We start from the raw sequence: 72,089 nt of genomic DNA on the forward strand, positions 1-72,089 counted from the left end.
GAGGGAATATTTAGAGATTAAAATGTCCTACTATGAATTCTGCAAAAGACGTCCTTTTTGGGTTGTCAAGCCAACAGTCCAGGATARGGACACATGTCTCTGCAAAACCCACGCCAACCTCCAGTCCATGGCCGACAAACTACAGTATCACAAAGTGATCACCTGCAGCAACAATGAAGAAAGAGTGCATGCACAAAGAGTGCTCCCTTTCCCAAGCAAAAGAGCTTAAAACATCTGACTTTGATGCTGGTGAGCAGATATGGTGGTTTGAGTGGAAAAAMAAAGCTGAAGAGAGAGAGAAAGAAAAACAAAGAAGGAAACATGGAGAAGTTCACAGTACATTTGACAGTAAAAGAAAAGGTGTCTTATCCAAAGGATTGAAAGATAAGTTGTGGAAACACATGTACAACATTCAACACCAATACTCCAAACTGAGAGAATTAGAAGGGAATCTGTTGAAAGAGGAGATCATTGTGCGGCAGGCTGGTCTAGTGGTGTGGCAGGCTGGCCTAGTGGTTAGAGTGTTGGACTAGTAACCAAAAGGTTGCAAGATCAAATCTCTGAGCTGACAATGTAAAACTCTCTTGTTCTGCTCCTGAACAAGGCACTGTTCCTAGGCCATCATTGAAAATAAGAATTTGTTAATTCTTAACTGACTTGCCTGGTTCAATAAAAARTATTGAGTTTGCAGAGAATTCAGGGGTGCTGTCCTGCCCAGTTTTATCATTGGAATGTGATACAAAATGAGGCATCGGTGTGCTTTAGGACCATGCAGATGCCTCCGAGCGGTTGGGTAGGCTGTTTGGAGTGTTTATCTGACTGGATAAAACAAATTTGAATACTAATATATAATAATATATAATAATTATAATAAATGCTTCAACCCACCTAGTAAAGCGGTCAATTATTACCAGGCAGTATCTCTTTCTTTCCTTTTGTTCAGCCATGTCTATGAAATCCATAGCTAACTGGGTGAACGGGCCGGCCTGCGCTGGAAGTTTCCCTGGTTTCAGGGGAGTACCCTTACCAATGTTGTATTGCATGCATGTAGTACATTTMTACATGTGTGTTTTGCAAATTTCAAATMAGATTTGGGCATAACCAGGTGTCAGATATTAGTCCGTGGGCCAGGCGACACACAGAGGAGACAAGAGGCAGAGGCAGAACTGGTTTGCCAGAGAGTGATGGGCTCCACAGGCCATCAGGGCCTCTGGAGCAGCCTCTAGATTCCCATAAGGGGTGATTAAGGGCATCCGCAACCTGGTGTTGGTCCAGATCAGTGATTTCAGGCGTATACGGGGAGGAAAGCATAACAGCATGAGTATGGCAGCGAGAAGCAGCATTCTTAGCAGCAGCATCAGCAGCTGCATTACCTAAACTAACGCTGTCAGTGTTGCCTGTGTGGGCACGGACATTAAGAATAGCCAACTTGGCAGGAAGCAACATAGCTTYAAGCAGGGCTTCTATCTGTAAACAGTGTTTAATACGGGTACCAGATGCGTTAACAAAGTTCCTACCTTTCCAAACCCCTATCCAAGACRGGTAAACGCCAATGCATATGCAGAATCAGAATAAATGTTAACCTTCAAACCACTACCTAATTTACATGCTTCAGTAAGTGCTAGAAGCTCAGTTTGTTGTGCTGAGCAATGTTCAGGCAAGGGCTGTTCAATCAACAATGACCTATGCAGTGAGACTATACCAAACCCTGCATGTTTCCTACCAGTCTCCCTATCAATAAAGGCAGAGCCGTCAACAAAGAGAGTAACATCAGRGAGCTCAAGAGGTTCATCATAAAGGTCAGGTCGGGCCTTTGAATCGCGTTGTACTTGGTCAGGAAAATGTCTCTACCCAGTAGGCTAACAGGAGTGGCTGGAGAGTTCAGAAAGGGAACCTTAATAGTATTACCTTATTAGTATTACCCCCAGGTCAATTGTTGTATCTTCAGTCCAGTACAGCTTTTGAGGTATCCCAGCGACTCCCATCATCCTCACTGACTTAGATATGAGTCCCAGACCGAGGTGTTGGCCTGTGGAACCAATGCAGGAGGTGTGGCTCCAGTGTATATTAAAAATAGTACCTCTTGATCGTTGACCTTCAAAGTAATGATTGGTTCTTTGGTACCATCCGGAAATATGTACTGGTGACACTGGAGAAGGGGGTCAGGGCATCCCTATTGTTGATAATTCTGCGGTKGGAACCACGCCTGGTTTGTCGCAGGAGGTTGTTGAGGCCATCCATATTGTCGACCATTCATTGGTTGAGTCTGGGCAAAAAAACAGGTTGAGGCTGTCCTGTAAAGGCCGATCTCCCGCCTCGTCCACCTTGGAAGTTCCCTCTGCCAGCATTCCCTCTCCATTGACCTCTCCCTCTCTGCTGCCAGGGTTACTGCTGCTGCTGTGGTTGGTGAGGTCACATGTTTCTCATATTTCCTGCCACACCGCAGTACCAGCACACCAGCGGTTGTCTCAGTGTTGGTAGGTATGGTTGTGGGTTCCCATATGGTTGAGGAGGGAACTGAGTAGCAGGTGTTTGGGTAAACTGTGGAGAAGGTGGTGGAGGAGGYTGCTGCTGTATAGCAGCTGGGGTTACAGCCACCATTAGATTGTTGGTTTTCCCTTTGTCCAGCTGGGCCAGCTGGGCCTTCTTGAGCTGTGTGTCAAGTCCAGTCTTCCTCTCTTTTTCTTCAGTCTTCATATTTTTCTAGGCTCTGCAGTGGTGTCTAATGTGGYCCTCCTTATTAGGGCCTTCAAACCTGTCCCATTCCACAACATTCATCAGTTTATCTCTGACCCACTTGGGCAGATTTCTGCAGTCTATCATAAAAGAGGTGGTGAAAGTGAAAGTGGAATCAAACCTCTCATTGGTTTCTCCTTGCCATTCYGTCTTCATCTTATCCATCCAGTCGAGGATATCATCATCTCCAGYGAAGAGCAGTTCACCCAGTCTTGCAACATCTCTGGTGGTGGGAAACATTTCCCTCAACTGTCGGTAGAGTGCTTGTCTGAAATGGGTGAAGKGCAGTTCCACTCTTGTGTTCAGTGAATTATTCACGTTCTCTCTCCTCTCTCTTCTTCTCCTCCCACTGTCTCCTGTGTTGTTCAGTTTTCATTCGTATTTATTTTTCCTCTCTTCTGTTCTCTTCATTCACTGCGTGAYTACCACTTAGACTTTGCTCTTTATCTTCATTATTACGACCTCGTCTAATAACCTCAACAGCATTATCCATTTCTCTGTGCACCTTCATTTCTTGAGCTGCCATGAGGTCCTTTGCCGTGGTAACGCTAGGATAGAGAGGTGTTGATTGTGTGTTGGCATCATTCCATATTTCYCCAAGTTCTTGATACATTCTACCCGGTGCCAGAGGTGGAGAAGAATTATCGCCTGGAGCTACTAGTTCGTTTGGGAGTAGTGGATCAATAATTTAAACCTATCTCAGCAGTAGGGAGGGGGCGGTGGAGCATATGGTGGGGCGCTACACTCCAGATGAAGCTTCTCTTTCTTAAGAGAGACAGGGTCTTTAGTCATTGATAATTCTTTATTCAAACAGGTGGCTTTCTGTTTGGACCAGAATAGATCACCCTCAGTTTTTAGAATTGCCAAAGCAGTGACAGAGAACAGAGTGGATTTCTTCTTTCCCTTTGTCTTATCTTCATGTCTTCTTTTCACAATGTCCTGCATATGTTGATACTTGGTTTTATTAAATGACCCGTCCGTAGGCCATCTATATTCAGTGGCTTCCTTTGTCCAATCATGCCATTTCTTGAAAACCCAAGTTAAGTCCTTTTCCATAGTGTGGTATTTCCCAATTAAAAACTGTAGAGGAGTGGCGGGTTTCATTGGAACCGGCCCCTCTGAAACCCGCCATATCTGCCAGATCTTAAAAATGTTTTAGTTTTTTTCATATATTTTTTCATTTAGGCTCTACGTGTAATGTGAATACAGATAAATGAATGCAAAATAACCCTATATGTGTATAGTCTATCCCTTAACTCACATACGTTTATTTAAAGCAGGGTGATAAGTAAATGATAACAGAATACCATGTAATGTATGGGTGGTGTAAAATAATCTTCCTCTATGGAGCAACCACGAAATAGTAAAGGGTTCAAGATGATTTATAGCTGGTATAAATGTTGGTGTAACCTCCACAACAATCCTGGTATCTCTGTGATAATCTTCTCCTTCCAAGGGAGAAACTTTTACTTCAAACCTATTTCTTTTTAAAATAACATGGGTCAGTAACACACGGGTAGGTCTATTTCTTAATACAGCAATGGTGTATGCTTTAAGGTTTATACCCCTACAGGAAACTCTGAGATTTGGATCCGAATGTCCACACAGTAAATTCAAATACACGGGCATTATAATGTTTATAACTAACTCCTGATTTAATGTCCTGCCATCCAGTCATACCACACAGAAGACATGATACATAGAACAGTGACAAAATATATAGAACAATTACAGAATACCTTATCACAATATTAACAATCAGCGTTTATACTTGGAATTTTGCCCTAAGTCCTATCACCAAGTCACACAATAATCATTACAATCGGCGTTTATACATGGAATTTTGCCCTAAACCTATCACCAAGTCTCACAATAATAAACATTTAACCCAGGAATGTATAACCTATTTCCACCTAGGTGGTCTGTGCTTCCTTCCACGGGTTGTGTAACAATAATTTCACACTTTCAATTATTCCACTATTACAAAGAAATGTAGGTTCATATAAATTTAACAGCGAGGCGCCACTTACTTGCCAGAATGACTCATTAACCACAGCATGCTATACAAATTACAGACTTTAGATATAACAGGCGTCTGCTTACCCTGTAATTTTGTCTCGCTTGCACGTGGATCAATGGTCAGTCCAGCGAAGTGGTCACTCGCTCCTGGCAAGCTCTCCAAAATGTTGGTCAATTTCTTCAACAAATGATCATGTCTATATAATTATCAAACATACATTAGTCATGACAAGGTGAACGAGTGTAAGCATCTTTTGACAGGGGGCTGGTTTCACCAGGTCTGTGGCAGCTTTGTGTTCTCAGAAAACCAGATAACCACAGTGGGATCCAGACAGGAGGAGTCTGAATGTAGTTGCTTCTGATAGTGTCTGAAGGTCACAACACTCAACACAGGTCTTAACACACACACAGAGGTCTCCTGAAGAGGAGACCTTACAGTTTATCATAACATAATTTATTAACCCTTTAAAAGTATAAGGCCTTGGTTTAACCTTCTTTATAACAAACAATTACATGACTTACAGCATGGTCAAGCAAATTTACTAAACTACTGATTTAGAAGCACGGAGTTACTGTGAGTCAGCACAAAGACAACAGGAGAACTGCTATTACAGCACAGTTTCAATTTAAACATCATCAAATCAACTAGACTGTATATGTTTACGCAGGTCTGCATACCCACATCCATGCCCACACATGCAGTCAAAATTCTAATTTTTAGAGTTCATTTTCTGCAAATCTACACATTTTGCCATAGGGTGGAAAGTAATGTTTGCAGTTTTTAATATGGTATCTGACTCCGAGTGACTAACAAAATTAATGGGGGCCTCTATCTAGTTTAGATAGCTGGCATCAAGACTAACTTACAATCTAAAACATGTTAGCTGACATGGGCCAATTGAGTGACTGTCAGTGACTGACATAACATGAGAAAAACTGCGGCTGCACATCCAAATTTCGAAATTGCACACTGTGTAAATTTTTGTAGACCTACCACTCCTTTTTGGGGTCACGGATCAAAATGTTTGAAAACCACTGGGATACATGATAGTGGCAACAAATGGAGTTGGGTTGGATATAGTAGGCCTAATCGTAGGCTACAGTATTTATTACAATCTTCTATTTTGACTGGAATTGTGTTGGCCATTGTTAATAAGTGTAGCATTTATTCCGGTTCAAAATATATTTTTTAGGATCCCTGATTTTCCAGATAACTGATATTTAAATAATATTTTACTTGAAAATGATTGTGATCAGTGGTTATTTGTGGCTGGATATAGGTTATATGTGTTAATGTTCATCTCTCTCTCTCTCTCAAATTTTCAAATTTTTCAAATTCAAGCTGCTTTATTGGCATGAAAAACATTGTGTCAATATTGCCAAAGCAACAATGTATACAATATACATTGTAATAAAATTATAAACAATGACAAATAATATTATAGAATGGCAGTAAATAATAATACAAAATTAAATATAAAAATAGTAACAATAAAATGGTAACAGTCAATAATCGAATGTAATGTAATAAAAAAATGAAACTATAACTAACTTATAACTAAATAACGGTCATCTTCACCATTACATCGGTACTACAACTACTATCATCATTACCACTACTACCCCCACCACCATCATTAAACTGCTATCATTACCATTACCACCCATACCATTACTACTTGGAATGATAAACAACAATAATAATAGTAATAACAATAACAGTAATAACAATAATAGTAATAATAAGTAAGTTACTGATTACTATGCAGATGTTATTATTCAGTGTCTCTCAGGCTATGGCAGGCAAATACATATTTGGCTGCAAGAGGAGCCATTGCTCCTTCGCCCATGAGTATTTTTAGTTTTTCCTCTGGGTTTAATAAGTAAAAATTTGGAATAAATGTAGTCATTTCTGTGAATAATGAATCTCTTGGTGAGGAATATTTATCACAGTAAAGGAGAAAGTGCATCTCTGTTTCTACCTCCCCTGTCGTGCAGTGAACACATACACGCTCCTCTTTGGGTAGCCATGTCTTTTTATGTCTGCCGGTTTCTATTGCCAATCGGTGGTCACTCAGCCTGTACTTGGTAAGGATCTGTCTCTGCTTCGTATCTCTGACAGAGTAGAGATATTCAGCCAATTCATATTCTCTTCTCTCTCCCTCCCCCTCTCCCTCTCCCTCTCCCCTCCCCTCCCCTCTCCCTCTCCCCTCTCCCTCTCCCTCTCCTCTCCCTCTCCCTCTCTCTTCTCTCTCTCCTCTCTCTCTCTCCTCTCTCTCTCTCTCCTCTCTCTCTCTCTCTCTCTCTCTCTCTCTCTCTCTCTCTCTCTCTCAGCCTGCTCTATGAGCATGGTGTTGGGCCACTGCAGTCCTCCTCTAGGCCAGGAGTTGGCGCTGATGGCTGGCTAGCTGAAGAGACAGAGGAGCATCATGAGGAACTGGCAGCTACGGTGGTTCGTTCTAAGGACTGAAGCACTGTACTTCTATAAGGACCAGGATGAGACTTAACCTCAGGTATAATACATTAGTTTAATGCACATTTTCAGGTCATTCTACATATATTAGGACTGTATCCTACTCTCTAAAAGAGTTAATAATATGTTCTCTAATATCAGAAACAGGACACTGACTCTGTTGTATCTCCATGGAAGTGTCTCCTCGGGCCAGTCGACCTGTTGTCCCTCTCTGTATCTCTGGCTCCTCCAGTCTGGATTCTGTGTGCCTAGTTACCCGGCCACACTGGTTAGTTATGTAGGCTAACTTTTAATGTGGTAACTGGCTCCTCCATTCCAGCTCTGCAGGCTGTATAGTTGCTGGCTGTTTGACTGCTAATGTGGTAACTGGTTGGCCTCTGGCTAGGTTGGGTTATAAGTCAAAGACTTTAGTATCTGACCCCAGACCTGCCTATACTGGAGGGCATGGTAATGCAGAAGAGATGGAAGGGATAAATGGACGTAGAGATGTTTTCCTGAGTCATCCATCTCTCTGCCTTCAATACTCCTTCAGTTGGACACCTGCCAAGGCTTAAGCAGATAATGGAGTCTGTCATGTTTGGGAAAGTTTCTGTAATGTTTGTCATGCACAACACGTCTCCCTCTGTGCTTTAAACTATTTCAATTTCAAACAGTTTCTATTTTGTTTTACCAAACCACACAATGCTCCACCATTAATATTTTGTTCTCTCCTTCCTGTCCTCTGTCTCTGTCTCTGCCTATTCTCTGTCTTTCTGTCTCTGTCTCTCTCTCAGGGATGCATCATTCTCCAGGGCAGTCAGGTCAGCAAGCTGTCGGCCAATCAGGATGAAGCTGGTTCCACCTGTTTGAGATTGTTCCAGGTAAGTCACCATAGTGGTATCTAACCCTTCCCTCTGATGAGGTATTACTTGAACTTATCCGTCAAGAAGCACTCATTTTTGTTTGCCGTTTCAAAATATATTGCTACTGTGTGCCCTATGCTGAACAAGACCCGTGTAAAGCCTAAATTATGAAATGATAGCGTTTCTCAGGGAACTCTGGGTAGCAAAGCAGTTCATAGACTAGAAAGTTATCGGTCTTGGTTAATATTGTGCAGTGCATAATACACTCAATACTTTGAATGAAACATAACTTGCATAACATAAACAAGATGTCAGACATTCCAACAAGGGATCTATTTAATTTGGTTCTAAACATGGCAGCGTAGGCATGGTGGTATTGTGGAAATACACACACACACACACACACACACACACACACACACACACACACACACACACACTCTCCTTTTCTGTGGTTGTTGTTTGATAAAGATTAGCTATTTTGTGCAAGCTATTTTGTCTGTGAGAAGGAACACAGGTATGTATATAGAGAGAAAGAGAGAGGAAGGAGAATAGAAGGGAGGGGGAGGAGGGACATTGGAAGAAAATAAAGGAAAAAAACAACAACTCCCTTTTTCTGAATGAATCAATGAATGCATGAATTGAATAAATTAAGAGATACTTTTGTATGGCTTGTAAGGGGACTTGGAAGGAGATTTGAAACATGACTTGTAGAGGACGGACATAAGGACTTTGTGGGCTTGTGTACTGTGTGCTACACTGGGCTGCTAACTCTCTCTGTCCTGTCATGCCCTGCTTGGCACACACACCCTGGCTGCATGTGGACTGTGGACTCTACCCCCTGCAAAGCCAGCCAGCAGATAACTGACATGGCCACAGCTGTAGCCCTCTCCCTCGTCCTCTCTCCCTGTCCAACTCTCCACTTGCTCTGCTCTCGCTGCTGCTGTGGACTGTTGGGTGTGCACTCTCTTGTTGGCTACCCTCGCCCTCTTTCCTTGCTCGGTTGCCCCGTTGTTACACTGTCGCCCTGCCTGTCTGGCGCTGCTTCTCCGCAGAGCATATTATCGTGGGCAAGACTGTTGCAAGCTCCACAAACCCCAGATGGTCTACACTGTGGGTAGGGCACCTTGTGCGTGTGTGTCTGTTTGTCTTTCTGCTGCCTGCCTGCCTCTGTGTGCTGTGTCTGTGCAGTGTTTAGGTGTAAACACCTGGTGTGTGAACAGGTTATTGAGGGTTCTGTATATGTTCAGCGACGATCATGCAATGTGTGGCGGTATCTCAGTTGTAAATCACTGTATGAAGCAGCGGGCAACAGAGAGAAGCACAACGGACTCTAAACTGCTCGTATGTGTTCAGACATCACAAATACACCACATCCAACACACGCACACACGAACCACACCACCACACAACACGACACAGCACACACACACCGCACCACACAGCGACAGACACCAGCAGGCACAGCACACACACACCACCACACCACGCAGCGGACACAGGCACACACCCCACGACACACACGACAGCGAGCCACACACACAGAACATTCAAGAATGCAGTATCATCACAATTAATACATGAATATCCAAATCAATCACTTTAATTTGGGCTCTTTCAACCTTCTCTGCTACTGTATTTACACAGACATTTGACACTCCCTCCCTCCCTCCCTCATKCTGTCTGTCTGTCTGTTCCTCTGACTCAGGTGATACATCTGAAAGAGAAAGTGTGTGTCTGTCTGTCCCTCTGTTCAGAGAAGGGAAAGTGCTAACCCTGTTGACCTGCATTCATGAACAGCCACTGGCAGCCTATACAAATCACATGAATGTCAATAACGTCAACACCCACTGGTTGCTAGACGACTGCGCTTGTGACTGCGTCATGCTGGAGAGAGAGAGAGAGAGAGCGAGAGAGAGAGAATCTGAATGATTACAGCATATTGGATGACTGTCATTCAGATTCCATTCACCCAACATTGATAGGTTTAACCTACTACATGATATTGGAATTTGCMTTATACCCATCATGAGGTTGCTACAACCTAGCTACAAATTAAAGTTTATAACGTAGGTGCACAGGTCGAGAGACAAATTGGAATAATCAAGGTGACAGACAGTGACACATTAAATACCGCCTTGCACACTCTTGCCTGCATCTATCTGATCTGGGGTGTAATCATTAGTCCAAACAGTTGCAAAACGTTCCATTTTTCAACTAAAACAAGAGTTTCTATTGGACAAATTCAGGTAGGTCCCTCGCCATTTAATTTAATCAGTTTAACAAACATTTTGCAACAGAATTGGTGGAATGAATACACCCCTGATCACTCACAGTTCACGTTCATAGCAGCCACATACAGATTCATCACTTTGCTCATTGTATAATTCCTTCTCACATTTTGTGGACTTTAGTGCACAACACAATTGCTCTCTGTGACCAGTAGCAAAAGCTTCTCCAAGTCAAACCTTCATACCATAACCACTAACCGCAACACAGCCCACATCATTGTCAACATATTAACGTTATAGTCAACAAACTACACTGATCAAAAATATAAACGCAACATATAAAGTGTTGGTCCCATATTTCATGAGCTTTAATTAAATATCCCTAATATTCCATTTCCATATGCACAAAAAGCTTATTTCTCTCAAATTTTGTGCACAAATTTGTTTACATCTGTTTGTTAATGAGCATTTCTCCTTTGCCAAGATAATCCATCCATCTGACAGGTGTGGCACATCAAGAAGCTGATTAAACAGCATGATCATTACACAGATGCAGTTTTGTCAAATGGTCTCAATTTTTGAGGGTGTGTGCAATAGGCATGCTGACTGTAAGGAATGTCCCCCAGAGCTGTTGCCAGAGAAATGAATGTTCATTTCCCTATCATAACGTTGTGTTAGAGGATTTGGCAGTACGTCCAACCGGCCTCACAACCGCAGACCATGTTTAACCACGCCAGCCCAGGACCTCCACAATCGGCTTCTTCACCTGCGGTATTGTCTGAGACCAGCCACCTGGACAGCTGATGAAACTGTGGGTTTGTACAACCGAAGAATTTCTGCACAAACTGTCAGAAATGTGCTAGTGTGCTCTTCATGGATAAATGGGTTTCAACTGTACCGGGCAGATGACATGGCATTGTGGGGGGAAGCGGTTTGCTGATGTCAACGTTGTGAATAGAGTGCCCAATTGGGGCTGTGGGTTTATGGTATGGGCAGGCATAAGCTACGGACAACGAACACAATTGTGTTTTATTGATGGCAATTTGAATGCACACAGATACCGTGACGAGATCCTGAGGCCCATTGTCGTGCAATTCATCCACCACCATCATCTCATGTTTCAGCATGATAATGCACGGCCCCATGTCACATGGATCAGTACACATGTCCTGGAAACTGAAAATGTCCCAGTTTTTCCATGGCCCGCATACTCACCAGACATGTCACTCTTGAGCAGGTTTCGGATGCACTGGATCGACGTGTACGACAGCGTGTTCCTGGTCCCGCCAATATCCACAAACTTTGCACAGCCATTGAAGAGGAGTGGGACAACATTCTACAGGCCACAATCAACAGCCTGATCAACTCTATGTGAAGGAGATGTGTTACGATGCATGAGGCAAATGCTGGTCACACCAGATACTGACTGGTTTAACTGTGACCGACAGATGCATATCTTTATTCCCAGTCATGTGAAATCCATAGATTAGGGCCTCATTTATTTATTTGACAGATTTTATTTTATGAACTAACTCAGTAAAATCTTTGAAATTGTTGTATCACGTTTATATTGTTGTTCAGTGTAGAACTAACGCGTTAGTAAACCCACAATCCAATCCACAAGTACAATGACTTAGTACAGTGTACAGCAACAGTTTAGCAGTTACACCGGTGGGCCCCGGTGGCAATAAATTAATGGACGACTTGGACGAGTTGCAGTGCCTTAGCCAGCTAGCTAACATAAATAGCATTCTTGTCCGTTTGAGTCAGGTTGTTGAGTAGACTAAATTAGCTGCATTTATCACTAAGGTAAACTAAAAGGGGGGAAAAAATACAAAACATATCTATCTCTCTCTGTCTCTGATGCTTCTCCTTAATTTTTTAAGAAATTGATTTGTTCAAAACTGTTCAACTATTCTTTCTCTCTCTTTGAGTCAACTACCCACCATACTTTATGCACTGCAGTGTTAGATAGCTGTAGCTCATGCTTTCAGTACTAGATTAATTCTCTAATTCTATGATTGGTTGTACAACATGGAGGACGTCCTCTGGAAGTCATCAAAGTAATTGTGTAATCTATGGAAGGGAGTGAGAACCATGAGCCTTCTAGGTTTTTTATTGAAATCAATGTACCCAGAGGACATAAAATAGCTATCCTCCAGCTACCCTAGAGGGTGCTGTTGAGGCTACTGTAGACATTTATTACAAAACAGTGTGATTTAATAAGTTATTTGGTGACGTGAATATATTTAGTATAGTTTTATCTAAAAAAAAGTATAACTTTTTTAATGTTTCACTATTTTTATTTTTCAGAAATTCACTGAGTTGGATGGTCCCCCCTTTCCTCCTGTAGAGCCTCCACTGATGTGTGTGTGTGTTTGTTTGCAGGAGGCAGTGGAAAGAAGGATCGTTCAGGTCTGAGCGAGTCTTTCCTGTTGATGGCTAACTCTCAGAGAGACATGGAGGAGTGGGTCAGAGCCATACGAAGAGCTATATGGCCCCGCTAGGAGGAGGTAACACACACACACACACACACACACACACACACACACACACACACACACACACACACACACACAACACACAACACACACACACACACACACACACACACACACACCAACACACACACACACACACAACAACACACCACACACACACACACACCACACACACACACACACACACACACACACACACACACACACACACACACACGATCATGCACATACTCACACACACACACACAGACTTTACACACACACTCTCTCATACACACAGACACAAACAGTAGCAAGAAAAAGTATATGAACCCTTTGGAAATACATGAATTTCTGCAAAAATAAGTCATCAAATTTGATCTGATCTTCATCTAAGTCACAACAAAATACAAACACAGTGTGCTTAAACTAATAACACACACATTATTGTATTTTCTTGACTATATTGATCCAAAAGCTAATTGGAGTCAGGAGTCAGCTAATCTGGAGTCCAATCAATCAGACGAAATTGGAGATGTTGGTTATACAAAACACTCACAAAATGTGAGTTTGCTATTCACAAGAAGCATTGCCTGATGTCAACCATGCCTCGAACAAAAGAGATCTCAGAATACCTAAGATTAAAAACTGTTGACTTACATAAAGCTGGAAAGAGTCTCTAAAAGCCTTGATGTTCATCAGTCCACAGTAAGACAAATTGTCTATAAACTGAGAAAGTTCAGCACTGTTGCTACTCTACCTAGGAGTGGCCGTCCTGCAAAGATGGCTGCAAGAGCACAGTGCAGAATGCTCAATGATTTTAAGAAGAATACTAGAGTGTCAGCTAAAGACTTACAGAAATCTCTGGAACATGCTAACATCTCTGTTGACAAGTCTACGACACATAAAACACTAAACAAGAATGATGTTCATTGGAGGACACCATGGAAGAAGCCACTGCTGTCCAAAAAAAACATTGCTGCACGTCTGAAGTTTGCAAAAGGGCACCTGGATGTTCCACAGTGCTATTGGCAAAATATTCTGTGGACAGACAACAGTTGAGTTGTTTGGAAGGAACACAAAACACTATGTTTGGAAAGAAAAAGGCACATCAAAACCTCATCCCAACTGTAAAGTATGGTGGAGGGAGCATCATGGTTTGGGGCTGCTTTGCTGCCTCAGGGCTTGGACAGCTTGCTATCATCGACGGGAAAATTATTTCCCAAGTTTATCAAGACATTTTGCAGGAGAATGTTAGGCTATCTGTCTGCCAATTGAAGCTCGACAGAAGTTGGGTGATGCAACAGGACAACAACCCAAAACACAGAAGTAAATCAACAACAGAAGGGCTTCAACAGAAGAAAAACGCCTTCTGGAGTGGCCCAGTCAGAGTCCTGACCTCAACCCGATTTAGATGCTGTGGTATGACATCAAGAGAGCGGTTCACCCCAGACATCCCAAGATGATTGCTGAACTGAAACAGTTTTGTGAAGAGGAATGGTCCAAAATTCCTCCTGACCTTTGTGCAGGTCTGATCCGCAACTACAGAAAACGTTTGTTTGAGGTTATTGCTGCCAAAGGAGGGTCAACCAGTTATTAAATCCAAGGGTTCACATACTTTTCCCACTCTGCACTGTGAATGTTTGCACGGTGTGTTCAATAAAGACATGAAAACGTTTAATTGTTTGTGTGTTATTAGTTTAAGCAGACTGTATTTGTCTATTGTTGTGACCTAGATGAAGATCAGATCAAATTGTATGACCAATTTATGCAGAAATCCAGGTATTTCTAAAGTTTTCACATACTTTGTCTTGCCACTGTACATGCACACATACCCTCACAAAACACACATACACACACACACCAACATGTAACATACTGTAACAGCCAGTTTATTGTGTGTGTGTGTGTGTGCTTGGAATCTGGTTGCCGTTGCTCTAGGTATCTTCGGGCAGCATCTGGAAGAGACAATGCTGTGTGAGAGTGGGTGTGGAAGCAGAAACAAGACTGTGGTGCCTCTGCTGGTGCACCAGTGTGTGTGTTTTATACACCAGCACGGCCTCACAGAGGAGGGGCTGTTTAGAATGCCTGGACAGACCAATCATGTACGAGAGCTGCAGGATGCCTTTGACTGCGGGGAGAAACCACTGTTTGACAGGTAGGAGAAGTACTTTACTTTCACATCAAATGACAGGTAACACAACATTATGTAACACCACACACAACACGGACAGGTAGATGGGCTCAGTTATAATGATGTTTGACAGATTATCTACAGATACGGAATATTTAAATATTATCATGTAAAGAGGAAAACACAATGTATGACCGTGAACTGTACCGACCTCTCACCCTGACCTGTCCTGATTTGAAAGTAACACTGATGTCCACACGGTGGCATCCCTGCTGAAGCTTTACCTCAGAGAGCTGCCGGAGCCTGTGGTGCCTTTCAACAAATACACAGAGTTCCTCTCCACCGCTCAGCTACTGACCAAGGACAAGGAGGAGGTGTGTGTGTGTGTGTGTGTGTGTGTGAGTGACACACGCGCCTCAAGTAGTAATGCTCTCATTTAAACCCTAATGAATAATGATAGCGACATTTGTTCTTTTGAAGGGGATCTTTGAGCTGGGCAGGCAGGTGAGGACTCTTCCTCAGGTCAACTACAACCTCCTGAAATACATCTGCAGGTAAACAGATTATAATTATGTCATCTGTGAGTCTCGCCTACAGTCTCGCCTACAGTATCTCTCGCTAGTCTCCTCCATCTCTGTAAATATTATTAATAGATAATGACATCATCTCTATAGATACTGATGTAAATACATGTCTGTCTTCCATCTCTATGATTACTATCAATACATCTTCAATGACATCATCATTCTAGATATAAATCTTTAATGACATCACCTAATACTATAAATAGGTGTTTAATGACATCAGAAGGCAGCTGAGGCAGCAGAACAAGGCAGATCACACAGACGGTGCAAACAGCATGACTCACCACCACCTCTCATACTAAATCTGTCTCAGTCTGTATCATACTGAACATACAAGAAATTTGATAGTCAGACAATCTTGGATGAAATAAAATGTCCTTCATGGTTTTTTTTCCCTATGTGTTTTACGCTTACCAGCCTTTATATGTGTTGGCGTATCCTCTGTGTGTGTGTGTGTGTGTGTGTGTGTGTGTGTGTGTGTGTGTGTGTGTGTGTGTGTGTGTGTGTGTGTGTGTGTGTGTGTGTGTGTGTGTGTGTGTGTGTGTGTGTGTGTGTGTGTGTGTGTGTGTGTGTGTGTGTGTGTGTGTGTGTGTGTGTGTGTTTCTGTGTATATGCACTTAAGATTCCTAGATGAGGTCCAGTCTCACTCCAGTCAGAACAAGATGAGTGTTCAGAACCTGGCCACTGTGTTCGGACCCAACATCCTCCGACCCAAGATGGAGGATGCACAAACCATGATGGAGGGTAGATACCAACGCGTTTTCCACTCGTATGACACACGCGCTATTTTAATTTTTGATTTTTTTTTTAACCAGGTAGGCTAGTTGAGAAAAAGTTCTCATTTACAACTGCGACCTGGCCAAGATAAGCAAAGCAGTTCGACACATACAACAACACAAAGTTACACATGGAATAAACAAACATACAGTCAATAATACAGTAGAAAAAAAACTCTACATACATTGTGTGCAAATGAGGTAAGATAAGGGAGGTAAGGCAATAAATAGGCCATGGTGGTGTCATGACGTTGGCCTGTGGGTAAGGTTTATGACCCCCCCATAAATACCTTTCTCCCGTCCCTTTCTCTTGACTCTACAGAGGGACTCTTGAATAGCCTTTGTTAAACAGAGATTCTGGGAACATCAGAAGGTGGGGGGAAATGAATCATATTTTGGTAATCCAACCAGTTGAACATATGCGTTGGTACTTAATGAATATGATGTCAGTTCGGTTGTCATCTGAGACATTCTCATCAATGATAGGATGACAAACGGTACAGTGGAAAGTCTACACATTGTTTTCAGATTCACATGGAATTGTTGTGCAATTTAAATGTTTGAATATAAAATTACTTGGGAGGGGATGAAATGTGATTTTAGCTTCTAAAATGTGAGAATTGGGTTGTCATGAGTGAATTAGGCCCGACTCAGTGGCCCGCCCACGTGAAGAGACATTGGTTATAAACTATGAAACACGCCCTCCTCTCCCTTCCTATATAAAGCCTTGACGACAATATAACTTTCTGTTCCGGGTACATTAGGATGACGATCCGATGTCAGAAGGGTTCAGATAATAACTACAGAACGAAGCCAACCTCAGCGTGAGCTTTGGTCGCGAATGGTATGAACTTTGAACTCTTATTCACTACAGAAGTGATACCTCCTAGCCGTTGAGTTAGCAACAGCAGCTGCAAACGTGGGCTAGGAAAGAACAGACAGAGTATACCGTCTACCACACAACGACGTTACTACAACGTATCCAATTTATCACCAGAGACATTCTTCAAAGGACTCTGTTGGGCAACATGGCCTTCCATCTACGACCAACCTACCGAAGCGCAGCTCAGAGTAAATATTTATTGCATTTTCCTTTTCCAAATGGGCGGTAATTTTAGAATGCATAAGATTCTGTATTTACGATAGAGTAGCTGCCTACGGCCTGATAGAGACATCGCTTCTCCCTTTGTTCTTCAGTCTTCCCGCTCTTTCACTCAAACCCAACCACCTTTTCTTTGTGTAACCAGCTGTCATCTGTTCCGTCCGCCAGGGACGTTTTCCTTTATGACCTAATTTGTAATCAAGGTATGATTCATTCTGTGTATATGTAATTCTGTGTGATTAGTTAGGTATTTAGTAAATAAATCATTGAACCCAATTTTGTATTGCTGATTCAACTTGTTAGCCAGGGTTCGTGAAGATAACAAAGAATTTACAACTTTCAGATGAGACTGAAATAAGGTGACGATTAATATTGACTGCTATTGATATAAAATATTACTAGGTCTAGAGAGAGTTTATTCGGAAGATAACAGCTCTATAAATATTATTTTGTGGTGCCCCGACTTTCTAGTTAATTACATTTACCTGATTAGCTCAATCAGGTAATATTAATTACAGAGAAAGGATTTTATAGAATAGCATGTCATATCACTTAATCCAGCATAGCCAAAGACACGACAGTGGCGAAGTAATTACAATATAGCAATTAAACACTGGAATGGTAGATGTGCAGAAGATGAATGTGCAAGTAGAGATACTGGGGTGCAAAGGAGAAAAAAGAAAAAAAATACAGTATGGGGATGAGGTAGTTGGATGGGCTATTTACAGATGGGCTATGTACAGGTGCAGTGATCTGTGAGCTGATCTGACAGCTGGTGCTTAAAGCTAGTGAGGGAGATATGTGTCTCCAGCAGTGATTTTTGCAGTTCGTTCCAGTCATTGGCAGCAGATAACTGGAAGGAAAGGCGGCCAAAGTAGGAATTGGCTTTGGGGGTGACCAGTGAGATATACCTGTTGGAGCRCGTGCTACGGGTGGGTGCTGCTATGGTGACCAGTGAGCTGAGATAAGGCGGGGCTTTACCTAGCAAAGACTTGTTGATGACCTGGAGCCAGTGGTTTTGGCGACGAGTATGACATGAGGGCCAGCCAACGAGAGTGTACAGGTCGCAGTGGTGGGTAGTATATGGGGCTTTGGTGACAAAACAGATGGCACTGTGATAGACTGCATCCAATTTGTTGAGTAGAGTGTTGGAGGCTATTTTGTAAATGACATCGCCGAAGTCGAGAATCGGAAGGATGGTCAGTTTTACGAGGGTATGTTTGGCAGCATGAGTGAAGGATGCTTTGTTGCGAAATAGGAAGCCAATTCTAAATTTAATTTTGGATTGGAGATGTTTAATGTGAGTCTGGAAGGAGAGTTTACAGTCTAACCAGACACGTAGGTATTTGTAGTTGTCCACATATTCTACATCAGTACCGTCCAGAGTAGTGATGCTGGACGGGCGGGCAGGTGCGGGCAGTGATCGGTTGAAGAGCATGCATTTAGTTTTACTTGTATTTAAGAGCAGTTGGAGGCCACGGGAGGAGAGTTGTATGGCATTGAAGCTCGTCTGGAGGTTAGTAAACAGTGTCCAATGAAGGGCCAGAAGTATACAGAATGGTGTCATCTGCGTAGAGGTGGATCAGAGAATCACCAGCAGCAAGAGTGACATCATTGATGTATACAGAGAAAAGAGTCTGCCCGAGAATAGAACCCTGTGGCACCCCCATAGAGACTGCCAGAGGTCCCGACAACAGACCCTCCGATTTGACAGACTGAACTCTATCAGAGAAGTAGTTGGTGAACCAGGCGAGGCCGTCATTTGAGAAACCAAGGCTATTGAGTCTGCCGATAAGAATGTGGTGAGTCGAAAGCCTTGGCCAGGACAATGAATACGGCTGCACAGTATTGTCTCTTATTGATGGCGGTTATGATATCGTTTAGGACCTTGAGCGTGGCTGAGGTGCACCCATGACCAGCTCTGAAACCAGATTGCATAGCGGAGAAGGTACGGTGGGATTCGAAATGGTCGGTAATCTGTTTGTTAACTTGGCTTTCGAAGACCTTAGAAAGGCAGGGTAGGGTAGATATAGGTCTGTAGTAGTTTGGGTCTAGAGTGTCTCCCCCTTTGAAGAAGAGGATGACCGTGGCTGCTTTCCAATCTTTGGAAATCTCAGACATACGAAAGGAGGTTGAACAGGCTAGTAATAGGGGTTGCAACAATTTCAGCAGATCATTTTAGAAAGAGAGGGTCCAGATTGTCTAGCCCGGCTGATTTGTAGGGGTCCAGATTTTGCAGCTCTTTCAGAACATCAGCTATCTTGATTTGGGTGAAGGAGAAATGGGGGAGGCTTGGGTGAGTTTCTGTGGGGAGTGCAGGGCTGTTGACCGTGGTAGGGGTAGCCAGGTGGAAAGCATGGCCAGCCGTAGAAAAATGCTTATTGAAATTCTCAATTATTCATTGGTGGTGACAGTGTTTCCTAGCCTCAGTGCAGTGGGCAACTGGGAGGAGGTGCTCTTATTCTCCATGGACTTTACAGTGTCCCAGAACCTTTTTGAGTTTGTGCTACAGGATGCAAATTTCTGATGCAGGCMATGAGGCAGTGATCGCTGAGATCTTGGTTGAAAACAGCAGAGGTGTATTTGGAGGGCAAGTTGGTTAGGATGATATCTACGAGGGTGCCCGTGTTTACAGCTTCGGGGTTTTGTGTGAAATTGAGGGCATCAAGCTTAGATTGTAGGATGGCCGGGGTGTTAAGCATGTCCCAGTTTAGGTCACCTAGCAGCACGAGCTAGATGGGGGGCAAAGATAGATGGTTCACATATGGTGTCCAGAGCACAGCTGGGGGCAGAGGGTGGTCTATAGCAAGCGGCAACGGTGAGAGACTTGTTTCTGGAAAGGTGTATTTTTAAAAGTAGAAGTTCGAATTGTTTAGGTACAGACCTGGATATTAAGACAGAACTCTGCAGGCTATCTCTGCAGTAGATTGCAACACCGCCCCCCTTGGCATTTCTATCTTGTCGGGAAATGTTATAGTTAGGGATGGAAATTTCTGGGGTTTTGGTGGTCTTTCTAAGCCAGGATTCAGACATGGCTAGGACATCCGGGTTGGCAGAGTGTGCTAAAGCAGTGAATAAAACAAACTTAGGGAGGAGGCTTCTCAACAAATGAGAGCACCTGGGGAATAGGAGTGGAGCTAGGCACTGCAGGGTGTGGATTAACCTCTACATCACCAGAGGAACAGAGGAGGAGTAGGATAAGGGTACGGCTAAAGGCTATAAGAACTGGTCGTCTAGTACGTCCGGAACAAAGAGTAAAAGGAACAGGTTTCTGGGCACGATTGAATAGATTCAAGGCATAATGTACAGACAAAGGTATGGTAGGATGTGGATACAATGGAGGTAAACCTAGGCATTGAGTGATGAGAGAGATATTATCTCTAAAAACATAATTTAAACCAGGTGATGTCATCGCATGTGTGGGAGGTGGAACTAAAGGGTTGGATAATGTATATTGAGCAGGGCTAGAGGCTCTACAGTGAAATAAGACAATAATCCCTAACCAGAGCAAACTAACCATAACATTTCATGTGGGGATTTGTAAAATGATAAGAGGAAGCAAAATTTAAGTTCTATCTTTTCTTTTACAATGTCAATGAAAAGGAGGAATTGTTTAACCAGAGTTTAAAGCCAGTATACGTAATTTATTTCTCAGCTAATCGGCAACCCTGTCACTTTTTTTTGATAATCTGAAGCATTGGGCTGGAGAAAGCATTTTCAGAATCTGTAAAAACGCTATGTATAAATCCTATCAATAACGATTTTCTTTTTTTCTACCCTGCAGGTAGTTCCCAGGTGCAGCACCTGATAACCATATTGATCAGTGAACACTCTCGTCTGTACCAGGGAGAGGCAGAGACTCCCAGGGAGGACCAATTTGACCCTCCAACTCCCTATCCCCAGGCCCCCTCAATTCACCACTGCATGGAGGAGTGGCTCTCACAGCAGAGCCCCACCAACCCCACCCAGCCCTATCCCTCCCTGGGACAGACCCCTAACACCCCAAGTCAGGAACCACTTCAACCCATCCCAACCTCCAGTGGCTCCTCTCTCGATACTGACCACACTGTATCAACCACCCAGGGAAGAAAAGAGGGGTATTCTGAGGGAAAGAGTGACGGCAGAACAGAAGGAAAGATGAAGAGAAAGAGTGAAGGAAAGAACGAAAGAAAGCTTTCGGGTGGTAGTGGTGCAGCCTTCGGTCCCAGTAAACAGTCCAAAAGCCTGTCTTCATGGMGGTCCTCCTTGAAGGGCGGGTCTGGGTCAATAGGGGTGAGGGGGAAGATAGGAGGGTCAGCGGTTGACATGTCGACTGTCACCGGGGGCAACTGGGGGATGAACGGCTTGTCACCCTTCCACAGTCACCGACGGACCGCTTTGACCGGCAAACGACTCAAAGAGTCCTCGCTTTCCCTGACAGAGACACATAAAGACTCTCTGCCAGACTCCTATACTGGGTCCTCTTTGTCGATAAAATACTCTTCACACTCCCAAAGAGGTTCGCTAAAAGACTCATCTCCTTTACATATAGACTCTTCCAATTTTAGTATAGACTCCTCTTTTCCCAATATAAAGCCCTCCATCTCTGTCAAAAACTCCTCCCATTCCAACAGGCTCTCGACCTATGACAACGTTACCATCACTTCCTGCAGTCTGAGCTTGCCCGATGGAAGCCCCTCCCCCTGGACCTCCTGTGAAATCTCATTGGCTGAATCTACAGGAACTGATCGCACCACACTGAACTCTGGGTTAGGGTCTGGCAAGGCTGTGACGGGGTCCTCGGTGGATGGGTTCAGTAGCTCTGCTCTGGAGCTGTGTGTGAGCAGTGCTGGCTGCAGCAAGGGTGACCCTGGAGATGACATCACAGGTCTGAGGTCAGGGGTCAATGAGGGTCTGTTTAGCCTGGTGACAGATCTGAAGGAGGAGCTGAGGGCGCAGAGGTTCAGATATGAGACACAAATACGCAAGTAAAAACAAACTTCTTGTTGTAATGGTAATGGTACAGTATGTTGTGTTATGTGTGCATGTGTGCACATAATATAATATATGTCATTTAGCAGACACTTCTATCCAAAGCGACTTACAGTCATGCATACAAACATTTTACATTTAGGTGGTCCCATGAATCAAACCCACTATCCTAGCGATGCTCTACCAACTGAACTACAGAGGACTTATGTGTGTGTGTACACATCCATGTGTGTCTGCTGTACTCTCTAACCCTCTCTCTCTGCTCTCAGATTGGAGGAGTCATGTTCAGGTCTTCGTCTCCAGTCTGGTCGTTTAGAAGAGGATCTTAACCAGGAGAAGAAGAGGTTTCGCATGCTGGAGATCCAACTGGGGAACTCTAAACGTGCAAAGCAGGATGCAGAGACTTGGAATGTTCTTCTGCAGAAAGAGAAAAAGTTCTGGGAGACCTGACCACTGGCACACAAACCAGCTAGACCTGAGCTGACAGTGTCAGCCCACTGAGCTAAAGCCTAGGCATTCACTATGGGAGCTAACACAGGTCAGGTCTCAGGTGAGGTTAGCCATCAAATGAGTTTAATTCTGCTACACTCAGAAAAAATGTAAGAAAAATAACGAAAGTCTTGAATTAAACAGGAAAGTACTATCTGAGCTTATTCAACAAGAAATGCTATATTTTGTGTTCCATTGCAAAAATGTTTTGCTACTGTGTGCTCTAATGAACACAACCTAAGTGTCTCTCCGCCTGTGCATTAGGACTAGGCTTAATATGTGTCCATGAAACCGGACCCTGGAGTATTCATTCAGAGGTTGCTCAAGACTGTTGTGATACAGAAGGGGTTTTTCTTATCTGAAGTCTACTGCTGTCTATTACTCTGCATGCATCGTCATTCTTGGTAACTGTGGGCCAGTTTCACAGAAACAGATTATGCCTAGTCCTGGAATATTAAGCACTTTCAATGGAGATGGCCCATTGAGTTTATTTCAGGACTAGGCTTATGCCAGGATTCAGTCAGATCGCGCTTTGTTGGCTATGCACCTCTTAAAGGTAATTTTCCTGCGTTTGTGGAGACCGCATTCATGGTAAATGCTACATATGTTGGCTAAATCGGAAATTACCTTTAAATGTCAAGCGCATTATAAAACGGATCTCCTGCTGATAGGTTTGAATCCCTGACTTAATCTTTGTCTGGGAAACCACCTCTGTTATTGATCTCTTTAAAGATGAACCTCTAAATGGTTAAATGTGATACTTACTGAGCTAACACCGTACTGTTAAAAAAACAACCTCTCAGGTGTTCTAAATATTCTGGTCTGAGAGATGATGTATATCTACTCCCGTACTTGAATACTCTTCTGAAATAGACGACTTTTACCACGCCATGGTTTCACCACACTACAGAACATTTTGCTGACTTGTTTCTGATTTAAGAAACAGGCCTTGTTAATCATAGCGATATCAGGTACAGACTTTTGTACAGACTCAAACTGACCAGACTCTAGTGAAAGCCTCTGAGCATTTGTCATTATAAACTAATGTCCTTTCAAGAAGTATGCGTTCAGAATAAAAACAATTCAAACAGAATCAAATTCAACCCTTTATTTGCAGAAGTTGAAGGTTGACATTGACCGACCGTTTCCAGTGTGTACATTACTGTAGGTCTGTAGTAAGGCCTTGTCTAGATCAAAAGGCTAACATTTACACAACCGGCCTTTGTGGAAAACAGCACGAAACCTGGGTTGCGTTCAAGAGTGTGAAACGTACTACATTGATTGCATGAATAAGAACTGAGATGCTTCCATATCTATTTGCACGTTCCACAATGTTGTACCCTCCTGAATGCAGCCTTGTTTCTGGTGTGCGATAGGCCTGACCACAGCCAGGGAATGGGTCCAGTTCCAAACATAAACAGGGCCTATAGGGATTGAACGGCGAGAAGCCATCAAATACATTTTAATCTAGAAAAAGGAAAAAATGTCGAACAGCAAACCTTTTTCAATCCCCTGGAGAGCATCCATCTAACATACATATCAACTACTCATCACCTACAAATCATATTACAAAAAATAGATAAATGAATAGACATAGTACTTTTGAATTAAATATACATTACATACAACTCTAGCAGTCTTCTAACATTGACAATGGTACATTTTCAAATAAATTTAAAAAACTAAAAATGTCACATTGTTTTTTTTTAGACCATATGCTGTGKACTGTTATGTCATTCAGAAACTCATATCGGTGAGGTAGTTAATAAAAACCAAGTCCTCTAACAGAGACATCACAGAGAGAGGAGCTGACGCTAACTAAGCTAACTAAACACTGAGTGCCTCTACTCTAGAGAGAAATATAGAGGGGTTAAAAACAGAACTCAGGGATTCTTATGAGATGGGACAATCTCAAATTTCTTTTCACAAATATTTTTCTTAATATGAACAACATTTGAAATATATATTTTCAAATACCGTCCTGACTGGTTGCATCAAGGCCTGGTATGGGAATTGCGCCGTCCACGACTGCAAGGCTCTCCAGTGGGTGGTGAGGGCGACCCAGTACATTACTGGGACCGTGCTGCCACCCATCCAGGACATCTACTCAAAACGGTGCCTGAGGAAGGCCTGCAGCATCATCCTCAAGGACCCCACACACCCCAGCCACGAGCTGTTCACTCCCTTACCGTCGGGCAGATGGTATCGGAGCATGATGTCTAATACCAAAAGGCTCAGAGACAGTTTCTATCTACAAGCCATCTGCTGACTGCTGAACACTTGAACTGGACTGACCACCTTCACTGACTCTCCGCACCTTAGCACACACTGTCTCTTATACACATCTAGATGTGTATAAGAGACAGCACACACACACACACACACACACACACACACACACACACACACACACACACACACACACACACACACACACACACACACACACACACACACACACACACACACACACACACACACACACACACACACACACACACACACACACACACACACACACACACACACACACACACACACACACACACACACACACACACACACACACACACACACACACACACACACACACCACAACTGCTGCTACCAGACTTAATATGATTAGTAAATACTTCACAATTTAAACACTTGATCCCCCATAACAAATGTAAATATTGGACTATAAATTGTGCCATCCTGTTTTATACTTATGGTCAAATGTTTATTGTACTCTACTGTGACATTTACTTTATGTTCGTATTCTAATATTTTATTATTTCTAATTGTTGGTGCATTGTAAAGAAAAAATCTAAGCATTTCATTGGATGGTGTATACCATGTGTATCCTGTACATATGGCTAATAAAACTTTAAAGTATCAGCTATCACACCATGAAAAGGAAAAACCTCATAATTCAACAAAAGCAAAATCATAAAATGCAACTAACTGGATTGTCAACCCCGTCAGACACCATAAAAACCATTTAATTTTTACATGTATTGTCCAACAAGTCTTTAAAAGTATTGATTGTTTAATTCTAACAGTAGAGTATAGAAATATGTAATTTAAACTTATTTCTTACTTATTTTATAGCACTATACTGTATAATGCTCCAGGGAAAATTTTGTTAGCATGTTTTTCTAGATTCAGAATATAAAACAACATTTAAAAAGTAAACATTGTCCCTTAGATCTAGCACAACAAATATCTCAATAGTTTAACCATATGTTGCAGAACAGTGATATATACAGTTGAAGTCAGAGGTTTACATACACTTAGGTTGGAGTCATTAAAACTCGTTTTACAACCACTCCACAAATTTCTTGTTAACAAACTATAGTTTTGGCAAGTCGGTTAGGACATCTACTTTGTACATGACACAAGTTATTTTCCAACAATTGTTTACAGACAGATTATTTCAATTATAATTCCCTGTATCACAATCCCAGTGGGTCAGAAGTTTAAATACACTAAGTTGACTGTGCCTTTATACAGCTTGGAAAATTCCAGAAAATTATGTTATGGCTTTAGAAGCTTCTGATAGGCTAATTGACATCATTTGAGTCAATTGGAGGTTTACCTATGGATGTATTTCAAGGCCTACCTTCAAACTCTTTGCTTGACATCATGGGAAAATCAAAAGAAATCAGCCAAGACCTCAGAAAAAACATTTGTAGACCTCCACAAGTCTGATTCATCCTTGGGAGCAATTTCCAAATGCCTGAAGGTACCACGTTCATCTGTACAAACAATAGTAAGCAAGTATAAACACCACGGGACCATGCAGCCGTCATACCGCTCAGGAAGGAGATGTGTTCTGTCTCCTAGAGATGAAGGTACTTTGGTGCGAAAAGTGCAAATCAATCCCAGAGCAACAGCAAAAGACCCTGTGAAGATGCTGGAGGAAAAAAGTATCTCTATCCACAAAAGTATCTATATCCACAGCAAAACGAGTCCTATATCGACATAACCTGAAAGGCCGCTCAGCAAAGAAGAAGCCACTGCTCCAAAACCGCCATGAAAAAGCCAGACAACGGTTTGGAACTGCACATGGGGACAAAGATCRTACTTTKTGGAGAAATGTCCTCTGGTCTGATGAAACAAAAATAGAACTGTTTGGCCATAATGACCATCGTTATGTTTGGAGGAAAAAGTGGGACGCTTGCAAGTCGAAGAACACCATCCCCCGTGAAGCACGTGGCAGCATCATGTTGTGGGGGTCCCTTTGCTGCAGGAGGGACTGGTGCACTTCACAAAACAGATGACATCGTGAGGGAGGAAAATTGTGTGGATATATTGAAGCAACATCTCAAGACATCATTCAGGAAGTTAAAGCTTGGTCTTCCAAATGGACAATGACCCCAAGCATACTTCCAAAGTTGTGGCAAAATGGCTAAAGGACAACAAAGTCAAGGTATTGGAATGGCCATCACAAATCCCTGTCCTCAATCCTATATAAAATGTGTGGGCAGAACTGAAAAAGTGTGCGCGAGCAAGGAGGCCTACAAACCTGACTCAGTTACACCAGCTCTGTCAGGAGGAATGGGCCAAAATGCACCCAACTTATTATGGGAAGCTTGTGGAAGGCTACCCAAAACGTTTGATCATGTTAAACAATTTAAAAGCAATGCTACCAAATACTAATTGAGTGTATGTAAAACTTCTGACCAACTGGGAATGTGATGAAATAAATAAAAGCTGAAATAAATCATTCTCTATACTATTATTATTCTGACATTCTTAAAATAAAGTGGTGATCCTTACTGACCTAAAACAGGGTATTTTTACTAGGATTAAATGTCAGGAATTGTGAAAAACTGAGTTTAAATGTATTTGGCCAAGGTGTATATAAACTTCCGACTTCAGCTGTATATATTTTCAGAATATTGACAAAATATTGACCTTAAGGGGGTTAGCCATCAGTGACGGAGATGACAAGCCACTGACGGAGTTGACAACAAAACAGACATATTTTTGCTTCTAAAAATAAAACTTCAATACAAACATTTGTAAAATATAGAAAATGATTTATTTGAAAATTCCCAATAAAAATATAACAATTCTATCATATATTTCAGCACTCTGACGGAGTTGACGTTCAATATTGTTTCTTTAAATCTATCAAAAGTAGATCACTTTGCAGACCATGAGTGGTTTTGTTGCACTATATGTAATGAGGACATTAAGAAAAGGTCCATGAGGTGTAGCTGACCCGGATCATTCTTGATTAATTTATGATTGTAGACAAATCTGACAGAGTTCATCAAATCTCCTGACAATTATTTTAGGAATCACAGTTTTGAGAGAAATATTATTTTAAGTCAGAGGTCTAATGCAAGAAACTACCTAAGATCCATTTTCAGTTAATATTCATTATTGCCGTTTTAAGAATTTTAAACACTTTTTTGGAGAGTTTGAAATTGCCCACCTTGGCTCCGGACAAGGACATTTACAGGCATAGAGCCAACATGGAAATGTGTAATATTGAAAATATTTAGAAAATTCCAAAAGCAAATCTTTCCCCTTATAAAATTCCCCTAAATGTAATTTTTAGGATCAAATAATGCAACAAAATAAACAATAAAAATAAAGTTAATCTGCCGGTCAAGGATTGTCCCGACTTTCAAGAATCCCTGAACTGTAAGAGCACTTAAATCAAATCAATGGGGCTGGGAGTTTTTCCTGGTCCTGTGACCTGAGGAAAGACTCCTGGCCCCGCCAATAAAACATAAGCAGCCTTCGTCCCTTCCCCTTGGCCCCAACCCTTTGATGTTTGCAGACCTGCACAGGTGTTTATACCTATCCAAAACCTAAAGATCTGCAAACATTGAAGGGTTAGAGCCAAGTGGGATGGGCCACTGGTTGAAGAAATATAGCAACAAAGATGGCTAAGTGACAAAGGTATTTGGGCCAGGTGATTTAATCCTTTGATTTAATGCAAAATAAATGTTTTGTCATACCCGTGGTATACGGTCTCATATACCAAAGCTGTCAGCCAATCAGCATTCAGGGCTCGAACCACCCAGTTTATAATAGATATGTGTTTGTAAGAAAACACTTTCTAATAGGGAAAAGGGGAAAAAGTTCCAACCACTGTGAGATTTGAACCACTATCATTTACAGCATAGACATACACAGCTTGGAGAGACAGAAACTGACACAAGAAAATAAATAAATATAGTAATTTACAGCATGTACACAATCGGCAATGCCTGATATAGGGGACATAGCAAATAAAAGAAGCTGTACATTTAAAAAATAAATAAAAACGTTTTTATTTTACTACGGACCCTTAAAGGGGCAATCTGCAGTTCAAACGACAATAAAGCAGCCACCCCGCCACTGTTTTTGGTAAGCAGCTAAGGGTGGGGCTAGAGAAATGTAATTGCTCTGAAATTCATAGACAAAGCTATGGATGCAAGGACTGACCATCCATGATACAGTATCAAAAGTATAATTTTAACCATGTTTTGAGGTTATACACAGTGTTTGTTTACAATTACATTGTTTACAAACAATTGAGTAAACACAATGTAATCATGTTTTGAGGCTATACAGTGTTTGTTTACAAACAATGGAGTAAAAGCATTTATATATTATATTCTTCAAGAATCAATTGGTATATATCATTCAATGAAAAGGCAAAAAAGAAAATATGTAGCCATCGCAGATTGCCCATTTAAGTGTTTTAAACTATATACCGTGACAGGGGTGTGTGTGTGTGTTATCTGCAGCAGGCCAGTGCTCCCAGAGAGGTGTGGCTGTCCAGGCTGCTGTCCGTGTCAGAGGTCATGGTGGGTTCACTAGGGTCACTGGGGTCAGTCGACATGGAGGATACATCATTGGCTGAGGGGGAGGACGAGGGGTGCTGAGGGGAGCTGTCAATCACTGCTGCACCTGTGCTGCGAAAAACACACAGGATGACTGATACACCTGTACTAGGAACTAGCACGCACATGCGCAAACAAACAAACACACACAGTCCTGCGACATACACACATAACTCACACACACCATAGGGAGCTGGAAAAACACCTCTGAGTCTGTGAGGGGTGCAACACCCCCCCCCCCCCATAGAGCAACCTACTACATTATTCACCTCCCTCCTATGAGTCAGCTGTGCATGCTCTCTTTCAGCAACAGCAACTTTAGAAACTGTTCATTCTTATGATTATTCCACTGGAACCTCTTTAATCTAGAAACACCACTCAAACGTGCTTCTACACCTGCATTGCTTGCTGTTTGGGGTTTTAGGCTTGGTTTCTGTACAGCACTTTGAGATATCAGCTGATGTACGAAGGGCTATATAAATAAATTTGATTTGAAATTTGATTTGTATAGTGTGCTTGCCTTGCATACAGATTTTTTATATATTTTTTGAACTATAAACGTTTTAATTGTGCATAAAATCTCCATAGGCTTGAATGGGAAGTATTTGGATTCGCCACTGCTCTTGAACTGTTAAAGCTACCAACTATATAACAACTTTAAAACATGCAGACTGGGACTTGTACTGTTGCGTGATTTTGTTTTTATATACACTACTTATGCTTTTCACACTACAACCATATTTGCATAAATACCTATGCATTTCTGGGGCCATAGATTTGAATGGGAAAATTTCTGGTCGCTACGAGTCTTCAACTGTTTAAGCTTGAAATGCCATTCAAACTAAATTGTGCAGACCAGTCTGGAATAATGTGCTTGTATACAACTTTTTGATATCATTTATACTTTTTGAACTAGACCAACATCGAAATGTACAGACGGACTCAACTTCGATTGATTGTCAAAAGATTGTTGATGCTATTTGTACTCTTTGAACTATAACGGTTTAAAATTTGCATAAAAGCTTAACCTTTTACACTCGTGGTAATTGAGCTATATGGATAGGGATAAATTGAAATGAACCACGGTTACAATGGGAACCGTTTGGAGATTATGGGAAAATGATTAGACTAAAGGTAAGTACACAACAGTACACCTGACACAGACTGAATCCAAACATTGCACTGTTGATTTTATGTGGATTATGTATTTACTGTACTTTCACCACATTTTGTTGATAACGAAATCTGAAAATACTCTGGATGAATTCAGTAACATGATAAACATATTTTTAGAACATTTGAAGTGCAACGTAAGACAAAAAAATGACGATGGTTTGAGTGAGAGGTCTAACTGGTGTCTTCAAAGTGTGACTTGTAGTTACTTCAGAAGTTGGAAGTTACTTCAGAAGTAACTTCAATGCACTTTTGTGACTCTGTGCCATCGAGGAACTAGAGCAAGCACACTTGTAGTTGTTTTGTTTGGAACACAGCCCTGCATCCGCGCCATCACACAATTATTGTTGTTGTTTAACGCAATCCAAAAACGGTCCATTATAAATCTAAATCTGGGTCAGGTCGTCATCATTTGAAAGCTTGTTATATTGCCAACATTACTAGCTAAATGATAAAATATGATCTTTCAGTGTTAGGCTTTCACAAGGCAATTCAGAAAAGCAAATCGTAATATTGGTGCGCATAGAATGGCGTCATGAGCGCATTCAGATGCGTGTTCCGTGGCAAATTTTCTTCACAATACAACAAACATAGACTCACTCTGTTCAGGACAACCCAGGGTATGACGCAATGTCCTCTTGTAACTGTACATCAAACATAATGATCATAAACACTGACACTGTATATGACATGAGTTTTATGATATGGAAATGTGAAGTGCACATTTGGACTCAAGGGTGTTTGGCTGCTTGTATGACATCAAAGCGGTATTTATTGTAATCCGCAACGTCTCATCTTTCAAAATACTATGAGTCCTCTTAATTCACAGCATTTGCCTCGCTCAGACAACAGAACATTTGCTAAAGTTGCCCAATTTCTGGGAGGAATGGGGGTAACTTCTTGTCGCGTGCAGTGCTCAAGTTCAGAACGTCTCTCAGTCAAAACCCATACAGAGCTGTGAAGGAGAGACATTGAGCTCTGACATCATGTATAGCATGTTACTGTACAGTCACTCTGTTCCAATTTAGGTGCTTATCAGTGTCCAAATCTGCCATTTTCAACCTGTATATGGGTTGAAAATGCTCTTGGTCAGTTTCAGCTACAATGCTCTTGGTCTGACCAATGCTCTTGGTCAGTTTCAGCTACAAACACCACCCCAACATTGGCATGTGCAGAAGGACTCAACTTAAATGGCTTCAACACAGCTTTTTGCTATCATTCTTAAACTATAAACTATACAGCTTGTTGTATCCCCATTAATTTGGCTCCCGAGTGGCGCAGCGGTCTAAGGCACTGCATCTCAGTGCTAGAGGCGTCACTACAGACCCTGATTCGATTCCAGGCTGTATCACAACCGTCCGTGATTGGGAGTTCCATAGAGTGGCGCACAATTTGCCCAGCATCGTCCGGGATAGGGTTTGGCCGGGGTAGGCCGTCATTGTAAATAAGAATTTGTTCTTAACTGACTTGCCTAGTTAAATAAAGGTACAAAAATATTTAAAAAATTCAATGGCGGATTGCAGGCTTAAACATTCTAAACAGTGCCACAAATCTTTCAGAATGTTCAAACTACAAAATTTTGTGATCTTAAAAATGCATATGGCTTATGATGATATAGTACTGACCTACTATACTAGCCCAGTATAACCCACTATAATTACGCCACACCTACAAACCACCCCAAAATAGGTCAACATAACTAACACATTGTATTTGCAACCGCACCATTCAAACGAGGCTGCAATGAAAACTAATGGGACTGTAGCRTTCTGTGTTGGCATCACAATCCGGGCTGTGAAATACGTTTTGATTCAGCGTTGACTGACATGGTAATGGTCCAATAGTATTCGAGAAAATATCTAAATATGGACTCCCTCTGATGCGGTACGTTACATCGCGACGTGTCACTACGTAACATACATTTGCAACTAATTTTGTGCCGTACAGCCTCTTTCCACCAGGGGTAGCCCTTCTCTCGCAGATTAAAAACAAGAAAGGGACAGGGTAAGGGGTATACCTAGTCAATTGTCCAACTGAATGGATACATTTTTTGCGTCATTTCTGCAAGCTATCATGACTCTCAAAAGCCGCGACAGGCGCTGTTTACTTCTGAAGATAACTTTAGCGACACCCTAAAAACCCAATTCAAATTCGACACAAACCTTCAAATAGGTATGTAATGACACATTATATAAACACTTTATAGTGTTTTATTTACATTTTAGATGTGATAAGTTGGACAGATCGGGTGAAAAAAGCCATTTCCCCACACAACATATCTCCCAGTAGGATTCCCTTCCCCACCCGGCATTTTTAAAAAGACCCGACGGAGCTCATTGCCTTCTTCAATCATGCAGAGACGGGTAACATGAAGGTCTCGTCATTGATTTTGCTGGAAAGGGGAGAAATTGTGCTTTACAATTTGTATTCATATTACAGTTGACCTGGAAGTATTACGTTTTTGGGGCACTAAAATAAGGTAAATTGTACAGAATAGCACGATGTATAAAAGTGCGTTAGTTACTGTTACTTGTCATTTTTTTTGCTTTCTGGGGGGGTTGCATGGTTTTTTATTGGGCACAGGGGACAGTAGTGTGTTTTTTCCCTGGCTTGCTGCCCGGCGGGCCATGGCATAAATATATATATTTCCCCCCTTAGCACACGGGATGGGTAATCAATAAACTCAGCACAGACCAGTCTGCGAGCCTGTCGCGCATCTCTGACTCCCTGAAGCATCTTTGTAAAAAAAAAAAGATAGAAAAAAATCACACCCACAACACGAGCTGATGCGATGGACTTGACGTGAATATTCTGACAGTAGCCTCCTAAACCTTTCAGCGTGACTGCCAGAGCATTGTAGTTACAGTGGCAGGCTAGCCTACATAGACATGATATGCAATTTCCAAAAACATGAATGTGACACATGAGTCATTGAGTAATTGCCATTTTAGCACATTGACTAACCCGGATTTACATGAGATATTTGAACAGGCGAGTAAATAGCCTATGGTCAAATAGCTACTGTAAGCAAAAAAATAAGCCTCTTGTTTCTTTAGCCAGCTAGCATCAGGGATCCAATAATGGTGAGTTGAAATGGTATTACTATTCTCCCAAGTGAAGCTTGCTTGCCTATTGAAATCAGAAAAAAATACAAATTATTATTATATTATATTATTTCAAAGTTAATTAAATGACGAGGAAGGGAAAAGCATGTACAAGGGGAGGGTCACGTGAAAATATGTTTTACGATGGGGAGGGGGGTGCACACCTCAAGTTGGACCCTCCCCAGTAATTTTTGTATGGTACCATAAACATACCATTAGCAATGTTTTAATCCATGTTTTTTCAGAGTGAAATATACAGATTTAGTCGACATTAACACAATAACAGCAGACACCAGCTCACATAAGCAAAATAAACTAACCTAAAAGAGGTTGTCCTTTGATCACGCCATTCTGCTTGGTCCACTCGTCCCACTCATACACCTCCTTCCAGATCAGGTCTACAACAGGGTGAATACAGGGAGGGAGGGAGAGAGGGAGAGAGGGAGAGAGGGAGAGAGAGAGACAGCAAGAGGGAAAGAGGGGGAGATAAAGGGTGAAATGAGAGAAAAGACAAGGACAAGGAGAGAAAAGAAGAAAGGTGGAGAGAGAGACATAAAGGAGGGGAAAGAGACAGTTCAGAGAGGAGGGAAAGAAGGAGAGAGAAAAAATATGACATGTTTTAAGGACATTATCAACATACATATTTAACTTATTAATTGTCGTTTCAACATTATAATGGAATAATATGCATTTTAGCTAAGAAAATGTAGCCTATTTCTGAACCAAGTAGCAATTTTCATTCACTATAGAAATAAAAATGTAAATGCTCAATCCTAAAATGTGCGCATTCATTAACAAACATAATCTGGTAGCAGAGAGAACAGTCTGACTTGGGTGGCTGGAGACTGACAATTTTTAGGGCCTTCCTCTGACACCGCCTGAAACAGAGGTCATGTATGGCAGGGAGCTCGGCCGCAGTGATGTACAGGGCCGTACACACTACCCTCTGTAGAACCTTGTGGTCGGATGCCAAGCAGTTGCCATACCAAGCGGCGATGCAGCCAGTCAACAGGCTCTCAATGGTGCAGCTGTAGAACCTTTTGAGGATCTGAGGGCCCATGCCAAATCTTTTCAGCCTCCTGAGGGGGAAGAGATGTTATCATGCCCTCTTCACGGCTGTGTTGGTGTGTGTGGACCATGATAGATCCTCAGTCTTGATGACGTTGAGGGAGTGGTTGTTGTCCTGGCACCACACTGCCAGGTCTCTGACCTCCTCCCTTTATACTGTCTCATCGTCATCTTTCCTCAGGCCTACCTCCGTCGTGTCGTCAGCAAACCTAATGATGATGTAGGAGTCATGTGCGGCCACGCAGTTATGAGTGAACAGCGAGTGCAGGAGGGAACTAAGCACGCACCCCTGAGGGGCCCCCGTATTGAGGGTATGCGTGGCAGATTGTTGCCTACCTTCACCATCTCGGGGTGGCCCGTCAGGACGTCCAGGATCCAGTTGCAGAGGCAGGTGTTCAGTCCCAGGGTGCTTCGCTTAGTGATGAGCTTGGAGGGCACTATGGTATTGAATGCTGAGCTGTAGTCAATGAACAGCATTCTCACATAGGTGTTCATTTTGTCTAGGTGGGAGAGGGCAGTGTGGAGTGAAATACAGATTGCGTCATCTGTGGATTTGTTGGGGTGGTATGTGAATTGGAGTGGGTCCAGGGTGTCTGGGATGATGGTTGTGATGTGAGCCAGGACCAACCTTTCTAAGAATTTCATGGCTACAGATGTGAGGGCTACAGGGCGATAGTCAATTAGATAGGTTACGTTGGCATTGTTGGGCACAGGGACTATGGTGGTCTGCTTGAAACATGTAGGTATTACAGACATGGTCAGGGAGATTAAAATGCCAGCTGGTCAGCACATGCTCTGTACGCATTCTGGTAATCCGTCTGTGAATGTTAACCTGTTTAAAGGTCTTACTCATATCGGCTATGGAGAGCATGATCACACAGTCATCCGGAACAGCTGGTGCTCTCATGCATCGTTCAGTGTTGCTTGCCTCGAAGCGAGCATAAGGCATTTAGCTCATCTGGAGGCTTGCGTCACAGTGCAACTCGCGACTGGGTCTCCCTTTGTAATCCGTGATAGTTCGCAAACCACGCCACATCCGACGAGCATCAAAGCCGGCATAGTAGGATTCATCTTAGTCCTGTAATAACGCTTTGCCTGTTTGATGGCTTGTCAGAGGTCGTAGCAGGATTTCTTATAAGCGTCCTGATAAGTGTCCTGCTCCTTGAAAGCGTCAGCTCTAGCCTTTAGCTCAGTGTGGATGTTGCCTGTAAATCATGGCTTCTGGTTGGGATATGTACATGCAATTACTCCTCAATGCCATTGGATAAATTCCGGAACATATTCCAGTCTATGTTAGCGAAACAGTCCTGTAGCTTAGCATCCACTTTGTCAGATCTTCCTGTTTTTAGTTTTTCTTGTTTTGAGTACTTCACTGGTACTTCCTGTTTGAGTTTTTACTTGTAAGCAGGAATCAGGAGGATAGCGTTGTAGTCAGATTTGCCAAATAGAGGGCGAGGGAGAACTTTGTATCCATTTCTGTGTGTGGAATAAAGGTGATCTAGTTTTGTCTCTAGTTGTATAATTGACATGCTGGTAGAAATTATGTAAAACAGATTTCAGTTTCCTTGCATTAAAATCACCGGCTACTAGGAGCACCACCTCTGGATGCTTTTCTACACATTTTGCCATGAGGCTGAGAGAAAAGTTTGCATTTTTAAAGCTAATTAATGCAAACAACTATAGCTGTGTTGACTGTTATAAAGGCACTGGATTATGAGCTGTTTTGTTTGCTAAATGAACAAATTAAGTATGCAGTGACATGGTGCATACAGCCATAGAAGGACAGGGACATATGCCTCAATGCAGCCATATTTGTGGCTTATTGGCGTTGTGGCTTTTAGTTAGTTATTTTTGGCCAACCATCCCATGAAAGTGAATGTCATTCCAGTTCATCTGAATGTCATTCCAGTGCACTGCTTGCTAAGAATTCTAGCTGATGGTGTTTGGAAGTTTAGGTAAAAATACAAATAATACCCCTTTTGGAACACTGACAAGTAGAGAGCATAATACAGTGCATTCGGAAAGTATTCAGACCCCTTGACTTTTTCCACATTTTGTTACGTTACAGCCTTATTCTAAAATTGATTAAATAAAATCCTCATCAATCTACTCACAATACTCCATAATGACAAAGCGAAAACAGGTTTATATATTTTTTTGCAAATGTATACAAAAACAGAAATGCCTTATTTACATATGCAAATATATATATATATATCATATATATATAAATATATATATCATATATATAAATACATATATATCCTCTATAATTGAGAATTTCAATAAGCATTTTTCTACGGCTGGCCATGCTTTCCACCTGGCTACCCCTACCCCGGTCAACAGCACTGCCCTCCCCTCTGCTACTCGCCCAAGCCTTCCCCATTTCTCTTTCTCCCAAATACAGTCAGCTGATGTTCTGAAAGAGCTGCAAAATCTGGACCCTTACAAATCAGCCGGGCTAGATAATCTGGACCCTTTCTTTCTAAAACTGCTGAAATTGTTGCCACCCCTATTACTAGCCTTTTCAACCTCTCTTTCGTGTCGTCTGAGATTCCCAAAGATTGGAAAGCAGCTGCGGTTATCCCCCTCTTCAAAGGGGGGGACACTCTTGACCCTAACAGCTCCAGACCTATATCTATCCTACCCTGCCTTTCTAAGGTCTTCGAAAGCCAAGTCAACAAACAGATTACCGACCATTTCGAATCCCACCATACCTTCTCCGCTATGCAATCTGGTTTCAGAGCTGGTCATGGGTGCACCTCAGCCACGCTCAAGGTCATAAACGATATCTTAACCGCCATCGATAGGAAACAATACTGTGCAGCCGTATTCATTGACCTGGCCAAGGCTTTTGACTCTGTCAATCACCACATCCTCATCGGCAGACTCGACAGCCTTGGTTTCTCTAATGATTGCCTCGCCTGGTTCACCAACTACTTCTCTGATCGAGTTCAGTGTGTCAAATCGAAGGGTCTGTTGTCCGGGCCTCTGGCAGTCTCYATGGGGGTGCCACAGGGTTCAATTCTTGGACCGACTCTCTTCTCTGTATACATCAATGATGTCGCTCTTGCTGCTGGTGATTCTCTGATCCACCTCTACGCAGACGACACTATTCTGTTTATACTTTTGGCCTTCTTTGACACTGTGTTAACAACCCTCCAGGCGAGCTTCAATGCCATACAACTCTCCTTCCGTGGCCTCCAATTGCTCTTAAATACAAGTAAAACTAAATGCATGCTCTTCAACCGATCGCTGCCGCCCTGCCGCCTGTCCAACGTCACTACTCTGGACGGCTCTGACTTAGAATATGTGGACAACTACAAATACCTAGGTGTCTGGTTAGACTGTAAACTCTCCTCCAGACTCACATCAAACATCTCCAATCCAAAGTTAAATCTAGAATTGGCTTCCTATTCCGCAACAAAGCATCCTTCACTCATGCTGCCAAACATACCCTTGTAAAACTGACCATCCTACCAATCTCGACTTCGGTGATGTCATTTACAAAATAGCCTCCAAAACCCTACTCAAAAATTGGATGCAGTCTATCACAGTGCCATCCGTTTTGTCACCAAAGCCCCATACACTACCCACCACTGCGACCTGTACACTCTCGTTGGCTGCCTCGCTTCATACTCGTCGCCAAACCCACGGCTCCAGGTCATCTACAAGACCCTGCTAGGTAAAGTCCCCCTTATCTCAGCTCGCTGGTCACCATAGCAGCACCTACCTGTAGCACGCGCTCCAGCAGGTATATCTCTCTGGTCACCCCAAAACCAATTCTTCTTTGGCCGCCTCTCCTTCCATTCTCTGCTGCCAATGACTGGAACGAACTACAAAAATCTCTGAAACTGGAAACACTTATCTCCCTCACTAGCTTTAAGCACCAGCTGTCAGAGCAGCTAATAGATTACTGCACCTGTACATAGCCCATCTATAATTTAGCCCAAACACACCTCTTTACCTACTGTATTTATTTATTTATTTTGCTCCTTTGCACCCCATCATTTCTATCTCTACTTTACACTTTCTTCCACTGCAAACCAACCATTTCAGTTTTTTTTTTTTTTACTTGCTATATTGTATTTACTTCGCCACCATGGCCTTTTTATATTTTTATTTATTTAATATATATTTGTTTGCCTTCACCTCCCTTATCTCACGCACTTGCTCACATTGTATATAGACTTATTTTTCACTGTATTATTGACTGTATGTTTGTTTTACTCCATGTGTAACTATGTGTTGTTGTATGTGTCGAACTGCTTTGCTTTATCTTGGCCAGGTCGCAATTGTAAATGAGAACGTGTTCTTAATTTGCCTACCTGGTTAAATAAAGGTGAAATAAAATTAAATAAATAAATATGTATTCAGACCCTTCGCTATGAGACTCGAAATTGAGCACATCTGTATCCTGTTTCAATTGATCAACCTTGAGATGTTTCTACAAACTTGATTGGAGTCCACCTGTGGTAAATTCAATTGATTGTACATGATTGGAAAGGCACACACCTGTCTATATAAGGTCCCACAGTTGACAGTGCATATCAGAGCAAAAACCAAGCCATGAGGTGGAATACACACACAACACACACACACACACACACACACACACACACACACACACACACACACACACACACACACACACACACTTATGCTCTCTACTGGTCAGTGTTCCAAACGGGACATTATTTGTATTTTTACCTAAACATGCAAACACCATGAGATATAATTCATAGCAAGCAGTGCACTGGAATGACATTCAGATCAACTGGAATGACATTCACTTTCATGGGATGGTTGTCCAAAAACTAAAAATGTGTATATATACTGTATATATAAAGATTGCACAATTTGATTGGGTGGGCCTGTAGGTGTACAAATAGTGCTGTAATTTCTAAATGGTTCACCCGATATGGACCCTAAAATGAAAGCTGACAGTCTGCACTTCAACCTCATAGTCATTGTATCATTTCAAATCCAAAGTGCAGAGCCAAAACAACAAAACATATGTCACTGTGCCAATACTTTTGGAGCTCACTGCTCACTGAAAAGTGATAGGTGTAGTAACATCTTTAACCTTTCCACTCCTCCACCGTATGCTCTCGCTCATCCAGCTGCTTGTCTGTGATCTTCGGAGGGGGCTGAGACGAGAAAGAAAGCAAAAGAAAGAGAGGAAAAGAGCAGAAGAGAGCACAGGAAAAGGAGGAGAGGGAAGAAAGGTTCATCCCTACATCGAACCATCAACCGTAGTTCACTCTTCTGACTAAAAGTGTCAACCGTGTCGGTCCAATTTACAAGTTCCTCCTCCAATAGATTGTACCATTTGTTAAACACTTACCGCCTCCACTTCGGCTGGGTCGTACCACACGTTGATATAGGGGTGTTTCAGGGCCTCGTCCACAGAGATCCTCTTAGACGAGTCGATCACCAACATCTTAGACAGCAGGTCTCTGGCCTGGCTCGCTGGAAGTGGAAAGTGAATATAATTCATACCAGCATGCACACACACGCACACCACACACTCACCCTACCCACATACAAACACACACACTCCATTTCCAGTACCTTTCAGTTTGTTGTGCTCTGAGTCTGCAGGGAAGAGGACGTCAGGGAAGAGTTTGTCAAAGCTGTATCCTGCGTAACGCGGCCTGTTCTCTACGTACGTCCTCACTGATTGGTTGAGCTTCATCAGGAACTCCTGGGGCGGAGTCCCAAGCTGCTCTATCACCTTGTTCCACTGGTCAATGTCTGAGCAGGGGGAGTTAGGGAAACACTACACACAGACATAGCTTTCTCCACAGACACACATAACTATGCTAGAGAAGTACTGTTCCAGAACTATTCCTGTTTTCTAGAACTATCTCTGTGTATTGGCAGAAGCTTAAGTGGTTATGGGGAGGGAGGATGGGAGTATGGGTGTACTTGGATATGGTGGATATGGTGATGGGAATAGTACAAAAGGGAATGCTCCATGGGGCGGTGGTCGGTGGTAAAAAGAAGGTAAAAACACAGACATGGTGAAATGATAACACAGGAAAATAGGAAAGGATACGGTCAGAGCCTGGGAACAACACACTACCTCTGACCATCTCAGCCACAATACAACCCACTGACCACACGTCCACTGCAGGATGAATGGAGGGATGACATGCAAACACAGAGAGAAAAAATGAAGAAAAGATTAAGGAAATGAGAGAGGAATGTGAATGAATTACAAAAAATGTACAACACAAATAAATCAGACACATGAAACTGAAATTGGAAAGAGGGATAAATCTGGTGAATGAAGGAGAAAAAGGAAAGCATGAACGATTAAATTGGGTGAACAAGAATGAAATTGAATGCAGCATTCAGGGTCTGCCAGTCTCCAGGCACAGGAAGGGAAAGGAAGGAAATCAGGACGTGAAATAAATGGCCATCTCATAAACCGAAAGACTGAAGAGGAAGGATGCAAACTGTTTCATTTCGGCAGGAGACAATTTACATCCAGAAGCACCAAGGATACAGTCCCTTCCTGGGAACAGGATTTTGTGGCGGATCATTTCTGCCAGAATACACCCCACAGACCATATGTCCACTGTTACAACATGGGCAGGAGAGGGGGGGGGGGGTTAGCTTTTAGTAGTTAGTAAAGAGACCATTGTTTCTCATTGTGAACAACTTTCCCAGAGGCTTGAAGAGTAGTGGATGGCTAATGTATAAGCTGGCAAAAAAAAAACAGTGTTGTTATTGATTTAATTTCCATGATTTATAAAAACATAAATGTAATGAAAACAGTGCTGTTGGCATTAGGTTGGTTAGAAAATAATCCGCATTAAAACAATATGAGCATTTTCCCACCAGAGATGTGTTTCCATCAAATTGACTTGTTGCGGATAAGAGGCTGTGCGTGATGACGTAGTGTCATTATAAACATAATTAATATTTACAAGAGTAAAACAACATTAAAACAATGTCATGAAAGAATCTGCAGTGGTGGTTAAGGCATAAAATCAGTATGGTGAATGAATATTTGCTTGATTGATTGACAGGTACTGACCGTTGGCCTGGTAGCCCATCCCCAGTATGACCTCTGGTGCTCTGTAGTATCTGGTCACTACGTAGGGTGTCATCAGCAGACCTGTAGCCGCCGTCCGAGCTAAGCCAAAGTCCAAGATCTTCAACGTACAGTCTGACTTCACCACAACGTTACTGGGCTTTAGATCCTAGAGAAGGGACAAGGAGAGAACATCATCATTGTCATGATCTTTGTCGTCGTCATCATCGTCATCATCATCAATAGCAGCAGCATATTTTAAAGCCCAGACACAGCGAAAATTGTCTATACCCTGCGCAATGTGTCCCAGAGCATTTTTTACTAAAAGATTATGGCAGACAATCCCGTCAGAGAGCACTATTTGCCGCCTTGGCAGATTGTTTTAGCTATTATAGTAAGGGAACAACATGCTCCCCAAACAACGAGAGAGGCAGATGGGGAACATCAGTGAAGCTATGTAGGAGTATAGGAATATTGTCATCATAATATTATAAAAACAGGGCAGCATTCATAATCATCACCATCTTAACTACAGTAATGAGTCACTCCATTTTAACTACAGTTACTGAGTAGTGGTAAACAAGGTAAACAGCCTGGTAGTATGACATACAAACCAGTTACATTATTCTAGAATCTAGATTAATCTCAGAATGATCTCGGTAGTTATTTGTTTTTTCCCATCCTTGAATCAACTTTACATGCTCCATTGGGCCAAGCATGTATCCCAAATGGCACTCTATCACTCCCTATACATTGCATTTATTTGACCAGAGCCCAGGAATAGGGTGACATTTCAGACGCAATACTCTGAATGAGTATTTAGATCATTAGCATGTTCCTCCTGCTCTACTGTGGATATAGCCAACATCACAGCTCTGACATAGAGGAGTTACTGTAAATCTGGGTTTTTAGCTTACAGTAAAATCTTTGGAAATACAACAATCCCCCATTATTGGTTTAGTGTAACCCAGTATGAGCCATACCCTGTGTCTACCTGTTAGCTTATTGTTATTGGTGTGAACTATACCCTGTGTCTACCTGTTAGCTTAGAGTTAGCATGCATGAGCCATACCCAGTGTCTACCTGTTAGCTTAGCGTTAGTGTGTATGAGCAAGTATGAGCCGTACCCTGTGTATGATGCCGGCAGCGTGGAGGTGTTTGATGCCACACAGCATCTGGTAGAGCAGGTAGGACAACCTCTCATGATCCAGCTCCATCTGAATCACCTGGCACAAGTTGGCATCCATCAACTCCATCACAATGTATCTACACAGGTAGGAAGAGAGATGAAAATACACACACACACACACACACACACACACCACACACACACAGCACACACACACACACACACACACACACACACACACACACACACACACACACACACACACACCGAGCAGGCGCAGACACCCACATCTGTGGAGCCAGCTGGAAGGCTTAAACAGAGAGGGATACAGTATGCAGAGAGATTTCAGACAGTTATTCTGGTAATAGCTGAGTAATTGTTTAATTGATGACAGACAGGCCCTATTAAAATATCATTCTATGATCCTTCTATGTCTTAATTCCTAACAGCATGTAATCATTTTACACTGTCAAAGGTTTATCATGTTATTATACATCAAATTAAGGTGCATTTCGACTGAGGATTTTCCCCCAGTGTTTTACGCAAAAGGCTCAAGACTTTTCTTATAATGTACTTACACATCTGCAAATTCTTCTAATGATTTTTGTGGGCTGAATACGTTTAATAGGCCAATGATCTATAACAACATGAACACACATGAGTCATACACAATGCTTGCTAAATTAGTTTCCTCAATATAAGGAAAACAGTCCTTCATCATAACACGTTTGTATCAAGTAATTTTCAAATGTATTATGCAATACTGTATAACAATAAAAAATATGAAAACGGGTAACTGCAGTTCTGGATGCTGGTTGAATGAATCTGCATTTTAGCTGTGTGTATATTAACTATATGGGCTACCAAAGTAAATGCCTGTTTACTGTTCCTTCTGAAGTACCATTATGCATTCATACAATAATATTCTTAGAGTTTCTCTCTATGTCCAGCCAGGCCATTCATAACCATAATTGAGGATAATTGTCAGAGTCATACCTAGAATATAATAAAACAGCAGGAAGAAGTCATTGACCAGTGTTGGTAGGCAGACTTACATTTTTGTGATTGACACATTTCATTAACACCAGTTCTCTGTACGCTCTCTTGGCATGCGTCTGGTTCTGGAACGGCCGACTTAACTTCTTAATAGCCACATTTCTCTCAAGGTTGTGGTCATACGCTGAACTGAAAAAGCAAAACCAAGAGCATGGCAATACATGAACACATCCCTAACAACAGGGTGATACAGACTGTAGGAAATAGGAATTTAAATGGATATCTAATTTGTGTTTCTTTCCATTGGATGTTTTACAGCATGTGACCTTGAAACATTCCATGGTCCATTGTGCCATTGATGGACCAGCTTTGGCATCAACCTTCCTCCATTGATTAAGCACCACAGTATTTAGACAAATTCAAACTGGGGTACTTTGGTATGTAGCTTTTAATTTAATGTTGCCTTGTAAACTAATTGAATCTGAAAAAAATGTATCTCATGGGAAAAAAAAAAAAAGACGAAAACCTCAAGCAAAAAGGATTTGAAAACAATACATGGTGATACTTTGTTTTGTATCCTGTTGTTTACTGGTAATTACCTAGTACAACCCGCTGTTAAAACAGTAATTAACTAGTATATGACAGGCAGAAAAAACTAAAAGGGTATGAAGGCCACCACTTAGTTAATGAAAAATGTAGAAACATTTATCGTGGGGTTGACTTTTGCCCATAAAGGCAAACGGAGGGATGAACTTATTATCTGGGCATTTATTTTCTGGGGCATTTCGTTAGAAATAGTTAAAAACGGCCTCTTGAGTAGCACTGTGGTCTAAGGCACTGCATCACAGTGCTTTAGGTGTCACTACAGACCCGGGTTCGATCCCGGGCTGTGTCACAACCGGCCGTGACCGGGAGTCCCATAGGGCGGCGCACAATTGGCCCAGCGTCGTCCGGGTTAGGGGAAGGTTTGGCCGGGGGGGCTTTACTTGACTCATTGCGTCTTATTGACTCCTTATGTTGGGCCGGGTGCCTGTTGAACGACTTGGTCGTCAGTTGAACAGTGTTTCCTCTGACACATTGGTGTGGCTGGCTTAAGGAGCGCGGTTTGGCGGGTCATGTTTCAGAGGACGCATGACTTGACCTTTGGCTCTCCCGCAGCAATGAGACAAGATCATAATTGATTCGCAAATGGATATCACGAAATTGGGGTAAAATTCACAACAGAATCAAAAAATAAATAGTTAAAAACATGACAAACAAACTCCAATGCATTTTGGCATTGTGTCAGCCTTCATCAAGGCATAAAGATTTGAGCGTCCACATGGGAGCTCTATAAATCACCTTTGGGTGACACAATAACCAATAAGAAAACATGTCACATAAACAAAATAACAACATATGAAAATGAAACAGGGATGTGAACCTAGAGTAAATTATTTATGAATAATAAAAGTAGCAACATAAATGTAAAAGATAGCATAAACAATACAAAATATATAGACAAAAATGACTATGCCAATCCAGCAATTTTCATTTACTAAGAGGTGATCTCTTCTGCCAGTCATAGACTACCCTTTTCAAAAAGTACCTTTTACCAAGTCTCTATGGCCTTATAGTTTTTTTMAACCAGCACATTGTTTTTTCTTCTCAGTAACTAGTAATTGCATAGTGATTACACTTACCAGACGATTCCCTGTGCTCCTGAGCCGATGGGCCTTAGATTCTGGTAGCATTTCAGAACAGTGAAGGTGGAATCTCCGACATCTAAACTGTAGAGCTCCCTCTCTTCTCCTCGCTTGTTTTTATTCATGATGAAACCTTGAGGAGCTGCTTTCTGGGCATCCAAACTATGCTCTCTGTACTATTGACCCACATGCACGCACTCACACACACACACACACACACACACACGCAAATGCACAAACGCATGCACACACACACACACACACACATACACACAGAAAGAGAAAGAGAGAATAACATATTTTTAGGATACAGAACACAGGTAGCTACGGTATGTTCTGAAGTGCATATGTTTTTAGCTTTAAAGATCAAATCTGCATTAGGGGAAACAGAGCCACTGTTCGCCCCAGTGCCTTTGTTATTGTTTTTGTTGTTGTTATAGTAATCACATTGCAGATACTTTTGGAAAAAAAATAGATGATTACTTGTAGGATTACCTTTAAATTCAAAAAAGATGTTTGGTCCTTATCTATATTTTCAAGTCCTATTCTTGAATATCAAGGGGTATTAAATTCATTGGAATGACTGACTGGAAATCTGACAGACTTTGATTTTGTAAAGATATAGCCTAATCATATTATCTGTATTAAAGTAGAAAGCAATGGGTTAGAATAAGCCTAGTTAACCAACCGAAGTAAAATGCAACAACCATTTATGGCCAGCTATGTAAAATCTACCATTGATTTATCCTGCAATAGAAGTCGTTCAAATGGTAAAATTAATTTATGTATTCTTCTAATGTGAAAGTAATCTAAAAGTAACTGAGTTTGTGTAATCCAAAAGTTCCGTTAACTAGTAACTGTAATGGATTATATTTCAAATTTAACCTTCCCAACCCTGCTGGTGACWTCACCAGGCAGTAAATTAGTTAATAGACCAATAAGAGAGTTCCAAACCTCTATGCCAATAACAGATCATTTCCAGTTTTCTCCTCCCCACTCAAACCACTCAGTCCTATCAAAATTACTGCTCAAGGGTCATTACACTCCAAAATCAGATGATATTTTCAAACCTCAAAGCGATCTTCTCTCCAGATAAGTCCACATCCCAGGCATTCTGTTTTGTAGAAGGAGCTACAGTGTAAATGCCACAATCCAAAATTAATAGAGAAGATAAGCATAATGCAATTTACAGATCTGCGGTGCTAATCTTTACCATTCATTTGTTGGGTGATGTCACGCCCTGGCCATAGAGAGGCTTTTATTCTCTATTTTGGTTAGGCCAGGGTGTGACTAGGGTGGGCATTCTAGTTTCTTTATTTCTATGTTTTCTATTTCTTTGTTTTTGGCCGAGTGTGGTTCCCAATCAGAGGCAGCTGTCTATCGTTGTCTCTGATTGGGAATCATACTTAGGCAGCCTTTTTCCCCACCTGTGTTTTGTGGGTAGTTAGTTTCTGTTTAGTGTCTGCACCTGACAGAACTGTTTCGGTTTTTCACTTTGTTATTTTGTTCAAGTGTTTTTGAGAAATAAAATATCATGAACACTTACCACGCTGCGCATTGGTCTATGACTTCCGACGTTACAGAACTACCCACCACCAAAGGACCAAGCAGCGTGGTAAAAAGGACGAGTGAACATGGGAGGAGATCCTGGACGGAAAAGGACCCTGGACGCAGGTCGGGGAGTATCACCATCCAAAGGAGGAGAAAGAAGCAGCAAAAGCGGAACGGCGACGTTACGAGGAGTTGGAGCAACGAGGCAAGAACGAGAGGCAGCCTATTCAGCCTATTGCGGACTGTCTAAGCACTGATGGAAGGATTGTACATTCCTGGTGTAACTTAGGTAGTTGTTGTTGTAAATCTGTACCTGTCCAGCAGGTGGGATGTTCGTATGTACCGATCCTGTGCATCTGTTGTTACACATGGTCTGCCACTGTGAGGACGATCGGCTGTCCGCCCTGTCTCCCTGTAGTGCTGTCTTAGTCATCTCACAGTACGGACATTGCAATTTATTGCCCTGGCCACATCTGCAGTCCTCATGCCTCCTTGCAGCATGCCTAAGGCACATTCACGCAGATGAGCAGGGACCCCGGGTATCTTTCTTTTGGTGTATTTCAGAGTCAGTAGAAAGGCCTCTTTAGTGTCCTAAGTTTTCATAACTGTGACCTTAATTGCCTACCATCTGTAAGCTGTTAGTGTCTTAACGACCGTTCCACAGGTGCATGTTCATTAATTGTTTATGGTTCATTGAACAAGCATGGGAAACAGTGTTTAAACCCTTTACAATGAAGATCTGTGAAGTTATTTGGATTTTTACGAATTATCTTTGAACGACAGGGTCCTGAAAAAGGGACATTCCTTTTTTTGCTGAGTTTATTTTCAAGAATTGTGGTGGCAGCATCAAGTTATAGGTATGCTTGTCACAGGCAGGGACTGGGGAGTTTTGTCAGGCCCAAAATAATTATGAAAGGGGCAAAGCTCATGTAAAAACTTTGAGGAAAACCTGCCTCAGTCTTTTGAAGACCCAACATTGTTGTAGTTTTATTTATCAGTGGGACGATTACACACATTTTAACACTTAGGACACATCAGAATGACTTTCTAATAGATGTTGAGTGTTCCTGAGCGGTCCAGTCTTAGTCCTGACATAAATCTGTTTGAAAATCTGAGAAAAGACTTGAATATTGCTGTCCATCAATGATCCCCAACCAAATTGACCGCTTCAGCAATTTTTCCAAACACAAAGGATATGTATTGCTACAAGATATGTGCAAAGTTAGTGAAATCTTATTCAACATGATTCACAGCTTTAATTATTGCTGCCAAAGGTGAGTCAAACAAGTAACTCTGGGGTGTGAAGACATACGCAATCAAGACATCTTCATTTTAATATTTTAGAAAATCTCACATTTTTCTTTCACTTTGAAAATGTGGAGTAGGTTGTGTAAATCAGTAGGGGGATAAATCTTATTTCATCCCTTTTAAAATTTACGGTTGAAATCAGAAGTTTACATACACTAAGGTTGGAGTCATTAAAACTCGTTTTTCAACCACTCCACAAATTCCTTGTTAACAAACTGTAGTTTTTGCAAGTTGGACAGGACATCTGATTTGTGCATGACACAAGTAATTTTTCCAACAATTGTTTACAGAGAGATTATTTCACTTATTATTCACTGTATCAGAATCCCAGTGGGTCAGAAGTTTACATACACTAAGTTGACTGTGCCTTTAAACAGCTTGGAAAAATCCAGAAAATGATGTCATGGCTTTAGAATCTTCTGATAGGCTAATATACACAATTTGAGTCAATTGGAGGTGTACCTGTGGATGTATTGCAAGGTCTACCTTCAAGCTCAGTGCCTCTGCTTGACATCATGGGAAAATCAAAAGAAATCAGCCAAGACCTCAGAAAGAAAATTGTGGACCTCCACAAGTCTGGTTCATCCTTGGGAGCAATTTAAAACGTCTGAAGGTACCACGTTCATCTGTACAAACAATAGTACGCAAGTATAAACACCATGGGACCACGCAGCTGTCATACCGCTCAGGAAGGACACACGTTCTGTCTCCTAGAGATTAACGTACTTTGGTGCGAAAAGTGMAAATCAATCCCTGAACAACAGCAAAGGAATTTGTGAAGATACTGGAAGAAACAGGTACAACAGTATCTATATCCACAGTAAAACGAGTCCTATATCGACATAACCCGAAAGGCAGCAAGGAAGAAGCCACTGCTCCAAACCCGCCATAAAAAAAGCCAGACTACGGTTTGCAACTGTATATGGGGACAAAGATCGTACTTTGTGGAGAAATGTCCTCTGGTCTGATGAAACAAAAATAGAACTGTTGGCCATAATGACCATCGTTATGTTTGGAGGAAAAAGTGGGATGCTTGCAAGCCGAAGAACACTATCCCATCCGTGAAGGACGGGGGTGGCAGCATCATGTTGTGGGGGTGCTTTGATGCAGGAGGGACTGGTGCACTTCACAAAATACATGGCATCATGAGGGAAGAAAAGTATGTGGATATATTGAAGCAACATCTCAAGACATCAGTCAGGAAGTTAAAGCTTGGTCGCAAACGGGTCTTCCAAATGGACAATGACCCCAAGCATACTTCCAAAGTTGTGGCAAAATGGCTTAAGGACAACAAAGTCAAGGTATTGGAGTGGCCATCACAAAGCCCTGACCTAAATCCCATAGAACACTTGTGGGCAGAAATGAAAAAGCATGTGCGAGCAAGGAGGCCTACAAACCTGACTCAGATACACCAGCTCTGTCAGGAGGAATGGGCCAAAATTCACCCAACTTATTGTGGGAAGCTTGTGGAAGGCTTCCAAAAACGTTTGACCCAAGTTTAAATTGTTTAAAGGCAAAAGCTGAAAAAAATWATTCTCTCTAATATTATTCTGACATTTCACATTCTTAAAACAACGTGGTGATCGTAACTGACCTAAGACAGGGAATTTTTACTTGGATTAAATGTCAGGAATTGTGAAAAACTGAGTTTAAATGTATTTGGCTAAGGTGTATGTAAACTTCCGACTTCAACTGTAAGTATAATGAGGCAGCAAAATGTGACACCTATGCAAGGGGTGTGAAAACTTACTAGGCACTGTAGCTGGATCTAAACGGATGGCATGGGATGTAGATTCGTCTTGACATAAGAGTACTTTTGTGGTCTGAAACGCCTGACAAAATGTGAATTTTGAGTGTAATGTCCCCTTAACTATACAAACATGAGGTGGGAGAATATAATATAATCAGAAGCTACTGGACTGAGTGTGAACCATACACTCAGAAAAAAAAGTGCTATCTAAAATGTAAAAGGGTTCTTTGGCTGTCCTATAGGAGAACCCTTTGAATAACCTTTTTTGGTTCCAGGTACAACCCTTTTGGTTGTAGGTAGAACCATTTTGGGAAGGGTTCATTCTACCTGAACACAAAAGGGTTATCCATAGGGACAGCCAAATAACCCGTTTGACACCCTTTTTTCTAAGAGTGTAGGTGGTTTACATCTCTCACCACATTAGTATATGAACCATCAGCCTAGGAATATATTTTTCAGGGCTCAGGGTCCAATCGGATGAGGTCACACTGATACTGACCTCCCAATGGGTGTTTATGATCTTCACCCTGTGGTGATTTCTGCATTTTGTTACTTCTCATGGGGGAATGTCAGACGTGTGACATGCAATCTTCTCTTCTTTCCATCTCCTTGAGTAATTAGAGAGAGATATGCTGTATATTTTCCCTCCTTTGCAGTCTCTTTCTCCTTCTCGCTTATTGTCTTTCTTTCTCTCATTTCCCCCTCTCCCATCCTGTCTCTGATCTAAGTATTCATTCCTGTCTTTTAAGCCCAGTCTGGAGTGGACTAAATCCCAGAAACATTGGCCCGATTTGACTACATTGAAAATACGTATTTCAATGGATAGTTAACAGCAGGGGTCCACTATATATCTTTCACCTATTGTATCATGTCAAATCAGCGATTTTCATCCATTTTGAAATACATCCTGCCTTACCATTGAAGGTAACAGCCATTAAGGGTTCCACTAGCTTTCACCTATCTTGTCAAAACTGTGAATTCCCCAAGGAAGGTAAGACGGAAACATGCATTGTGATTAGTCCATCATTAAAAGGGCTAAATATGATTCAGCCCATTAGGTTTCCTCTGACATCCCGTCTGTCTCGCTAAAGTCTCATTTGTGCAAAGTAAACACACTCAAAATGCACACCCACTCACCCATTGGTCTTAAATACATCTAAAACTAAAAGCATTGTATTTGGTTCAAAACATTCTCTAAGACCTAAACCTCAGCTGGAGGATTGTATAAAGGGGGTGACCCTTGAGCAAGTTGAGAAAGCTAAACGCCTAGGTATAACATTGGATGACGAAGTTGTTGTGAAGATGGGAAGGGGTATGTCTGTTATAAAAACAAAAATCAACTGTACCAGTTGCTCAGGCTCTGGTTTTGTCCCATATTGATTACTGTGCGGTCATATGGTCAAGTGCAGCAAAGGAAGACTTAGAAAAGCTGCAGCTGGCTCAAACGGAGCAGCAGGCCCTTAACTGCACATACAGAACTAACATCAACAACATGCATGCCAGTCTTTCCTAGTTGAGGGTTGACGAGAGACTAGCTGTGTGCTTCTCTTCTTGTTTTAATGAGAAGTATTACTGTCATGAAATTGTCAGATTTTCTACGTAATCAAATAACATTAATCTCGGACACCCATACATACCCCACAAGACATACGCATACATACCCCACAAGATATACCACAAGGAGTCTCTTCACAGTCCCCAAGTCCAAAATGAATTCACGGCAACGCACAGTATTATACAGAGCCATAATCGCATGGAACTCCCTTCCATCTCCAATTACTCAAGCAAACAGCAAAATGACCTTCAAAATGATTAAACAACATTTCATAGAACGGCAGGGACTGTAAGGGGGACACACACAAACACATGCACACAGACACAATAACACACACATTATTTTTGTTGTTGTATTGTATTATTATTATTTAATTTTTTTATTGTCTGTATATTGCGGTATTTTACATGTGTGTGATTGTCCTTGTCTATCAGTGTATCAGTGTTTTTTTATTTGTCATGTTTTGTGTTTTTTGTGGACCCCAGGAAGAATAGCTGCTGCTTTGGCAAAAGCTAACGGGGATCCGAAAAAAACAATGAACTACACACACACACACACACACACACACACACACACTGTGTCACAGTATAATCACACCATTCCTCATATCAATCATCAGACAGAAGCCAGGCAGTCATAAGATCATTGTTCAGATGGATTAGCTGGGTGGATGGAGTGTGGTGCTTAGCTTTACTGCTTTTAGTTGTAGGTTATATGCCTGCATGGGTCAAATACAGTTACTAACATGCATGTATAGTGTAAGTCTGAATGAATAAATGAACAATTGCTGTATAATGATTTACAAACACACAATGGTTAATGAATGAAGCATAACCTTGTGTAGCCAACATTATGCTATAACAATGGAGCTAAAGTGCTTAGTTCTTGGGTGTTGTCAGTTACTGTGAGTTGCAGTCACCAGTAAACAGTAACCCCTGCTAATGTTTTACAGTGACTGTTTATTGTGAGTAATCAGTATGAGACAAAAGGATGAATACTGGCTATAACTGCAGTATCTTAGCTTTCCATTTCAGTCAGTGACTGGCTGCACCAAGAACAGCTCTCTTGCGCTCTCCCTCTCTCTCCATCTCCACTCTGCAGTCAGAAGGCTTGGGTAGTCTATCAAGGGGCCTGTGAGTTAGGACAGCTGATACACTTCTACAGCCCTGCAATTACAGTAAGCGACCCTCCATTTCAGCCTCCACTCCATTGTAATGACTGATGAACTGTGTTCATAATGAACATGACAAACAGCTCCTCAACACTGGCAGTCAATCCTGAGCCCCACCCATACATAGGAACTGACTATAGCTTACATCTGGCAAAACATCCACAATCATTAATCTCATCTGAAACAATTAATACAGTATAACTGAGCATTGAATAACAATGGAACTTACACAGTAAGCATCTGATTTAATTCCTAAATAGAAAATTCCTTCTGCATTTAATATAGAATAATACATTGTTTACAAGTGGCATGACCTACAGTTGAAGTCGGAAGTTTACATACAGCTTAGCCAAATACATTTAAACTCAGTTTTTCACAATTCCTGACATTTAATCCAAGTAAAAATTCCCTGTTTTAGTTCAGTAAGGATCACCACTTTATTTTAAGAATGTGAAATGTCAGAATAATAGTAGAGAGAATGAAATATTTCAGCTTTTATTTCTTTCATCACATTCCCAGTGGGTCAGAAGTTTACATACACTCAATTAATATTTGGTAGCATTGCCTTTAAATTGTTTAACTTGGGTCAAACGTTTCAGGTAGCCTTACAAAAGCTTCCCACAATAAATTGGGTGAATTTTGGCCCATTCCTCCTGACAGAGCTGGTGTAACTGAGTCAGATTTGTAGGCCTCTTGCTCGCACACGTTTTTCATTTCTATCCACAAATGTTCTATGGGATTGAGGTCAGGGCTTTGTGATGGCCACTCCAATACTTGACTTTGTTGTCCTTAAGCCATTTTGCCACAACTTTGGAAGTATGCTTGGGGTCATTGACCATTTGGAAGACCCATTTGCAACCAAGCTTTAACTTCCTGACTGATGTCTTGAGATGTTGCTTCAATATATCAACATAATTTTCCCTCATCATGATGCCATGTATTTTGTGAAGTGCACCAGTCCCTCCTGCAGCAAAGCACCCCCACAACATGATGCTGCCACCCCCGTGCTTCACGGTTGGGATGGTGTTCTTCGGCTTGCAAGCCTCCTCCTTTTTCCTCCTAACATAATGATGGTCATTATGGCCAAACAGTTCTGTTTTTGTTTCATCAGACCAGAGGACATTTCTCCACAAAGTACGATCTTCGTCCCCATGTGCAATTGCAAACAGTAGTCTGGCTTTTTTATGGCGGTTTTGGAGCAGTGGCTTCTTCCTTGCTGAGCGGCCTTTCAGGTTATGTCGATATAGGACTCGTTTTACTGTGGATATAGATGCTTTTGTACCTGTTTCCTCTAGCATCTTCACAAGGTCCTTTGCTGTTGTTCTGGGATTGTTTTGCATTTTTCACACCTAAGTACGTTCATCTCTAGGAGACAGAACGCGTCTCCTTCCTGAGCGGTATGACAGCTGCGTGGTCCCATGGTGTTTATACTTGCGTACTATTGTTTGTACAGATGAACGTGGTACCTTCAGGCGTTTGGAAATTTCTCCCAAGGATGAACCAGACTTGTGGAGGTCTAGAAATTTTGTTCTGAGGTCTTGGCTGATTTCTTTTGATTTTCCCATGATGTCAAGCAAAGAGGCACTGCGTTTGAAGGTAGGCCTTGAAATACATCACAGGTACACCTCCAATTGACTAGAATGACTGTCAATTAGCCTATCAGAAGATTCTAAAGCCATTACATAATTTTCAGAAATTTTCAAGCTGTATAAAGGCACAGTAAACTTAGTGTATGTAAACTTCTGACCCACTGGAATTGTGATACAGTGAATTATAAGTGAAATAATCTGTCTGTAAACAATTGTTGGAAAAATTACTTGTGTCATGCACAAAGTAGATGTCCTAACCGACTTGCAAAATCTATAGTTTGTTCACAAGAGATTTGTGGAGTGGTTGAAAAACGAGTTTTAATGCCTCCAACCTATGTATATGTAAAATTCTGACTTTAACTGTATATAGGGCTAAGTATTAAAAATGTTCTTGAAATGTTAATATTATACATGGAATAGATCATAAAATGCTATCTGCCTATTTTGGCTATATTTTGGCTTCAGTTAGTGCTAAACATGGCTGCTAGAATCTTGACTAGAACCAAAACATTTGATCATATTACTCCAGTGCTAACCTCTCTACACTGGCTTCCTGTTAAGGCAAGGGCTGATTTCAAGGTTTTACTCCTAACCTACAAAACATTACATGGGCTTGCTCCTACCTATCTTTCCGATTTGGTCCTGCCGTACATACCTACACGTACGCTACGGTCACAAGACGCAGGCCTCCTAACAGTCCCTAGAATTTCTAAGCAAACAGCTGGAGGCAGGGCTTTCTCCTATAGAGCTCAATTTTTATGGAAAGGTCTGCCTATCCATGTGAGAGACGCAGACTCGGTCTCAACCTTTAAGTCTTTATTGAAGACTCATCTGTTCAGTAGATCCTATGATTGTGTGTAGTCTAGCCCAGGAGTGTGAAGGTGAACGGAAAGGCACTGGAGCAACGAACCGCCCTTGCTGTCTCTGCCTGGACGGTTCCCCTCTCTCCACTGGGATTCTCTGCCTCTAACCCTATTACAGGGGCTGAGTCACTGGCTTACTGGTGCTCTTCCATGCCGTCCCTAGGAGGGGTGCGTCACTTGAGTGGGTTGAGTCACTGACGTGATCTTCCTGTCTGGGTTGGCGCCCCCCCCTTGGGTTGTGCCGTGGCGGAGATCTTTGTGGGCTATACTCGGCCTTGTCTCAGGATGGTAAGTTGGTGGTTGAAGATATCCCTCTAGTGGTGTGGGGCTGTGCTTTGGCAAAGTGGGTGGGGTTATATCCTGCCTGTTTGGCCCTGTCCGTGGGTATCGTCGGATGGGGCCACAGTGTCTCCTGACCCCTCCTGTCTCAGCCTCCAGTATTTATGCTGCAGTACTTTATGTGTCGGGGGGCTAGGGTTAGTCTGTTATATCTGGAGTATTTCTCCTGTGTCTTGTGTGAATTTCAGTATGCTCTCTCTAATTCGCTCTCTCTTTCTCTCTCTCGGAGGACCTGAGCCCTAGCACCATGCCTCAGGACTACCTGGCCTGATGACTCCTTGCTGTCCCCAGTCCACCTGGCCATGCTGCTACTCCAGTTTCAACTGTTCTGCCTGCGGCTATGGAACCCTGACCTGTTTACCGGACATGCTCCCTGTCCCAGACCTGCTGTTTTCATTCTCTAGAGACAGCAGGAGCGGTAGAGATGCTCTGAATGATCGGCTATGAAAAGCCAACTGACATTTACTTCTGAGGTGCTGACCTGTTGCACCCTTGACAACCAATGTGATTATTATTTTTATTTTTTTACCCTGCTGGTCATCTATGAACATTTGAACATCTTGGCCATGTTCTGTTATAATCTCCACCCGGCACAGCCAGAAGAGGACTGGCCACACCTCATAGCCTGGTTCCTCTCTAGGTTTCTTCCTAGGATCTGGCCTTTCTAGGGAGTTTTTCCTAGCCACCGTGCTTCTACACCTGCATTGCTTGCTGTTTGGGGTTTTAGGCTGGGTTTCTGTACAGCACTTTGAGATATCAGCTGATGTAAGAAGGGCTTTATAAATAAATTTGATTTGATATGTAAATACTAGTCCTACACTATGCAACGGTTATTGTACCCTAAATATATCCCAGGCATAGCTGTCTTTGTCACCTAATTGACTGTACACTGAATGAACAATGTTGTAGTCATGGTGTTGTCAAGACTTCAAGAGTGGCAGAGGGAAGATTCTAAGGCTTAGGCTATACATTGACCATTCAGATGTTGACCATTCAGATTGTTTAAAACCAATAGTGATCAATTGCTATAAATGGCCCTGACAAGCCACAGTGTTTTAATACCGTCATAATAACCTTGGCCAGCCGACCTTTCACCGTTATACGCCCCTTACGGTGGCTGTGGCTGCCAGGTAAAACAAAACACCGGCGCCTTGACAATATGATGATGATATGACGATAACCAACCTCGCTAAAAATGTAGCAAGTATGTCTATAATTCCCAAGCAGGCATTTTGGTAATAGCCTGCTTTTTACAGCCTGTATGTAGTCTATGCGATACGTTATTAACCTACACATAGCGGGATAGCCTATTTTGAGCACTATCCTATGCCAATCCAACAATCGAATATATTGTGGTAGCCTTCCATGTTACATTGAATCATGGACAAGTAGGCTATTAGGTGAATATGATAGAATACATTGACCCATTATAATATATTGACAACAAACTGCATCTGTAGTTGCGTGCAATTCGCCGCAAACGACCCTCCCCCACAGCTAAACAATACCATGGACAGCGGCGCAAAAACGTAAGCGCTTACCTCAGTCAACAAAATACAGAATGATCACTCCTCGATTCTCCACAATAGTCCGCGTTCTTGACGATGAATTCMGTTTATTTATAAGGATAATACAAATTTCGCTATTATGTTGTCCAGCTACAAACATGACCTCACCGAATGCACTACGCTCTCTGCATTGCCAGGCTGTGCGCGCACTGCAGAAGACATGCGTACAACGTCACTCAAGCCCTACGCGGCCGTAAAAGCAGAGCTACCAAGAGGAAGAGGTGAAGCGAGAAGTTTCACTCCGACCAAAATCGGTCCACGAAAGAGAAAGTGTCGAATTTGGTCAGCAAAAAATGTAATTGATCATTTGCACATTAGGCTTATTTGATATCATTTAAATTTTGTAATGGTTAGATTGTTAGTTCTGAATGCACTGATATAAGTGGACGTACTGGCATTTCGGCAACTTACCGAAAAACGACTTTATATCGGAGTGCCTGTTGTCATAAAAATAGATAGAGGACTTCTCATGGATATAACGCATTTTAGTATCGACATTGCCATTGAGGGCTTCCACCATTTGAAATTAGTTAATTGGGTGGTGAGTCCTATGAGTTGGAAGCAATCAGCCAATGAAGAAGAAAATTTACTAATTTACATTTAAGATAGCATGGGYAGCACCACTGAGGCTGTCACAGACGCCATAAAGGCACAGATACAAAAATGAGTCCTCTATTTATCTCTATGGCCGGTTGTTCGCACATGTATCTGCCCTTTCATTGACCAGAATGGTTACACTTGATCTCGCCTCCTCCCGCCTGCCTTCCATCTTTGAGGACGTGCATTTCCATTGTTAGAATGGCCAGTCGAATATCTTATCAATATAATAGACAACATTTGGAGGTTCTTCTTCTTATACGTTATAATGGTGGTCCACCAACAAACGTTTAAGGTGCATGCAGCCACCTACTGTGCTGGAGTTTGTGATCAATCATGATTTGCCTAATTCTGTACTATAAAGAAAACGTTTAATAATAATAAACATATAAATCCCTACTAACGTCTAACAATCTGTCCCTTATCCCCAAAACCATTCCAACCCCCCCCAACCTCTTCAAACGTTCCCTCTTTCATGCTGAAACAATCCATCTTTAGGATTATGTTGAGAATAACATCTGTTACCCCTAATAACTCTGTAGCTGTATCCACAAGAATCTTCAACCTGGCATTTCTGCTTTCCATAATCGGAGTTGTGTTGATGACCTTTCCAATGAAAGCTATAAAAAGTACATTCCGGTTTTGGTGGCATGCATTGCGTGGCCTTTTCGTTGCTTTCTTTTGCAAATTACTATGAATTAACAGATGTATTTCCTAAAACTTGTCAAGGCTAAACATCAGATTGCCTAAGGCAGGTTAATAACGTATCGCATAGACTACATACATATGTAGAAATCGAAATCGAATAAGCATAATACAAAAATACCAATAAAAATGTGTCAGTTTGAGCTAGAGAAATGTTTTTTTTGCATTGGATGAGTCTCAATCCGCTGCATCCGCCTATGTTGCACTTCCACATTCCACATTCAGCCCTTTCTGAATCCCTTAACTCAATGCTCTCGGAGTTTGTGCTATTAGTACAAATAAACATAACTGCTTATTTGGACATAGCTAGCTATTTTACTGTAAAAGTGAGGTAAATTATTGGAAAAKAAATTATCAATAATCTAATATTTGATGTATTTCGACCCGCATAATTCTAGACTATTATTTTATCTTAATCAGTTTTGTGTATTGCTTTATCATATTGTATGCTGGAAGTGATTTCTATTCGCTCTGGCCAACATTGTTGTTGTATACTAACATTAACCTTAGCTTGTTGGTTCCTGTGAGAGTGTAGGCCTTTTAGCTAGCTGTTTAAAAATCTACTCGCTGTTGTTATCATTTATGTAAAAAGACAATCAATAATATCAATCGTGTAAGCACATGGAAATACTTTTTAGCAAATTATGTATTTATTTCAGACTCATGACTTAAGTGGCAGGCTGTGATTGATGGACTGTGAATCTCAATCTCCCTTGATTCCGTAGTACCGGAATCAAGTAATTACTCTGCATATAATGTATAATAATAGAAGTAACAATTGTATTTAGCATTTTATTTAGATCTGTGATAGTGTAGCTAGTTTACTGGTATGTCCTGAAATATTACTGGTATATCCTGTCTGCACAACCATTAAAGTGATTAGAGAGAAAATTTTTGAATATTTGAGCCTTAGTAGTTGCTCAAGGAAACCTTGCTGACAGTATATTGCGATGTTAGTCACAGTAGACTCAGAAAAAGAGTGCTTTGGAGCACCATTTGTGCCTGTAGTGGAACCCTCTAAAAATAGGTTCCAGATTGAACCGGTTAAGATCAGATAAAACTCTTTCTGAGAGTGTTGGTTGTTCACTGTCCCACAGCTCACTGTCTTTATTGACGGTCAGGTAAAACACAGAATGACTGTTGTAGCCGAAGTGTGTGCACTGGAACAGCATCGACGGCAGCATCAGTGGACTAGACTGTGAAGGCTTACTGTCCAAGTCTACAGGGGCAACAGGGATGTGACCAGACAATAGTGCAACCAATAACACTATATGACTTTGGCAAGACTGCCCTATAAAAGCAAAACGCATTCACTATGAATTTGGTAAAACATATTTGATCTGTTGTAATGGTTTCCTGACACAAGAACAAGCCAGTTGATCAGAATATATCATGGATTATCAGATATTGCTGTCTGTCTAGATTTTGCAGTGAAAACAATTGCGTAGTTCCTGCGTTTGAACTTTTTAGGGTAGACGTGGGAGCCTAATAATCATATCTTACTATGAATATATAGCAACTATACAATAAAATATAGGCCTACAACATTTTACAAACATGGAGGAACCCAGTCTAAGTAGGCTATCCGTCAAGTATAGTCATTAAATAAAACAGACCTCCTAAATCTTTCTGTTGAACACTTTGGCATTACAAGCCAGTTACTAAAAGTACTCATAGAGTCATTGGAAGTACTATACAGATATTCAGTTTCTGTCTGGTTCTCTGCCAATAACTAACTCCAATAACTGAATCAGCCTTCTTAATCAGTTTATTGATCTTGTTCCTGACGTGGACAACTTAATATCCAAAATAACCCTTTACGTACTACCTCATTCTGGAATTATGATTCACATAATATGACATGATGGTATGAGTATGATATTAAACTATTAGCCTTTTGTGTTGACATTGATAGATTATAAAGATGCACATTGTCCTCAATTTCAGAAATTCCGGGGTCAACAAAAAAGACGTGTCCAAGCTGTGCCCAAACCCTTGGGTAGGACCCCACAGCACTACAAAAGAACAAATAGAGTCTTGAAAAAATACTGAGGGAAAAAATCWAACAACGCTGAATTTGTCAGACTATGTATAATGCATACCTCCATGTGAGTGAAAATATTGTCGTCACAAGCACATCTGTTGATATTTTGTTTGTTGAGGCAGACTGGAAAATATACACTGAGTGTGCAAAACATGATGAACACCTGCTCTTTCCATGACATAGATTGTCCAGGTAAAAGCTATGATCCCTCATTTATGTATACCGGCTATTCCCAAACTGGGGTACGTGCAAAGCCGTCACGCCAAATAAAATTGTGATTCACGTATAAATTTTAAATGTGCAAAAGTACTATCTCACAACTCGATAAAACCTTCACTCTTGCTCAGACATTTAGAAACGAAACATGCCAATTTGAAAAATAAGCCGCAGAAGATTTTTGAGGGGCTAGAAGCTTCTTATATGGTGAGCTGTGGGGGACTTATTTCTTCCTGCTGCCGCGGATAAGGCTGGGACAGTGCTGGGGGAAAAGGCCCAAAAAACTATACAGACAATGCCTTCATCAAACAACACTGTTTGACAACGCATCAGTGACATGGCAGGAGATGTTCTGAAACAATTACTGCTTCGCATACAAGCCCGTGAATTCTATGCGTTACAGCTGGATGAGTCAACAGATGTGGCGGGCCTGGCACAGCTCCTGGTATATGTCCGTTACGTTTATGGTGGGGTCAATTAAGGACTACATGCTCTTCTGCAAACCGCTGGAAACCAGGACAACAGGAGAGGATATTTTTTAAGTACTGGACAGCTTTGTGACATCAAATGGACTTTGGTGGTCAAGATGTGTTGGTATCTGTACTGATGGTCAAAAGCCATGACAGGGAGACATAGTGGAGTGATAACGCGCATGCAAGCAGTTGCTCCCGACGCCACTTGGGTACACTGCAGCATCCACCAAGAGGCTCTAGCTGCCACGATCCTCAAATGCAATTCTTGAGGTGGAGTAATTCTGCAAGATCACAGTCGAACCAGGGGCTGAACCTGTTTTTAATTCTCATTTTCTTTATGGGGGAGTGTTTGTTAACAATACCACTGAAAATATAAAAAAAGAAGGTCCAAGCATCTTTGACAGAGGGGGATCTGGCCTATGTACTGTTTTACATAGGCCAGTTCATGAAGGAAGGCTTGGTCATTAAAGTTTTTTAGCAAGCGTCTATGACAAATCAGGACAGGTTGTTCCATTGAGCAGCCATTACGAACACAGGCTGTAAAACAGTGAWCACTAAGGTCATAACAGAAAGCACCAAACTGATACCTATCAGGATTATTTATGAGGGTAACATTGGGGAGAGTAGCCTTTTCTGGATGTTTGGGGTCATAYCTTGTGTAATTGGTAATAATCTGAGAAAGATTTAGGGAGTCCCATTGCTTTAGGACTTGGTCAGGTGGTTTAAGCATGTCCCAGTTTAGGTCACCTAGCAGGACAACTTCAGACTTAGTGTAAGGGGCCAGGAGAGAGCTTAAGGCAGGTAGGGTACAGGCCAGTGCTGATGGAGGACGATAGCACCCAGCAACAGTCAACAAAGAGCTATTTGAAAGTTTAATGCTTAAAACCAGCAAATCAAGTTGTTTGGGGACAGATGGGCCAGGGTGTACATGTACATTTCCAGATATCATCAACAGTAATACAATCAAGGCACGGGATAGGACAGGGAGAGCTCTGCAGTGCTGATTTATGACATCTGAATGTGCATCAGATGCAACAAGATCATATTGTACAGAAACTTCATCATGTAACATGAATACAAAGGTGGTTAGAATAGGATGGGAGGCCAAAAGTCAGTGTAACCAATAGAGCGTCAGAGTCCCGAGTGTGGGGGTGTGTGGAATTTTAATTTGTGGAATTTCKTTCCTTCTTAATGCATTTGAGTCAATAAGTTGTGTTGTGACAAGGTAGGGGGGTATACAGAAGATAGCCCTATTTGGTAAGACCAAGTCCATATTATGGCAAGAACAGCTCAAATAAGCAAAGAGTAACAACAGTCCAACATTACTTTAAGACATGAAGGCCAGTCAATACGGAAAATTTCAAGAACTTTGAAAGTTTCTTCAAGTGCAGTCACAAAAACCATCAAGCGCTATGATGAAACTGGCTCTCATGAGGACTGCCACAGGAATGGAAGACCCAGAGTTACCTCTGCTGCAGAGGATGAGTTCTTTAGAGTTACTAGCCTCAGAAATTGCAGCCCCCAACATTTTTTCACAGGGTTCAAGTAACAGACACATCTCAACATCAACTGTTCAGAGGAGACTGTGTGAATCAGGCCTTCATGGTCGAATTGCTGCAAAGAAACCACTACTAAAGGACACCATTGATTGGTCCAAGAAACACGAGCAATGGACGTTAGACCGGTGGAAATCTGTCCTTTGGTCTGTCGAGTCCAATTTTATTTTATTTTTTTCCAATCACTGTGTCTTTGTGAGACGCAGAGTAAGTGGACAGATGATCTCCACATATGTGTTACCCACTGTGAAGCATGGAGGAGGAGGTGTGATGATGTGGGGGTGCTTTGTTGGTGACACTGTCAGTGATTTATTTAGAATTCAAGGCACACTTAACTAGCATGGCTACCACAGCATTCTGCAGCAGTACRCCATCCCATCTGGTTCCCGCGTAGTGGGAACCAGATTTGTTTTTCAAAAGGACAATGACCCAACAGACATCCAGGCTGTGTAAGTGCTATTTGACCAAGAAGGAGAGGGATGGAATGCTTCATCAGATGACCTGGCCTCCATAATCACCCGACCTCAATCCAATTGAGATGGTTTGGGATGAGTTGGACCGCAGAGTGAAGGATAAACAGCCAACAAGTGCTCAGCATATGTGGGAACTCCTTGAAGATGTTGGAAAAGCATTCCAGGTGAAGCTGGTTGAGAGAATGCCAAGAGTGTGCAAATCTGTCATCAAGGCAAAGGTTGAGTACTTTGAAGAATCTAAAATCTAAAATATATTTTGATTTGTTTAACACTTTTTTGGTTACTACATGATTATCTTATGTGCTATTTCATAGTTTTGATGTATTCTTTGATGTCTTAGAAAATAGTAAAAATAAAGAAAAAACCTTGAATGAGTAGGTGAGTCCAAACTTTTGACTGGTACTGTATATAAATATATATTCACAAAAAATATATATGGGGGATTGGAAATTATGCAGACAAGTACTTTGATGGAAGCTACAATCTATCTGCAATATGTATGAAGAAATGAATAATAATACTGTAAGCACCAGGAGAGTGCCGGGATCTCCATCTACATTTATCGACCTGTGTTTGTCATTTTCTGCTTTTTATTTTTCCCAGATTCCCACAGTGGCATGACTAGTAATTATAATTCTTACGATGTCTGTATATTTTCTATGATGTAGGCATGTAGCCAATCACATTTACAACCACATTATTTTACTGTAACTGGTTGTACACAGACTTTTGTGGTCATACGTGGTTAATGAAAATTTGTAGCCTAATAAGTCTCTCCATGTCCCCAGTCACATTTGGAACCAAATCATTTGAATCATTCAAAATACAGTTATATGACACTTGATAAATATGACACTTGTTTCCACCACAAAGTGTATTAAATGCATGCTTTTCAGTATCGGCTTGTGAGCCAGCCAACCAGGTGAATGTGGTCACCATGGAGGAGGCAGTTGAGGAGGGGCCCGTGGTAATGGAGGAGGCGGAGCAGGTGGCCGTGGTCACCATGGAGGAGGCAGTTGAGGGGCCCGTGGTAATGGAGGAGGCGGAGCAGGTGGCCGTGGTCACCATGGAGGAGGCCGTTGAGGAGGGGCCCGTGGTAATGGAGGAGGCGGAGCAGGTGACCGTGGTCACCATGGAGGAGGCAGTTGAGGAGGGGCCCGTGGTAATGGAGGAGGCGGAGCAGGTGGCCGTGGTCACCATGGAGGAGGCAGTTGAGGAGGGGCCCGTGGTCACCATGGAGGAGGGAACTGATCCCAATCAGGGCAGGTAAGCCAGAAAGCTGAGTCTTAAGCAGAAATAACACAGGGGACTCTGTCATCCACGTGTGACAGCAGTAAGCGTTCATTCATATAGACAGCGTAGTGTATGCCGGTGTAATTGTCAGGAAAAGCTATTATAAGGAGTTGTGTTCTCTTTTGAAATCTGAGTTACCTCATTCCTTAAGTTTTCCAGCCGTAACCTAGGCTACATGCCCATGATCTAAATATCAGTAGTAACTGGTGGATTTTTTTCAAATAGGTAGCCTATTTGTCAGATTAACCATTGCCCAGAGCTCAAATGTATTTTTTAACCTTTACTTAGCAATGTAGGGAAAATCATAACAATTCCTTGAATTCTCTTTCCACAAACATCCCACTCAATCTCTAAACCAGATGTGATTAATTTGAACCACTTTGTTTGAACTGTGCAATCAAATCGACTATAAGCAACAACGGTGATGAGGTCAAGAAAATGACATTGACAATGTGATATATCATTCAAAACACAATCCAGTTTATAAATGTAGAATAACATTGCATTCATACATTGCTAAATTGTTTTCATAACATCTAGTCTATATATATTGGCTTGCAGTTACATGTATTTACACTAAATTGACACTTTATTAACTGAACTTCACAAGCATGTTGACATTTATTGTCATCAGTCTTGTCCTGGAGGCAGAACTGAGTGATTTCCCCTTAGACAGGCCTGCTGGCTATATTGTAAAAATGTATTGGCCTTATTTTAAGGTTAGGGTTAAGGTTAGGTTTAAAATCAGATTTTATAACTTTGTGGCTGTGCCAGCTAGTGACTACTCTGCAGAACTGCCTCCAGAACAAGATTCATGATGAAAAACACTGCACTTCATAATTCCAGACTTGGTAACAATGCACATATAGTCTATTTTCAGAGAATTTATCAGCATTGAGCCGTGAGAACATTTGTATTCCAATTTGGCGTTCTATATACTTGTGATGCCGTTGACGCTCGCAGCAGGTCGGTTTTCTCTTATTGACTCCCATGCATTCTATTTCCAGCATAGACATGCTCATTCACGCACGTATAAAAAAGGCTTTACTCATAGTGAATCAGCCGGTCCCAGTTCACTCCCTAACTCTTTTCCCTTCCGATGGTTCTTCCTTTAAAAGTTGCATCATACTGCAGCACAGCTTGCGGGGTGCTGCAGAATTCTATGGCATATTAGAATGAATGACATATTATTTTACTGTCAGCCATTGTTGCCATTAATACTAGTTTGACCACCAGAGGGCATCTTTGACAAGTTATTGAAATGACATGGAGTTGTAAGCCGAAGAGTCCTGTTTGCAGTAGCTGTTTTAGCGTAACTTACTGTACTTATTGGCATAAAGGCTTAATTTATAGGTCTACATAAATCATACAACTCATCCATGTTTTTAGATACAGTCAAGCATTTTAGTTATAAAATTAGATAACAAAAGGGAGCCTTAAATAATTATTATATATTTAATTATAATTACAATGAATAAACTGCAACGTGTCGGCAAAAGCGATTGAATTTGACAGTTTTTTTATTGGCTGTACTAGAGACTTTAAAACTTTTTTTTGTTAGAACAGACTGAATTGGATTGATTATAATTTGTTTTAAAATGTATATAGTATTTGTTTGGTCAACATTTACAGTATTTGTTGTGCTGTTTATATTGTTAGAAATTTTGCTTAATTAAATTGATTAATGTTATGGTGTTTCTATTCCAAGAAAAATGAAAATGCATTTTACAGCAGCCTCAGGGTTTCCGTTAGGAAAATATGGCACTGTACAATGTAGTTGAGATGTAGTTGAAATAAACATCTGCATTTTGAAATAGTATTTTATTAACGAAAGCATAAAGACGTTGATGAACAAATACTGTATATGCATCTATATGTGTGATACATGGTCCAGTTACAGCTTCTTCTGAGAAAGTAGGGAAAAAAGTGTCTTTTTTTGTGTGAAGTTGCTTTGTCCAACATTTTGCAGTTGCATGAGGCTTGGTGATCACAGAATCAGTAGGATATTAAACTAACACTCAAATAGGCAACATAAGCAGGAACAGCAATGGGCTGACTGACTCASTCATTCCTGACTTCAATTCAAAATAGGTTATATTATTAAAACGGAGTCTTGTGCTCTCTAATGTGTGGAAAGACCACTGGGAGTAAACAGATACCGGACTGCACTCTGGTCAAAGAGTGATGACAGACACAGAAACCCAGTCTAGGAGTTTAATGATGAAACAGAGTATACATGTGGTCTGTGTACAGAGGGAAACAGGATAAAATAAATAGAAAATTACTACAATTTAAATCCAATATACAATATTACATTAAACAGTAATGTCAACAATCTCTACACCCAATTGACAATGAAATAACGCACCATAATTCCTCTCAAGAGAATTAACGTTGGTCACGCTGCATAATGGCGCAGGAATACGTAATAGTTTTTTTTATTTCTCCACCCAAAATAAAGTACGTCATGAAAACGACAGGGACAAAACCCAAAACAAACACGTAAACTCAGCAAAAAAAGAAACGTACCTATTTCAGGACCCTGTCTTTCAAAGATAATTCGTAAAAATCMAAATAATTTCACAGATCTTCATTGTAAAGGGTTTAAACACTGTTTCCCATACTTGTTCAATGAACCATAAACAATTAATGAACATGCACCCGTGGAACGGTCGTTAAGACAATAACAGCTTACAGACGGTAGGTAATTAAGACCACAGTTATGAAAACAGGACACTAAAGAGATCTTTCTACCGGCTCTGAAAAGCACCAAAAGAAAGATGCCCAGGGTCCCTGCTCATCTGCGTGAATGTGCCTTAGGCATGCTGCAAGGAGGCACGAGGACTGCAGATGTGGCCAGGACAACAAATTGCAATGTCCGTACTGTGAGACGCCTAAGACAGCACTACAGGGAGACAGGACAGACAGCTGATCGTCCTCGCAGTGGCAGACTACGTGTAACAATATGGAAAAATATGACCTTGGCATCCCGTAATCCAAACCAAAAATGTATACATTTGAAGTTTGTTCACAGACTGTATTGAACAGCAAGGAAACTTTTTACAATGAAATAAGCCCCAACTCCCCTAAATTTCCCCTAAATCAGGTAGGCACATTCCTCCATATGATGTGGGAGTGCCCTGCAGTTAAATGCTTCTGGGGCAAAGTTACATTTATTTCAAAGTGAATGAATGTAAATATTCAACACTTTGCATCTATTATGTTATTTAACAATGATAGCTTCTTGAATCTCTCAATCAATAAGAGATGATTACTGCTGGCAGGCAGCATTGCCACTCTTGAAAGGCTATCACCTCACTCTCTGGAAATTTGCCAGTGGGTAGTTACTATTAGAAGTTATAACATTAGAATTATCGACAGCGAGAATGAATGGTATTAGACTCTGTAAAGAATAATCTCAGCTGAAGCCAGACACATACAAATATTCAATCCATAAAGCCCAACACATACAGTGGCTTGGAATTTTTCCTATTTTGTTGCCTTACAACCTGGAATTAAAATGGATTTTTGGGGGGGTTTGTATCATTTGATTTACCCAACATGCCTACCGCTTTGAAGATGCAAAATATGTTTTATTGTGAAACAAACAAGAAATAAGACAAAAAAACAGAGCTTGAACTTGAGTGTGCATAACTATTCACCCCCCCCCCCCCCCCCCCAAACRTCAATACTTTGTAGAGTCATCTTTTGCAGCAATTACAGCTGTAAGTCTCTTGGGGTATGTCTCTTTAAGCTTGGCACATCTAGCCACAGATTTTTGCACATTCTTCAAGGCAAAACTGCTCCAGCTCCTTCAAGTTGGATGGGTTCCGCTGGTGAACAGCAATATTTAAGTCATACACAGATTCTCAATTGGATTGAGGTCTGGGCTTTGACTAGGCCATTCCAAGACATTTAAATGTTTCCACTTAAACCACTCAAGTGTTGCTTTAGCAGTATGCTTAGGGTCATTGTCTTGCTGGAAGGTGAACTTCCGTCCCAGTCTCAAATCTCTGGAAGACTGAAACAGGTTTCTCTCAAGAATTTCCCTGTATTTAGCGCCATCCATCATTACTTCAATTCTGACTAGTTTCCAAGTCCCTGCCGATGAAAAACATACCCACAGCATGATGCTGTCACCACCATGCTTCACTGTGGGGATGATATTCTCGGGAAGATGAGCAGTGTTGGGTTCGCAGCAGACATAGCGTTTTCCTTGATGGCCAAAAAGCTCATTTTTAGTCTCATCTGACCAGACTACCTTCTTCCATATGTTTGGGGAGTCTCCCACATGCCTTTTAGCGAACACCAAACGTGTTTGCCTATTTTTTTCTTGAGGCAATGGCTTTTTTCTGACCACTCTTCCGTAAAGCCCAGCTCTGGAGTGTACGGCTTAAAGCAGTCCTATGGACAGATACTCCAATCTCCGCTGTGGAGCTTTGCAGCTCCTTCTGGGTTATCTTTGGTCTCTTTGTTGCCTCTCTGATTAATTAATGTCCTCCATGCCTGGTCCGTGAGTTTTGGTGGGCGGCCCTCTCTTGGCAGGTTTGTTGTGGTGCCATATTCTTTCCATTTTTTTATAAYGGATTTAATGGTGCCCCATAGGATGTTCAAAGTTTTGGATATTTTTTTTATAACCCAACCCTGATCTGTACTTCTCCACAACTTTGTCCCTGACCTGTTTGGAGAGCTCCTTGGACTTAATGGTGCAGCTTGCTTGGTGGTGCCCCTTGCTTAGTGGTATTGCAGACCATGGGGCCTTTCAGAACATATACWGTATATATACTGAGATCATGTGACACTTAGATTGCACACAGGTGGACTTTATTTAACTAATTATGTGACTTCCRAAGGTAAATGGTTGCACCAGATCTTATTTAGGGGTTTCATAGCAAAGGCGGTGAATACATATGAATGCACCACTTTTCCGTTTTKTTTTTTTTTACATTTAAACAAGTAATTTTTTGCATTTCACTTCACCAATTTGGACTATTTTGTGTATGTCTATTACATGAAATCCAAATGAAAATCCATTTAAAATTACAGGTTGTAATGCAATAAAATAGGAACAACGCCAAGGGGGATGAATACTTTTGCAAGGCATTGTACATACAAACTAATACACACACTGCATTCGGAAAGTATTCAGACCCCTTGACTTTTTCCACTTGTGGAAACCGACTCAAAACAGTCTTATGTAGCAAAATCTGAAATTGTGTTTTTTACTTTGGATTAAAGTAGAGACTCAGAGCTACAAAATGGTATATCATATACTGCGTTTGAGAAACATGAAAAAGTAATTCCGCTGTAAAAGTTGATAAACCTGTAAACTCACCTTTGAGAAAATGGCCTTTGAATGTTTTGGTACCTACTGTAGAGCTCTCCTTTGTCTACACCCATTCAGCATTCTTCACACCCTCTTAAAATTTTAAGCGGGCATTGTGTCAAGAAGCAGTGCGGCTTGGCTGGGTTGTGTTTTGGAGGACGCACGGCTCTCGACCTTCACCTCTCCCGAGTCTGTACAGGAGTTGCAGCGATGGGACAGGACTTTAACTACCAATTGGGGAGAAAAAGGGGTAAAATAAATAAATTAAATAAAAGCTCAATCTTGTGGAAGCCTCACCACTCATTTGTTTGCCAGTATTAGCTTATGTATAACTCTGTGTCTGTTCTGCCACCTCTCTTCTGTTTTTCCCTTGCATTAGCCTTAATTAGAGAAGCATGCCCAGGCTGCAATGAGTGAAGAGCATACATTCACACACACATACACACACACACGCACACACACCACACACACACACACACACACACACACACACACACACACACACACACACACACACACACACACACACACACACACACACACACACACACACACACACACACACACAACACACACACACACACACACACACACACACACACACACACACACACACACACACACACAGGTCTACATTTCTCTCATTCTACAGAGAGCATGGATCCCTCACTCCCGCCCCAGGCCAGACATGAGCCCCTGGTTTTCCTGTGTAAATAACATCAGCCCTCTCGTTTTACTCTCACTCTTTCTCTCTCACGCACACACGTACACAYGCACGCACACAAACACAAACAGCTCAATATGGTTTGGTACTCAGTTACTTTGCAGGGAGGATTCACATGACACATGTCTAGCCCTAAGAAGTTTCTCTTTAAGGATTCACATGTGAGGTCATGTGCTAAACATTGAGTAGTGTAGTAAAGATTAAGACTAAAAGTGGTAAAAGTAGTAGCCTACAATAAGGAAAAAATCCAGGTGAACAGAAAATGTCCAGATAAAAATATTTTATAAATATTAGATGACGCTTACCAAGACACACTTGTCTAAATTGATGGGTCATGTGAAAGAAGTGCTATAAGTCCCAGCCACATCCAGTGGTGGAAAAAGCACCAAATTGTCATACTTGAGTAAAAGTAAGGATACCTTAGTATAAAATGACTCAAGTAAAAATAAGTCACTCAGTAAAATACTACTTGAGTAAAACTCTAAAAGTATTTGGTTTTAAAAATACTTAAGTATCATAAGTAAAAGTAAAATATTAAATAATTTCAAATTCCTTGTATTAAGCAAACCAGACGGCACAATTGTTAAAAACATTTTTAATTGACAGATAGCTAGGGGCATACTAACACTCAGACATAATTTACAAAGAAGCATTTGTGGTTAGTGAGTATGCCAGATCAGATGCAGTAGGGATGACCAGGGATGTTCTCATGATAAGTGTGTGAATTGGACAATTTTCCTTTCAAAATGTAACGAGTACTTTTGGTTGTCAGGGAAAATGTACATTATTTTATTTTAGAATGTAGTGAAGTAAAAGTTTCCAGAAATATAAATAGTAAAGTAATGTACAGATTCCCCCCAAAATAATTTAGTACTTGAAAGTATTTTTACCTAAGTACATTACACCACTGGCCACATCTTGCAAAGGGGATGGGTCTCTACAGAAGGTGTAAATGGTACAGCCAAACGGTTACTTGTGTTAGTAGTTGATGTTATTCTTCAATAACACAGACCCCAAAGAAAATCAAGGGGAGGAAAATAGGTTAATTCAAAGACAACAAATCATACTTGGAAGTAGAGGGTAGATGGTCATTCTTCCCTGTTCTCAGTGATTCTCTCCAC

At 41.5% G+C, this 72,089-nt stretch overlaps 1 protein-coding gene and 1 pseudogene across 5 annotated transcripts; one reads left to right on the plus strand and one right to left on the minus strand.

Annotated features, from left to right (window-relative positions):
* Positions 1–9,144: 9,144 nt before the first annotated feature.
* On the plus strand, positions 9,145–25,160 carry LOC111977492 (rho GTPase-activating protein 22-like; annotated as a pseudogene).
* Positions 25,161–27,843: 2,683 nt separating this feature from the next.
* LOC111978139 (mitogen-activated protein kinase 8) lies at positions 27,844–57,728 on the minus strand. 5 transcript variants are annotated; one of them, XM_024008013.2, is made up of 12 exons: positions 57,535–57,728; positions 45,865–46,043; positions 44,242–44,371; positions 43,765–43,823; positions 43,185–43,323; positions 42,061–42,226; positions 41,527–41,598; positions 40,587–40,769; positions 40,360–40,484; positions 40,099–40,162; positions 34,265–34,342; positions 27,844–33,969 (listed from the first exon to the last, which is right to left on the minus strand). In XM_024008013.2, exons 2-12 carry the CDS (start codon positions 45,990–45,992, stop codon positions 33,893–33,895), a joined length of 1,221 nt encoding a protein of 406 aa, XP_023863781.1. In that variant the 5' UTR covers positions 45,993–46,043; positions 57,535–57,728; the 3' UTR covers positions 27,844–33,892. The 5 variants fall into 5 exon arrangements, with proteins under 5 accessions (XP_023863781.1, XP_070304497.1, XP_023863779.1 ...); XM_070448396.1 differs by having other exon boundaries at positions 27,844–33,232; positions 57,535–57,727; XM_024008011.2 differs by lacking the exon at positions 41,527–41,598 and adding an exon at positions 41,074–41,145 and having other exon boundaries at positions 27,844–29,734; positions 57,535–57,726.
* Positions 57,729–72,089: the final 14,361 nt, after the last annotated feature.

Source organism: Salvelinus sp. IW2-2015, linkage group LG18 (genome assembly GCF_002910315.2).
Source record: "Salvelinus sp. IW2-2015 linkage group LG18, ASM291031v2, whole genome shotgun sequence".
Lineage (NCBI taxonomy): Eukaryota > Metazoa > Chordata > Actinopteri > Salmoniformes > Salmonidae > Salvelinus > Salvelinus sp. IW2-2015.

What these genes read in the sequence shown, in the direction of transcription:
- LOC111978139 (XM_024008011.2), bottom strand. Translation starts at nt 45,992, where the DNA reads ATGAATAAAAACAAGCGAGGAGAAGAGAGGGAGCTCTACAGTTTAGAT. An exon ending in AATGTGTCAATCACAAAAAT is followed by an intron (nt 43,824 to 44,241) that starts GTAAGTCTGCCT and finishes ATGTTGTTATAG; the next exon opens with ATCATTGGCCTATTAAACGT. An exon ending in AGAGCACAACAAACTGAAAG is followed by an intron (nt 40,485 to 40,586) that starts GTACTGGAAATG and finishes TTCCACTTCCAG; the next exon opens with CGAGCCAGGCCAGAGACCTG.